Source organism: Neomonachus schauinslandi, chromosome 2 (assembly GCF_002201575.2).
Source record: "Neomonachus schauinslandi chromosome 2, ASM220157v2, whole genome shotgun sequence".
In the NCBI taxonomy this organism is placed as follows: Eukaryota; Metazoa; Chordata; class Mammalia; order Carnivora; family Phocidae; genus Neomonachus; species Neomonachus schauinslandi.
This window is the reverse complement of record NC_058404.1, coordinates 144,428,824-144,493,326: the sequence shown is the minus strand read 5'-3', so window position 1 is coordinate 144,493,326 and position 64,503 is coordinate 144,428,824. Positions and strand designations below refer to the sequence as shown.

General features: G+C 39.2%; 1 protein-coding gene across 1 annotated transcript; it reads left to right on the top strand.

The window, feature by feature from the left end:
- The first annotated feature begins 17,077 nt into the window (after positions 1 to 17,077).
- AREG (amphiregulin) lies at positions 17,078 to 27,187 on the top strand. The gene is made up of 6 exons (XM_021702424.1): positions 17,078 to 17,335; positions 18,361 to 18,609; positions 21,099 to 21,300; positions 21,978 to 22,133; positions 24,855 to 24,966; positions 27,093 to 27,187. The coding sequence occupies exons 1-5, from the start codon at positions 17,275 to 17,277 to the stop codon at positions 24,946 to 24,948; spliced, it is 762 nt and encodes a 253-aa protein (XP_021558099.1). The 5' UTR covers positions 17,078 to 17,274; the 3' UTR covers positions 24,949 to 24,966; positions 27,093 to 27,187.
- Positions 27,188 to 64,503: the final 37,316 nt, after the last annotated feature.

The window sequence follows — 64,503 nt, the reverse complement described above, 5'->3', positions numbered from 1 at the left end:
TCTATCTATCTATCTATCTATCTATCTATCTATCTATCTATCTATCTCTCATTTCCTCCATGTATATCTTGCACCAAAATATCTGGCTCAACATAGATCTAGATTTTGTGTTTTTTCTCTCACCACAAATATCGCTCTCCCTTCATACAACTTCTGGCCTCCAATTTGCTTTTTATGGTCTTGTTGAACAACCTTTAACAGTGACATTTTTTTGCTGTCTTTGTAACTATTTGTAGGAAATACTCGTATCTTTGAATAAGGTCAGGGAGAAGTTGGGATATGGAAGTGGAAAGGGTAAGATAGGAGGAGAAGAGAAGATGCTGAAGCTCAGTTCTAAATGAAAAACTTTGGAAAGACGTACAGTAACCTCACCACTACTTATAACTTAGCCCTCAATCAGGAGGACTATTACTTAAATGGGGCAGGGACATCTAGCGTAACTGTGGCCATTTTAGCGTGGGATCTAAGCTTAAGATCCCACTGTAACTGGCCAGCACTTTGCTCGCACAGTCACTCTCCATAACCCCCATCCCTGTGCCACATACTAGAACCAGTTGTGTTTGTAGTGAGGTGGGGAGGATTTTCTGTCCTTGGCCACCCTTGGGTGGTTTAACATCAAGCCATGTTTGGGGCTGGTTCTTCTCTGACTAGTGCCTCCTCTAGCTTTCCCTGATTATGGTAACTATGTACTCAAATGTTCCAGCAGTTAAACCTTTATCTGGTTCATTCTCCTGAGACCCTGATTTGTGTCCTTCTTTCATATCCATCTGGAGTCTTTCTTTGCACTCCTGACCCCAGTTTGATGAGTTTTGATGCGGACAACAGATCCATGTAACCACCACCCAAAACCAGATGTGAAATGTTTTTATCACCCTAGAAAGTTCCTTAGTCCCCTTTCCAATCAATTCATCCCTTCCCCTGCTCCTAGAGCATCTACTTTCTGAATTATGACACTATAGATTAATTTTGCTTGTTCTTGAACCTCACATAATTTAAACCTTATAGTATTTAAACTTTTGTGTCTGGCTGCTTTCACGTGAAATGCTTTTGAGGTTCAGCCATGATATTGTATGTATCCTTCCACCATACAAATACACCACAGATTGTTTATCTTTTCTTCTGTTGATGGACGTTAGTCTGTTTCCAGTGTAGGACAATCACAAAGATGGCTGTAACAGTCAGTAAATACAGAGCAGTGGAATTGCTGGGGCATAAGTTACATGCGTGTTTGCCTTTATTAGAAAGTGCCCAACTATTCTCCGTGGTAGCTGCACCATTTTACAACCTGCCCCCACAGCAATATAGGAGAGATCTAGTTGGTCTACATCATTGCCAACACATTGTGTTGTCAGTGTTTTCAATTTTAGCCATTCTCATGAGCATGAAATGGTATCTCATTGTGGTTTGTGGTTTTAATTTTCATTTCTTTGACAACTAATGGTATTGAGTACCTTTTCATTCATGTATTCCTCATTCATATATTCTTTGTGCAATGCCTTTTCAATAGTCATTATTTTGTTTAGTTGCTCATTTTTGTATTGCTGGTTTGATTGAAATTTTTTGTGTATTCTAGATACAAATTCTTTGTCAGATATATGTATCATAAATATATGTATATATATATTTTTTAAAGATTTTATTTATTTATTTGACAGAGAGAGACACAGCGAGAGAGGGAACATAAGCAGGGGGAGTGGGAGAGGGAGAAGCAGGCTTCCCGCGGAGCAGGGAGCCCGATGCGGGGCTCGATCCCAGGACCCTGGGACTATGACCTGAGCTGAAAGCAGACGCTTAATGACTGAGCCACCCAGGTGCCCCTATCATAAATATATTTTTCTAGTCTTTGGCTTATCCATTTTCTTAGTGGTGACTTTTGAGACTTAGAAATTTTGAACAGGTCTAAAGCATTATTTTTTTTTCTTTTATGATTTAGTGTTTTTGTGTTCTATCCAAAAAATCTTTACCTATGCCAAGGTCTTAAAGATATTTTCACATGTTTTCTTTTAGAACAGCACGATCTAAATAGAACTTTCTTGGATGATTGAACTTTCTGCCATAGCTGCCCTATTCAATACAGTAGTCTCTAGGCATATCTAGCTCATAAGCACTTTAAATGTGCCTAGATGGTTACCAGGGGAAAGGGAAGTGAGAGGATGGGCAAAATGGGTGAAGGGGAGTGGGAGATCCAGGCTTCCAGTTATGGAATGAATAAGTCATGGGAATAAGATACGGCATAGGAAATATAGTCAATGGGATTGTAATAGCATTGTATGGGGATGGATGGTAGCTACACTTGTGGTGAACACAGGCATAACATGCAGACTTGTCAAATCACTATGTTGTAACCTGAAATTAATGAACATTTTGTGTCAACTCTGCTTCAGTTAAAAAAAAAGAGAGAGAGAGGGACAAAAAAATTGCCTAGTATGATTGAGGAACTGATTTTTGGATTTTTTAAAAATTTAAATAGACATATATTAGTGACTACTAAATAGAGCAATTCAAAAAGTTTTCAGGTTCTGCATTTTATATTTAGATCTAGAATGAATCTAGACTTAATCTTCATGTGTGAAGTAAGAAAGAATCCTAGTTCATTTTTATTTCCATATGGATATCTAGTTATTACAGCAAGACTTGTCAAAAAGACTTTTCTTGCCCCCTTGGATTGATTTGGCACCTTGGTGGAAAAATCAATTGACTGTATAAGTGTGGATAAAAAAAATTCCTAATAATCTGTATAAATATTTTTTTTAGCACTGTTATGCTCTAGGCAGTGTTCTAAGCCCTAGGAAAACAAGGAGTCCTTTATTAAGTATCAATCAAGATGCTATTACCCCATTCTCATTAAGATCTCAGTGCAATCAGGAATGACAGTCATAGGAATCTGCAATATGGTGGTACATGGTAGGTGAAATACAGGGGGCTTGAGATACATGTGGAAGGTTCATGCAACCTGGATTTGGGGGGCAAAGTCATGGGAGGTTACCTTAGAGGAATTAGTGTCTAATTGAAGGCTGAAAAAAATGTATCATCAAATAAGAAAATATATATTAGGTAAAAGAAGAAGAAGAAAGCATCTAAGAAAAAAAGTAATGTTTGAGTGCTTACAAGTAGTCTTTGCTTTATTTTAGTTAACTTTCACGATAATCTATTGAGGAACACTAACACCACCATTCTGGAGACAAGTAAATTGAGGCAGTCAAAGATTAAATAACTTACCAAGTTATATATGTAGTAAGTAAAAATACCAAGATTCTAAAACAGACTGCTACCCAGAAGCCAGACTCTTAAACTGTACTCAATAATGCTCATATTATTTGATACTTATTCTTTTATTCTGTATTATTTTATTTTATTTTTTAAAACCATGCTGTTTATTAGAGCTCCAGACCTTATTCATCTTATTTTTTTTAAAGATTTTATTTATTTATTTGACAGAGAGAGAGAGGGAACACAAGCAGGGGGAGTGGGAGAGGGAGAAGCAGGCTTCCCGCGGAGCATGGAGCCCGATGCAGGGCTTGATCCCAGGACCCTGGGACCATGACCTGAGCCAAAGGCAGACGCTTAACGACTGAGCCACCCAGGCGCCCCCGTTATTCATCTTATAACTGAAAGCTTGTATCCTTTGACCTACATCTCCCCATTTCCCCCATTCCCCCCACCCTTTAGCAACTACTCTATTTCTGTTCTACTCTACTCTATTTCTGAGTTCAGCTTTTTTAGATTCTGCAAATAAATGAAATCATACAGCATTTGTCTTTTTCTGTCTGACTTATTCTACTTAGCATAATGCACCTCAAGGTCCATCCACGTTGTCATTTGCAAAATAGGATTTTTTTCCATTGCATGTATTTATAATATATATATATGCGTGTGGGTATATATCTATATATAGATAGATATATACACACTGATATACATTACATACTTTCTTTATCCATTTATCTATCAGTGGACCCTTGGGTTGTTTCCATGTCTTGGCTTATGTGCTGTACTAAATTTTTGGCAGTGGAGATACCTCTTCAAAATAGTGATTTCATTTCTTTTGGATATGTATCTAAGAGTGGGATTGTTGGATCATATGGTAGCTCTATTTTTAGTTTTTTGGGAAACCCCCATACTCTTTTCCATAGTGGCTGCACCAACTTACACTCCCACCAATGGCGCACAAGGGATCCCTTTTCTCCACATCCTTGCCAACACCTGCTACCTGTTGTGTGTTTGCTAATTATCATTCTAATAGGTATGAAATGATATCCCATTGAGGTTTTGATTTGCATTTCCCTGATGATTAGTAATATTCTATATTATTTAAATAAATATATATATTAAAGAAGAATAAGGAATATAAGCCTCCCCCCTTTTATTTTAAGTAGGCTCCATGCCCAGCATGGAACCCAGTGTGGGGCTTGACCTCATCACCCTGAGATCAAGACCTGAGCTGAAATCAAGAGTTGGATGCTTAACCAACTGAGCTACCCAGGCACCCTGGAGCAGAAGCCCTTCTAATTGTTAGATCCTTCCATCAAGAATCAAGACACCTTTTTTTTTCTTGACTAAAAATTATCTCCGTCAACACTTTAGCCAAAAGCTCAAGCTTCCTCTCTAATAATATTAAAGAATTTTAAGTTAGAAAGTTCTACAGAGGTCAGACAATTCTGTGTCCACTGAAGATTGATCAAATCTTTTAACCTGAGTTAAGTAAGTATCATACCTGCAGTCTGAATTTGGTCTTTTCTCATTCTTCTCATTCACACTTTGATATTGTGATAAAAGTTCTGGTTTTAAAGAGTCTGATGCTCCATCCCAAAGCCATATTCCAGGCTACTGTAGGGAAGAGAAACCAGTTCACAGAGTACATAATGAGTCCCTGAGTTATCAAGAGCTGGTTGTAATAACCTAAGAATAGCATGTAACTCACTTCCAAGTCGTTGGTGTTAGCTCTATAGTGCTGACAACAGGGAAGGTAAACAGTCAACACAGGGCTGTGACTCAGACAGAATACACGGTATGTTTATAGAAAGCCAAGTCTAGCTCTTTCTTTGTATCCCACATAGTTCCTCCTTATGCTGAGCTCCTTTTGAAGTCAATTAAAGCTCTGTGATAGAAATGCATTAAGAAACATGTAGAAGAAAACAATGAATGTGACAGTAAGTGGTTTAAACAACAATCATTTGGGGATAAAATCATTATGTCTAATTAGGAATCTATCTCAAATAATTTACTGACATCATGCAGGTGACAATTAGACTAAAGCTAGAGAATGGATGCCCAGGTGTTCTTTCTTTTTTACCAAGTTCTTTATATAATTACATATATGTTATAAATGTGCTTTTGTTTGATATTTATAATAAATTTTGAAATAACATGGAAATATTTGATAATAAAAATGGAAAAATGTATCACATCACAGTTCCCATTTAAAGATACATGGATACATTTTAATTCTGTCCTTTTGCATTTCATTGTCTGCATTATTCAGCTTTCTTGTCTATTGCCCTAAAATATCACTTAAAATTAATTACAGCTGGCAAACAAATTTACTTACACTTGAAAATGTGAACAATTTGTATGATAATAGAATGTTGATCTTTTATTTGATTTAAAAACAAAATCTAAAATTCATAACCATATGCCATATGAAAAAATCCTAAAAGCTTTCACAGAGATAAATGAAAGGCAGTTAGAAGAATCATCCTGATGAGGCTGGACTTTTCAGCAGCAACACTGAGCGTTAGAAGGCAATGAGGCAGTGACTATAATGTTCTGAGTAGAATAATTTGAACCCAGCCTTTGATACGCAGCCAACTATCAACCATATGTAAAAGAAAATACATTTTAAGGTGTATGAGAACCCAGACAACTAACAGCTCACACACCCTATGTCAAAAAAGTTTATTTGAGGAGATACTCCAGGACAGGAAAAAAAAAAAAAGTGAAAGAACATGAAAGGGAATGACAGGTGGCGCAAGAGAGGAGTGGCTGGGAAGACGACCCACAAAGGCTGGAAGGAAATTCAACTGAAGGACACTTTGAGATAGACTGAAGGACAGAGATGCCTGGAAGATTCTTCTTTGAGCAGCAGAATTTAAATGACCTCTTTCTCCACAGATGCAATATATGGCTTGAGTCTATAAAGCTGCGAATGCTACGTATGAACTGTCAATTTTTAAATCATCTGTATAAAAAGCAAAGTGATGTTAACTATCGTAATGGAACAAGATGTTGGAGTTACAAAATGGAGTAAGATGAATGTAATAAAATAACCATTGGAAAGAAACTAGGAAGTGAAAAGTAAAGAAGTGAAAAGAGTAAAGTGAACTTATTCCTAAGTTTTGTTTTGAGGGAGTCAATATTTTCTATGTGAAGGCAATACATCCAAAGCAGCGTTTTCAGTATTTTGTCTAAAGTCATAAGGCAAGTGAATGAGAAAAATACAATTATAACTCGCCAAAGTTTGGGGACCAAGTGAAACTGAGAGGCAGTGTTAATTATATTTCTCCTCCTTCTCTGGTAAAACCAAGCAATGTGTAAAACAGATTAAGTCGAGAATAGAATTACCACAAAGCGATAATAACTGTCAGAAGAACCGAAAGCAAATGGACACCAGGGATTGCATCTGAGAAATGGGACAGTGCGGAGTGGTAGGGGAGGCTGAAGGCCCTTCCAAATTATTTTGTGCACACTTTTACTCTTGATTGATTTAACCGTGTCTAATGATTACTTTGAAATTTTAAGGATGAAATGAATAATACAACTTGTTTAAAACTCTGTGGTTTAGTCTGTAAATTTTACTCATTGACATTCCAAAAAAGAATTTAAGGAGACTCAGTTCCCTGAGTTTGGGGTTTTATATTTATTAAAAGTTTTTTTCTTTCATCAGCAAAGCATTGAATTTGTTTTGCTTTGGACATCTCGAGTATATGAGATGTCAAAGGGGAAACATCCTTAAAACAAATACCTGGTTATTATAAGGTGGCTATAAGGTGCCATGTTCCTGATTTAGGGGCTGTCAGAGAATGACCCCCTCATTGCCCTCCCCCACCGCCGGCACTCCTGCGTGGAGCAGAAGGAAGACCAACGCTGGATGATGCATGCCTAAGCCTTCCCATGCAGGATATGCCAACATTCCTCATTATTCTGGACCATTCCCAGTATTATTCTCTACTAACATTTGCCCTTTTCATGTTGAAATCCTGAAGAACGTTCTCTTCAGCTCACACTGTAAAAGTCATTCTTGGATTCCTTCTACAAAACTTTTCTGAATAATGTTAGAGGCTTCCAAGTGCAGGTTCGGAATCCCTGAGCCATGTGTCATTTGCAAAAGTACACAGACTGAGAACACTTAAACGCATGAAGGGTGCTACATATGTGAAGGTCTGCGGAATGACTCATGTGTATAACACTGCCACACAGCCACAGTTCTGGGGAGGGAACAGCCTTTCTCAAAACAGGAGGGAACAAAGCAGGATGTCATCAAGGATCCCATGCAGAGGTGCGCCACCGGATGCCTGGGCTTCGGTTTCCCGTCTGTTTCCGTGGCTCCTAACAAAGAAAAGAGGAAACAGAAGAAGAGTATTTGTTGCTCTAAGAATGAGCCATCATGTGTGTCTGAAGAGTTAGATCTCTTTCATCCTAACTCTAAGACTGCTGACAGTGGCCCAGTCAGCTCATAGGCAGGGCGCTGTCAACAGCTAGTCCCCAGCTCCTGATTAGATGCAGGCCTTTGCAAATGCTGTTCGCCTTGCCCGGAACACGACAATTCTCCTCACCCCACTCCCACAATAAACTTATACACACCATCACCTACTTGTCATCCCACCAGTCTGACCCATCCATCCCAGGTGTCATTTCCCCCAGGAAGGCTTGCTGGATCTCCCAAGTCTGTGCTACCTACGTTCCCACACGATGTCGATCTCAGGGTATCATGTCACTTCCTTAGTCATTTCCTCAGGCCACCTATCACAGGGCATTGTCATTATCTGCTTCTCATCTGTATCTGTTTTGGTACTCTGAGCTGTTTAAAGGACTGTCTTGTTCATTTTTGGATCCCTAGAGCTTATCACAGTGTCTGGGATATAGTAGGTAACATATAACAATATGTAATACGTAGTAACACTTAACAGGTGATAGAAGTGCAATGGGTGAATGAAGAACCTGTAGGCTCAGGACACCATCGTGGACATTCTTGAAGGACGAACTTGACTTTCAGAGGTGTTCTGACCAAACTTGCCCAGTGAGGTGGAAATCCAGATGTCAGTTTAGTAATTTACAGTAAGAATGATGGTTGTCGAGGTGCCTGGTTGCAGGAATTTCTTCAGCCTGCAGTGACTTTGGACAACTAGGAAGGGTGACAACTTCTAATCAGGAAGTTGCAAGAGCATTAAGGTGAGATGAGATGAGTGAGATGGATAGATCTATTTTTTCACTAATGAGGTGCCAGCAACCAGAATAAAAGAGATGGACTCCTTGAGCCCAAGAAGATCTTTTCCGGGAATGTGTTTGGATGGACAAAGCCAACTTTAACCTTCTTAGATCTCACTTCGGATCGGCACATTTGTCCTTTAATTTTATGAAAACAGTCGATGTCTTGTAGGTCTATGAGCCATTTTGATCTTTTAGACTTATTTCACATATATCTCTGTTCTCTTCACATCACATATCTGCTCTATTAGTTATTATAAACTCAGAGGTCGATTTATTTCTAGGTTCTTTTACATTATGGTATCATCAGCATTTGAGTTTATCAAGGAATCAGTTTCCATTTTAAAAATGTTTGATAAGCACCTACGGTACGCCTAATGCTGTGCTAGCCATTACATGTAATAGGGATTAAATGCATGGGCTTTGGGTCAAAGTGACATAGGTTTGGATCCCACCTCTAGGAAATAAACATGTGACCTTGAGCAAGTTATTTGAACCCTCGATTTCCTCATCTGTTACATGGGGATGGTAACACTTATTTAAAGGATTTTATGAAGGTCAAATGAGGTGACTCTCAATAAATGTTAACTAAATTATATGATAATGTTTACAATTTAAAAGTACTCATTTCTGTCAGAGGTCCCTCTTACTGTAAAGGAAAGGGAAACCCAAATTAAAAGTTTCAGAATTAGTAATCAATTATGAGGTTTTTTTTTTTTAAGTGTAGAAAACATTTAATGGATTTCTGTTCTTATCTCAGGTACTGTATACAATAATATATAATATTATTTACAGAAAACATCCAACATATATAAAGTTATGCTAGGAATTAAGGGTGATGAACAGCTGAAGAGAATACATCCCTTCTCCTATTCTTGCAAATTATCCATGTTGGATATAGTTAATTCTCATTCTAGGTAGATTTTCAAGTATCTGTTTCACTTAATTCGGTAATCATATTAAATTAATCACTACACAGTTTTCTTATGTGAAAAAAATCATTTAAAAATGATACAAGTTCATTCAAAATGTTACTTTGGCAACTGTGAAATAAAGATAGTAACTTGATGTTCTTGACTTGTTTACTAAGCACTTTCATTTGTTCCTTTAACTAACACTGATTGAGCTCTTAACCTGCTTCAAGCAGAGTTCTAGCTGAGAAAGAGAAAAGCAGCCCCTGACATCCAGAAGCTGGTCTAGGACTATCACCTTGGCCTTGATGTTCTCCTGTTGAACATAAACAATTTCACAGAACAACATCAGACAAGGCCACTCGGTGGTCATGACGGATTATGGTAAAAGCAAGACCAGTCCATAATTATGTCTGAGCACAGACAAAACACAAACATTGTCCAAGCCACAACAGTGACCAAATCTCTTGACTAGTATGGGTGACTGCTGATTCTCTAATAATTATAGCTTTAGCCACTCTACTTCTATAAGAGATCGATTAAGATACCCAATGGTAAAATTATGCCCATGTCTCATGGTATCCAATCCAGAGCAAAATATCGTTCCTTCAACCCTCCCCCAAATTACCTAATACAAGCTCAAATTCTGTATGTCCTTTCTCACACTTAATCCACAATATCTCTTCCTGAGAAACCCACAGTTCCCCAGGGTGTACATTCTTCCTCACTGCGACTTGTCCAGCTGTGGTCCTGGTGGTCTTTGGCTGGAGGGCATTGACATAAAAGGGACTATCATAACAAGTACAAAGGAGTTGAATGATTAACGGATCATTTAGTATTGTGCCCAGCTGCATATATCAGAAAACCTTAAACAATAGCCTGCTTAAAAAAGACAAGGTTTCTCTCTATATAAAAGAACTTTGCAGGTAAAGAATATAGGGTGATGTCAGGGATTTGGACTCTTTCTGTCTTTCTCTTCCGCCATTCTAGCACATGCCTTCCAGATTCAGGGGTGGTTCATGGTCCATTATGACTGCTGGAGATGCAGCTAAGTGTCCATAGTCCAGGCCACTGGAAAGGAGTAAAGGGAGAGGGATGATGGGAGTGTCTTCTACCTTCATCAGCTCCCTTCAAGAAGCCTTCCAAGAAAGCCTACACATCACTTCTGCTTACAACTCACCAGACCTCACCGGTAGAACTGTCACATGGCCAGCATTATCTTCAAGGAAACCTAGGAAATTCTATGTTTAGCTGGGCTCATTGTCAGTCTGAATACTACTACCAGGGTTCTACTAAGGGAAAATGATGAGAATGAATGTTAAGTAGAGTTTATGATGAAATTATTGATGTAGTAATTTGGATTGAAAAAATAGCTCTCTCTTTTACTTTGGTGTCAATTGGGTTAGTTTATGGTGAAAAAGAAATTTCACTTACAAGCCATGTATTTACAGCAGAAATGGCCCGGTTCTGGAGGAAATTATGGTATGACGACATTACACGGCAGGAAATTATCAGACAGCTAATAAAGGAAAAGAAAAGAAAAGTGAGGTAAGGATCATTCTACATAGATTTTAGATATTTAAAAACAAGAAACGCTCAGGGGGCCTGGGTGGAACAGTTGTTTAAGCACCCAGTTCTTGGTTTCAGCTTAGGTCATGATCTCAGGGTTGTGAGATTGAGCCCCATGTCAGAGTCTGCTTGAGATTCTCTCTCCCTCTGCCCCTCCCACTCATGCTCTCCCTCTCTCTTTCTAAAATAAATAAATAAATCATTAAAAAAAAAACAACAAATGCTCTAGAAATGTCATATTCTTGGAATCAGCAGTGTAAGCTATTTGAAACAAGGCCTTAAAATAACAGAGCTCACTCTTGTTGCCTCATCATTCCAAAATTTTTGAATTCTTACAGACTTATCTGCCACAGTAAGCAGAGGTTCTCAAGTTATGAAATCAGTATTTCAATAAATATCAAATTAAATCAAATAAATATAAAAAATCAATTAAATATAAATATATTTATAAATAAATATAAATCTCTGTCCACAAATATGCACTGGAAAATTTTTCATTGCAATGCCTCGTACTTTCCTCATTGGTCTCAATATGAACAACAACAATAATAACCCATAACGTATTTTGAATAATCATGAAAGGTCAGATACTGTTCCAAGTATTTTACATGCATCATTTAAACCTCACAAGAACTCTATGATTTAGTTACTGTTACTATCATCATCTCTATTTTTAGAGATGAGAAACTAGAGCCATAAAGTATTTAATTTATCCTAGTTGGTAAGGGGAAGAGCTGTATTAAAATCCAGTAGTCTCAACCTCACATGCTAAGGCCTTAACCACCTCACTCTATCTTCTCCCCCTGTGGGGCAAAGGACAGCACAGACTTGGGTACAATTTACCAGGGTACAAAAGGTGGGGGGGGGGCTGGGAAGCACAGAGCCAAGTGATCATTTTCTTTCAAAAGTGACATCCTTCCTGGAAAAACTGATGTAATTGATTATAGAAATCATGTGAAGTCAATTTTCCTAGGAAATCATCTTGCCTAGATTGGGGTTTTTAACTTAAAAAAAATAGAAGAAATACCCAATCTTTGTACATATATTAGGACTCCAGGTAAGCAATTATTTCTTCAACCAAAGATAAACATTGTTAACACTTTTCATATATTCTCAGAATGTTTCTATGCACATATATCTGCATATACACATTCATATATAATATGTACATAAATATTTATAAATACATTATTAAGAGTTTCACACTGTACATACTGTTTTGTTAATGTTTTACCTAACAGTTACCATACGTTTTAAATGTTAATAATATATGTTTATAAAATTTTCCTTTCTTTTCTTGTTTTACTCTTAAAAATAATGGAGTCTTTAAAAATGTAGACTTGCTCTTATATGGTTCTCTTTCCTCCTGTGCACGCGTGCTTCTGTGTGTGTGTTACACTTCAAAAATCTATGAATGCGGAAATAAAGTTAGACTTTCAGGTTTTTCACAGGAAAATGCCATTGAAAGTAAGCATTTTGTGCAGATTGAAATACTGTTGTAAGGAAAATAAAAATGAAGCATATTTCGTAAATCAGGATAAGCATATCCTCAAATGTCCAAATTGGGCAAACGTATAAACACAAGAATTTGTAAAAATTCTTATATCCTTCACTTTGTGATGGTTAAAATAACTTTAAAAGTACAAGCTGCATGGCTTTTCCCAAAGACATAATTTTAGGCAAAATATGTCTTCAAAGTTTTTATTTTTTTCTATTTCAATACATGTAAGAATCTTACTAAACACCATTTTTGAGATAGGGACATTTGACCAAATTTATATTTCTTTAAAAATTTTTTCTATGATAGCTCTCCCTCACCATTACGTCAGGATTAGCTCAGGCCAGTTATACTGTCGAAAAGCCAAGTATTTCTGTAGACTCACACAAGGTCATGCTTGGGAATCCCGAAATCACCTAGCAATTTGATATTAAAAGTATGTTGTTGGAATGTCTCAAGATAACATCTTGAGAAGTGACCAAAATTAATGATTTTTGGAATTCCTATGGAAGGAAACAAAGCTAGGAGTGAAATTACATCTGCATATGGCAAAATCATTTGGGGGTACATAAATACAGGTTTAAGACAAAAATACTGATTTCAAGGTCCTGGCTGGCTCAGTCAGAGGGCAGTCTTGATCTCGAGGTTGTGAGTTCGAGCCCCACGTGGGGTAGAGAGATTACTTAAATAAATAAAACTAAAATCTATCTAGCTATATCTATAGATAGAGATAGAGATAGAGATTCCAGGAAGAATACTGAGGGACACACTTCATGTTTATAAAATTTATAACTGTATTTTGAATTTACCTTTTTCTATGAGTTCTACATGTGTCTGTTCTTTTTCATATGAACGTACAATTTTTTGTTTTTTAATTCTGGCCACGTAATTTCAGCACACACATGCAAAGAGCTCTGGGAAGCATGGCTTCCAAAGGCCAGTTTCTCTGTGGCTTAACCTATCCTTACTTAGGACAGGCTGTACAGGGGTGGTTTATTCAACTAATTAGTAATTTCTTCACCTATGAAATTTTAAAATGGCTATTCTCATTGAACTTGAAACAAAAGCTTGTTGTGTTCATGGGAAAATAGAGCAAAATCTATATATAGCCCAGCTTTGCTAAAAATATAGGAACATTTAAAAAAACTATTTAAATTCATAACAAGAATACATCAACTATGGATCATTGATAATAGGATCATGTAATTCTTAGAGGTATGCATATGCTGTCAATTTTTAAGTAACAATAGGGCAATTAGGAACATTCAGCAGCTATGAAAAAGTGGTCTTCATACAATATTGAATGTACAATAACTGGAGTGATAAATTATAAAATAAAATACAAGAAAATTAAAAAAAAGAAATGCACTAAAGATTAAGCATATACAAAATGTTTTTGGAAATAACTAAAAAGGTCAAGGATATAATTATTTAATGACTGTAACTGGTAGTCCGTAAAAATCTTTCATAGTACTCTGACTACTTCAACCATCTGACTTCAATTTATTAATTTCTAAAATAATAAAGTGCCAAATATTAATCTGAAATCCTAAATTCATAAAGAATTAATAGAATACTAAAATTTGACATGCTTCTTAATTCAGTGTATGATGGTGGCAGACATCCTGTTTTCTGATCTTACTACATTCAGACTGAAGGTAGTGAGATTCTACAAATAATTTGGTATAGATATGATTCCATTTATGTGACAGATTGGTTTCTGAAAATGATACGCAAAGTGGATTTTTTCTTTTTCACATGTTCAGATGTGTTTTTATTACACTAGTTTGATATTTAAAGGAATTGTATTTGAATCAGTTTGTAACATGAGTTCCTCAGAGATAAATGTCTTCATTACACTTACTCATATGCTTCCTGTTGAAATTCATTTCTCCATCTTTCATATTTTCAGCAAAATTTCCATATACATGAACATGCAGTCCCACCAGTTTACAACCTTTCTAAATGTACCTTGGCTTTTTTCACTTATGTATCCCCTAGTGGAGTAGTTCTTTTTTTTTTTTTTTTTTAAGATTTTATTTATTTATTTGAGAGAAGGAGGGAATGAGAGAGAGCATGGCGGGGGAGGGGCAGAGGGAGAGGGAGAAGCGGGCTTCCCCCTGAGGGGCTCCATCCCAGGACTCTGAGATCAAGACCTGAGCGGAAGGCAGATGCTTAACTGACTGAGCATTAAAATGACCATGATGTAATACTTACTGAGACCTGGCCCTCTCTGTAAAAACTCAAAATCAATTATACAAACAAAAACATAATTATTCTTTGGTTCTATAGCACACCTTTTAGCAGAGTCAAAGTGAGTTTGTTTCCACTCTACATATAAAATATTATCAGGATCCAGATACGAGGCTTCAAAGTGAGTGCCTAGCTAGGAGCATTTGCCCACAGGGCTGCCCTTAACCTATTAGTAGGTGTGGGAACCACCAATTTTTCAAGATAGAGAATAGCTTCTCTATTTGAATTTCTTGAAACTGTTCTTCCTTGTCTCAGCTTAGCATACAGAATGCAAAAGTATCCTACATGACATGGAATTGGTGTCCTTCTCGTGCATATATTCCAGAATGCTGTGAGTCATCAAGGGGTGCTGCATTGTGATGTAATTATGATGACGCCCCATGGTACCCTATGATGAACCATAAAATGTTCAAAATGGTCAGTGTTAATGTGAAGGAGGTATAAAGTTCATGGGCTTGAAAATATTGAAGGAGATTATTTCACTTGCTCTGTGAGTAGCTCCGTTTATGAGTCACTTGGTTCTTCGATGTGATTAATGCAATGTAACTATCATAATGCCAAAGTTAATAATACAAGTTACCATTTATTGAGCACTTCATGTACACTAGGTTTTGTGTTACTTGTTCATGTATCTTATTTCATTTGATCTGCTTAACAGCAGGTAGGTATCTAATTCTATTTTCAGATGAGGAACCTGAGTCTTTCAAATATTAAGTGATTGTGTGGTGGAATTTGTATATGAAAACCCAACTGGTTTGAATTGAAAGCTCATACTATAATGCTATGTTACATCCCACACCAACATAAATCGTCACCCTCTCCATTTCCAATTGGAAAAAGACTAAGCCATTTCTGGTGTCAAGAGCTCACTTTCACTTCACACAAAGTGACCCATTTCTGATGACAGATGTGCATGACTTACCTTCATCTCAATGAAGAGGAAAGAATAAGGGAAAGGGAAGGATCAGTCATCATTTATTTTCTCTCTTTACTGCCCCCACCCCTGCATAAAAAATAAAACAAGTGGATCACACAAATATACTCTTGACAAACGTTGAATAGGAGAGAAGGCATGAGGAGTGACTGTTTATTTCATCCTACTAAATGTATGGTATTATTTAGCCTACTCACCTCCATGCTTTTCAACTCATTAAAAAGTAAGTAGTTTTTAAAAAGTTGCCCAGAATTAGGATAGATGCACTGTGATCCACATTCCTAAAAAGGCTGTTTTACTGGAAGAATCCAGGAAGAGAGATATATCTTCAGGACAAGGAACCAGTTACAGAAAGAGAACAATGCTTTTTTTCTCTTCAAGTCAAGAAAAATCCAGTTCTGGAGTTGTGTCTACATCAAAGTGAGTCGAATTGAGCAGCTCCCTCCCTCTTCATTTTATCTTCTTTGTCTGGATGAATTGCTCTACCAGATTCTAACTGGGCCCTCAAAGCTAGCCATTTTATCTTAGGATTTGAGTTGCACAGGGTTGGGCAACACCTTCATTTAAATGTCAAAACTGCCCAGTAGAGGTTATTCCTTAGGATCAAGTATTGTTCTACCCAGAAGCTCTCTTTTCAGAGATCAGGTTAGGCTAAATTCCTTTATCAGAATGGAGAGAGGTTTTAGAGTCAGATGAACTTGAATTTAAATCCATCTGGCTTCTGCCATGACCAGCTGTGTCAAGTCCTCCTTGTAATATAGGGGAAATGATACTTAACCAGCAAGGTTACTGAGTGAGATGGTGCAGGTATTATTTTTGTGTATAGTTTAGCAACAATACATGGTCAGTAAATCCGAATTTTGATGAGGACGCTGGAACACAAATAAATGGGAGGGGAGGTGCTTTGAAATTCTGGCCACTTTCCAGGAGTGGGTAGAAAAGCCCTCTTGGTTGAGATAAGGCCCCATCATAAATAAAGCAGTTCCTCATTAGGAGGCGCTCTCTCTTGTCATTTAACGAACTTCATTATCCTTGTTAAAGACGTCGGGCTCTCATTCATTGTTAAGTCACTCTTGGTCTTAAAGTACTTTTTACATCTTAATATGGAAGTTTTCTAATTAACCCCTGTAACTGGTAGTATTCGGATCAACCAGAGTATATACGGAGGTTTTTCAGATGGTTCGAAAAAGTGGGACTTTTGACTGTCAGGTACTAGCTCTCGAACTGTACTCCCACTTTCGAATACGGAGCGGGTGTGTTTTCAGCTTGCAGCTAGGGTTTAATTCCCATTCCCTCCCAGTGGCTCTCCACGCTCCGGGGAGGTGGGGCGCCTGCCATCCGCGTGTGGTTTTGGGGTAGTAACCTCTCCCCGGGCGGCCGCCCGCCTCCACCCACAGCGGCGACCGTGACGTCACGGGCATTGCCTGGGTCCCCGCCCGGCCTATAAAGCGGCAGGTGCGCGCCGCGCCTCCGGAATGTTCGCACACCTTGGGCCTGCGCGCGAGTCGGAACGGAGAGATCCCGAGGCGAGCTCTAGGCGCTCCCCCAGCGCCCGAGCCCGGCCGGGCAGCGAGCACTGCCGCGCACTGCCCCTTGTCCCCTCTCTCCTCCATCACCTCCTTTTCCAGCTGCAACTCCCGGTCGAGTTGCCGCAGAGACCGCGACGCCGCCGCGCCCAGGGACCAATGAGAGCCCCGCTGCTGCCGCCGGCGCCCGTGGTGCTGTCGCTCCTGCTCCTCGGCTCAGGTGAGGACATCCCGGACCTGAGCCGCCTGCCGGCGCTTCTCCCGCGCGGGGCAGAGGCCTTCCCGAAGGAGACGTCCACGTAGCTCCCTCCCTAAGCTTACTACCGGGGAGGAGGAGAAAAGCGGGCAGGTGTCTCTGACGTTCCAGGCCAGGAGGAGGGTGCCGGAGATCTCCGAACTTTTACTCTAGTCCAGCTGCAGGAGACCTCAGAGATCCTGGGATCCAAATCCTTCCTTTTACAGATAAAGAAACCGAGTCCAGGGAGGTGAAGGGACTTCCGCAGATCTTGGGGCAGTTAAGCCCTGGACCCAGAGCGCTGCCTCTTGCCTAAATTCTCCGTCTCCTCTGTCTAGTGATTTTATCTTGACCTTCCTAGAGGGCCTCACAGCGTTCCAGCGAGAAGCGAAGGCACCACCCTGATGCTGTTTTAGCGAGACCTACAAGATAAAGCAGGGGCGTGAAACTTTAGGCCCCAAATCTCACCCGGTCCCCGGTTTTGTCCCTATGTAGGAACAAGGATAATGAAATAGTGACCATAGAGTCATTATTATTGAATATCATTTATATTGTTTTACATTCATACATGTAATCTTTTTCAAAATGTGAACACGTGTTAAGAAAGTCTGGTATTTATATCCAGGGCCTGTCCCTCCAAATGGGACATTCTAGCAAACACAAATGCCTCTGGTATGTGAAGTGATGGGAATATACAGACAATATAAATTACCTGTTAAGTAATTAGATTAACGTGCCGATCTGGCAGTGTTATTTGATGTGAAAAAGAGTGTAGACCATCTGTGGAAAAGAAAACCTGGATGAAAGAAGCTCTGTAAATTGGAACTGCTGAGTTTGCTTGTTGGCAAAATGTGAAGATGCTTTCATAAGTGACTCAATCCCAAACAATAGCACATGTGCAATAACTGCTTTGATATCAGAAGATAAACATTTCTCCTGAACACAGCTGACTGGTGAGAAAGGCACTCTGCTTTACCTTTTCTTTTCTTCCGGTGTTCTTTCTCCCACAGCCCATTATGCTGCTGGATTGGATGTCAACGACACCTACTCTGGGAAAGGGGAATCATTTTCTGGGGACCATGGCGCTGATGGATTGGAGGTTACCCCAAAAAGTGGGATGTCCTCAGGAAGTGAGATTTCCCCCGTGAGTGAAATGCCTTCTAGTAGGGAACTGTCCTCGGGGATCGACTCTGACTATGCAGAAGAGTATGATAACGAACCACAAATATCTGGCTATATCGTAGATGATTCAGTCCGAGGTGAGTGGAGAAGGCAAAAACATAACCTGTAAGATGTGTGTTTGCATGAGCAAAGCCATTCCCTGGATCTTGGAGTGGTTTTCTTGTGTGTCTGTCTGTTGCATACCCCATGGGTATTTTACGGATGTGATAACTGAAGTGCAAGGTCGTTTTGCCCCAGGTTCCACAGCCAGCAAGCAGTTGAGCCAGCATAAGAACTGCAGTGTTTGATTCCACATCCTATGCTCTTTCCCACAGGACCACATGACCACCTTGCTGAGAGACAGGCGTAGACATCAGCCAGTCCTCAGCTCTTGTATCCATTCCCCACCACCATTCTTCCCCAAATACCTGCATTTTAATACAAATAAGGGAACAGAAAGTAATGCGAAGGGAGCAGTTGGACTTTAGCCTTTAAGTACCAGGTGTTGAGAAACTGGTGATTCTAAAACAACAACAACGACAGCAGCAGCAGCAACAATAATAATACAACCTTCTGGAAATATTAAAAAAGGACAAATATGCATGGATTTCAAATAGCTAAAATCCCATGACTTAACCCCCAATCCCATGTGTTAGTTAAATAATAGTGACCCATAGTTTTGTTCTCTCTTGCTGTTATCTGATCCTTAAAAAAAAAAAAAAAAAAAAAAGCTTAAATTTGTTTAAAATGAGGAGTACCAAAGTAAGAGGTAAGTATTGTTCATTACCCTCATATTACTTTGGAGTTTCAGGGCAGATGAGGTCATCAGTAAATCTGCTCTAAATATCCTAGGAACATTCACTGTGGAGGCAGGACTTAATGCCCCTTCTCTCCTGACCTTAGTTTTCCTGACTCCTCTCCCTCTGTCTGGCTCACAGACCTGGTGAAGGGACAGCAGGTGATACCACAGGGACAGTGACTGGGTTAAACGGCAGGTGGGAAAAGCTTCAGGGAGCCCTCCGCTTTACTCCTTGCTTAGTAACTTGTGCTTTTATGTAAGGTGGGGAAGAGGTCCATTTATACTTCTTATTTTTGGAGAGGAGATTAGAAACTGCTCTTTCAAAAAGGTTTCAAGTTGTTAACATTTCAAAAGGCCAAATAAGTTGTTAGCAGTGAAACTGACTAGTGAAAGTTGTGAAATAGTGAAAGTTGAACTCCTTGGAAAGGCTGTGGCGCCCACAGGGTCTGTGTGTTGCAGCGCTTCAGCATGGTGACGATTTGTCTCTGTCTACAATTTGTAATAGATCTGATAATGTGCAGTAATATTCATTTAAAATGTTTCTATTAGAGGACTCATTCTAACTTGTGGTACTTATTTATCATCAAAGTTTCAATATAAAAATTGTATAACTGGTTAAACATTGCTCCTACTTTGACTATTATTAATGTTATAATAACCTGCTAAAATACTCATAATATATATTTGTTGCTTCCTTAATCACAGGGTTCTATCTTTGATACCCTTCCCTGTGTTTCTAATGTTTTCTATTTAATGGACCATTATGGGCGACCATTATGACTAATGGTATTATGACATTATGGTATTTTCCTCTTTGCACTGGGCTCTGTTTGCTAAATACTTGCTTAGAGAAGCCTGCTCAGGTATTAGTATAACAAAATGCACAGCTCCAACATGAAAACTCCTTCCTTTATTTAGCATGTGGGCATACTATACCCTGCATAGCTATAACACTGAACCAACGTTTCTGTAGCTCTAGAGTTAGGATGAGTGAGTCTCTGAAGCATCAAGTACAAATATTTCTGGATTCCTATTTTTCAAACAGATTGACCACAGAAATGAGCCCCATGGAATTAATTATAACCCATTGTCATCTGGGAGTTGGAGAAAATTGATTAATTCTAATGTGTAATTCTCAGTTTTTTCCCACTCTCAAGTAATACACAGTAATGCCCAATTATGGTACTGAGCACAAGACCGAGATGAGTAAATAAAATCAACAAATATACTAAAGTCCCAGTTTAATCAGTAGCATTGATTTATCCAAGAGAAAACATAGGATAGCGGGGGAATGACAGGCTTTGGCACCCCAGCACTGTCATTTTCTAGCCGCGTGTCCTTGGACATGTTACTTGTCTTCATTCAACTCCGGTGTCATCCTCCATATCAGCTGGATCACAAAACATTCAACTGTGACCTGGGTTTAATCAAATTAATGCTCATTACCAAGAATTTGGCATGAATAAGAAATTCAAGAAATATGTAAGATATTTCATGGATTTTTTTAGACAAGTAAATACTATTATCAATAATAATAATACTGGTATAATTAAACTCAAAATAGGTTTCTAAGCTAATAAAATAACAAGGAGGCTCGGATGGTTAAGTGCCACACCATGCAGATATTCTCTTTAACCAATTATTACATGTGAATTGTGTTAAATAATGAGAAAAATATGGTCATTGTCCCCATGAGCTCTCACTGCTAGGACTTCTTTCTCTCATGTCTCCAAAATGATATTCAAGATGAAGAGAGACTATTGTCAATAAATCTTATTTTTTTTTTAGTTGAACAGGTAGTTAAACCCATGAAAAACAGAACAGAAAGTGAAAAGACTTCAGATAAGCCCAAAAGAAAGAAAAAAGGAGGCAAAAGTGGAAAAAATAGAAGAAACAGAAAGAAGAAAAATCCATGTGATGCGGAATTCCAAAATTTCTGTATTCATGGAGAATGCAAATATATAGAGCACCTGGAAGCCGTAACATGCAAGTAAGTTTTCCTAAATTATATAGAAATCTGTATTTAAAACACCATGTCTGAAACTCCTAGATGCAGAAAGCCATTTATTCTTCCCATGTATAAACCAAGGGTTTATAACCTTTTTCTTAAAGGACCAGCTGGAAAATAATTTAGGCTTCTTTGGTCAAGATTATGTATGTACTTACAGAACCAATTAAAATGTAACCATTTAAAAATGTAAAAACCATCCTTGGCTTGCACACTGCAAAAAACCTAGCAAATGCCTAGAATTGACCCAGGGTCTATAGTTTGCTGACCCTTGGTATAAATAAAAAGGACCTAAAGGTACTCTACACATAATCCTCCATCCCCCCACAAGCCACTAGCACATTAAATGATAGTGGAATGTATTAGCTGCATAACAAGTCACTGAACTCATCAGTTGGTCATGAAAAGGAGCACAAAGAATGAAAAGGTGTGTCTTCTTGGAATATCACACCCAAACTTATCTCAACTTGTTCTTATACTAATAGATCTTCGGCTTGAATGCATCCTGTCTCATGATTTTGAAATATAAATAGATGGCATGATTTTTCTTTTCTTTTTTTGAGTGTTACAATGAAATGCCTATTGATGACCTGGAAAGTAAACCTAAAATATATGGGTTTCAGTTATTATTATAATTTTTGAATGTGGGTTGTTTACAGGTGTCATCAGGATTACTTTGGTGAACGGTGTGGGGAAAAGTCCATGAAGACTCACAGTGTGGTTGACAGTGATTTATCGAAAATCGCTTTAGCCGCAATCGCTGCCTTCGTGTCTGCAGTGAGCTTCACGGCGATTGCTGTTGTTATTACGATCCAGTGAGTATGGCGTAACTTCCACTTTCCGACTACACTAATGCCAGGTTGATTTGTTTTTTCAGTATTTCCATCCCAATGTCCTATATCATCTTTTAGATAAATTAATCTGTCAGTGGCACGTGACCTTTGGTTATATCTTTACACTTCATTGACAAAGATCACAGAATTTGGTCAAAACTTATATTACTTTGGCCACCATCGAAATTTAATATGTAAGGCCGTTTTTCAAACACCCTAGACGTTTTTTGAACTTAAAAATCGATGGTTTTGTTTCATGTCATATTTCCACTCACGGCTATCCGCAAATCCCAGAGTGTTGGTATAGACTCTGAATATCTTTAAGCGTGAGGAGGCCTCCCAGAAGCTAATTAAGGCCTGGTTCATAGTAGGTTGTCAGAGACTCTGCTTTGGCACTAAAAAACATCACAAAGAGCTTCAAACCAGGAGCCAAGAAAAGATCTATCCTCTGCTTCTAGTAAAATGCAAAATTCTAAGTTAGATGTCATAGCACGGTACTGATTTACATAGAGCTTATGCCTATTTTGTAATTGTCAAAGGTAATATGGGAACTCAGTTACTTAAAAAAAAAAATTTTCCTCCATATGGCATGGCGTAGGAAGCAGGGACAATTCTATTACTGTTCTGCTCCTGCAATATCTGCCCTGTGTTCACAATAACAGATCACCACACTTCACTTCATGACCAATGAATGTTAGAAGTAGACTGTTCCTGGTAGTAGGCACTGGTGAGTATGTCAAAATGGCATTGTCTGTCAAATAGAAGTCAGTGAATTAAGGAAGTTGGGGGAGGGTGTGAATGGCTCTGTAATGACTCATGTGCTACTAGAGCTTGGGAAAAGCAATAGACTCATTATTCTAATTTTAGGTCTTGGTAAATTACTTTAACAACTGGATTGTGTGCATGATCTACCACTCCTGCCATTCAGGAAACAAGGGGTTATCTTCTGCCATTGTTTACTATTATCTTAAATGCAGATCAGATAATGATAAAAAGACATTAAAAAAAAACTGTTTTATGATGCACATAGAGTTTGATGCATGGTTTAAATTTGTTTTGCACACCCTGGAAATTATGTTGATCTGTTAATACCTCAAGCCAGATATGCAAATATATTTAGGAAAAATACCCTCAGACAAATCATGATTGCTCGACATAGAAGGATAGAAGGAAAAAAATAGCCAGTTAAGGAAGATTTTTTTTTTTTTTTTTTTTTTTAAAGATTTTATTTATTTATTTGCGAGAGAGAACGAGAGACAGAGAGCACGAGAGGGAGGAGGGTCAGAGGGAGAAGCAGACCCCCCGCGGAGCAGGGAGCCCGATGCGGGACTCGATCCCGGGACTCCAGGATCATGACCTGAGCCGAAGGCAGTCGCTTAACCGACTGAGCCACCCAGGCGCCCAAGGAAGATGTTTTGAAATAATTATTCAAACTTGGGATCATTCAGGGTGAAATATTTAATAATGCTTCAGAAAAGCGTGGAAAAACTTTTTGTCATGTTGGCACTCTTAAAACTAAGCAGTGACTTTTCTCCTTTTCTACCATATTCCTGTGTTTGACACATAGAGCAAACAGTAGCCTAAGCCACATTTTGCTGTTTTTTCATAACTGAATTTTTTTCCCCAAACATCATGACAAAGTTCTTATGATTTTAGGAGTAATGTTTGGTAGATGGATTAAAGACCTGTTAAAAATAGAATTTCTTGTATAACACGAAGACATCTTTAAATGACGGAGTTTTACTAGAAAGTAACAATGAATAAAACTAAAAGAAAGTATTATTATATATAGAAATAAAGAAAACCCAACTTGTTTTGTAAGCTTGTGTGAAAAAATTCTGATCACTTAAATCAGTTGGTACAAGTGTAAAGTCCTTCTGTGGTAAAACTATACCATCTTCTTCCTCCAACTGTACGTGGCGCCTGTGCTAAGTGTTGAGGAAAAAAAGAAAGAATGAGGTCTTGCCATTTGCAACAGCATGAATGGACCTAGAGGGTATCATGCTACGGGAAATTAGTCAGACAAAGAAAGACATATACCGTATGGTTTCACTTACATGTGGAATCTGAAAAACAAAACAAATGAATAAACAAACAAACAAAAAGCAGAAAAAGACCCATAAATACACAGAACAAAATGATGGTTGTCAGAGGGGAGGGGGTAGGAGGATGGGCAAAATGGGGGAAGGGGAGTGGGAGATACCGGCTTCCAGTTATGGAATGAATAAATCATGGGATTAAAAAGCACAGCGTAGGGACTGTAGTAATGGTATTGTAATAACGTTGTACGGTGACAGATGGTAGCTACACTTGTGGTGAGCAGAGCATAATGTATAGACTTACGGAATCACTATATTATACACCTGAAACTAATGTAACATTGTGTGTCAACTAAAAAAAACAAAAACAAAAAAACCCCACACATATGAATGTGTTCCATGCCTCTGAAAGTTTGTGTCTCAAGGGGTGTCTATTTAAATCTCAGTACTCTGGGAATATGTTTATACAAAGTCACCATGAACATCCCCTTAAAAAGAATGGTGGTAATATTTTATAGCTGGGTTTAAGTTTTGGCTTGGTATAGAGTACAGTGTAATGGCCTATAAGGTCTCACAAAAAGGAATTCATGAAACTCATGAAAACCCCAATCAATATAGAGATGAATAGAACTTTGATGACCATAGAATATCTTGTTGTCTGAAGGCTTCGAAAACGATACTTCAGGGAATATGAAGGAGAAGCTGAAGAACGAAAGAAACTTCGACAAGAAAATGGAAATGCACATGCCATAGCGTAACTGAAGATAATATTACAGGTTTGAGTTTTTTTTTTAAAGGATTTTATTTGTTTATTTCAGAGAGAGAGAGAGCACAAGCAGGGGGAGGGGCAGAGGGAGAGGGAGAAGCAGACTCCCAGCTGAGCAGGGAGCCTGATGTGGTGCTCCATCCCAGGACCCTGGGACCATGACCGGAGCCGAAGGCAGATGCTTAACAGACTAAGCCACCCAGGCGTCCCATACAGGTTTGAGTTTTAAAAGATAACTGTAGATGATATCTTATAATTTTGAAAAATATAGCATCTGTTATCTCAAGTGAAGAAAGTAAGTGTTCTCAATTATGGATACACTATGAACATTGGCTACACTGAAGTCTTATTCTTTGAGCATGAGATGGAGTTCAATAGTGAGAAAGGACTATTATAAGGGATGTAAAGATGAGGCGGACACAGCTCCTCTTCTCAAATAAGTTAGCATTTAGTAGATAGAAAATAGTATAAGGAACCAGAATGCTAGGGCAAGTAAAATGTGTGTCATATGAAAGGAATATGAGGCATTCCAGTGAAGGAGAGGAAGTCCTGTGGATCATGTGTAGGGAGCAGGAAAGGATGTCATATATAGGGTGGCATTGGAAGTGAGCCTCCAAGGACTGATGAGATTGGGACAAGCAATTAATCTTGGGACAAGTATTAATCTTCCTTTTCATACTGTAAGATGGACTGGGTCACTTTAGAAACTTGTGACAAATGGCCTAGTTCAAGTGGGCGTTGAGGAGAGAAGGTTGGAATGAAGGTTGAGCTCACGTGGTGGAGAGCCAGGTTAGGGTGCCTGACTATAAATGTGAGGAAGTGGAGATAGCAGGTCGAACATTCTTTTAAAGAAAGGAAGTAGTGGGGTACCTGGATGACTCAGTCAGTTAAGCGTCTGACTGTTGATTTCCACTCAGGTCATGATCTCAGGGTTGTGAGATCGAGCCCTGCGCTGGGCTCCACACTGGGTGTGGATCCTGCTTAAGATTCTCTCTTTGCCCCTCCCCCACCTCTTAAAAAAAAAAAAGGAAGTAGGAAGGGAGAAGGGGGTACAAATTTGAGAGATAGTTTGGCTAAGGGATATATTGTAGTTCTTATTTTAAATTTTTTTTTTTTTTTTGTAAAGAAGCAGAGCTGAGCATATTGTAGGGAAAGGTAAGGAGCTATGGAGAGGAATATTTTATTAATAACTAAAGTGGACAACTAATGAAGCAAACTTCCAGAGGAAAAGTAGACAAGGAGATCAAGGACACATTTAAAGTTGGTCAGAAGAAGGAACTCCATTTCCTTAGACACTCAGAAAAGATGTCCCATCCTTAAGTCATTGGTTCTCTACCTTCACTGGGTTTAAGAATTACTTGAGATGCTGGTTAAATATGCACATTCCTAGGCCAAACCCTAAATCTACTAAATCCAGTATTTCCCTTTTTATAGGACACCACAGATGCTTGGAGAAACACTCCATTTAGCATTGGTTAAGTCCAAGTATTACATTCTGAGCCTATTACAGAATTAGCTCAATAACTCCTGAAATGGATAATTATTGATGCAATGCTGTGTTCAGTACTTATTGCATCAACATTTATTATAGTATTGGCTTAATGTGCTGAAGCTAAGACCACCAACATGAAGAAAGATAGATTTTTGGTTATTTAGTGCAACTGAGATTTCTCAAAGTAGATCTGAGATGATTTTTGGAAAAAGAATATGCTGCGTTGGCACACTGTGGCTGCCATTAGCTGGTAGCTACTATTATTATGCCCTTGGTACTAATTATCCTAAATTAACTGTATATCACGAATACACTGAGCCATTTAATCTTTCTTTTTAATTATGTCCACTGCATAGATTTGGTTAGGAAAACTACCTCCCATGAGTGTTGTTGTTTCTTATTAAGTGGAATTGGACCAAACAGATTTCAGCATAGGCAGTCCTCCACCTAAGTAAAACCAAAGAAGGTGTGAAAGAGAGACTCAGGTCGAAGTGGTAGTTTGTCTCTGAAAAGCTTTTAGCATTTTTCAGAAGACATTCTAAATTGACAGAAATTCTGATTCCTGATTTTTTTTTTTAATGTTTTCTTAAAGCTATATTGAAACTGAGCTTCATCTCTAATATTTTTATTTTCCTTTTGACCAGGGTATCAGATTGGAGTCACTGCCAGGTCAGAACCATGAGTGATGAGTTGGTTCCTCTTTTCGGTGGATCATAAGAAAACAGAACCTTTTTGTTCTGATGGCTTTAAAAGTTCAATTGTTGCTTTTTATGCTAAGTCTTATTTCTGTACATAAAGATGCATGGAGATAAAAAGTATTTTTTCAGGTTGTAAATAATTTATTTAATATTTAATGGAAGTGTATTTATTTTACAGCTTATTAAACTTTTTTAAGCAAAGAGATTGAGAGTTTGAATATTAGTTTTGAGATTGCAAGACTCTAGGGTATTTTTCTCCTAAAGCTTAGATGATCATTTTGAAAGAAGTTCCTTCCCCTTTTTTCCTGTTTTTGTGTTGATCTTCAAAACTTATTTCTTTTCCTAGAAAGCACTCTTAATGGAAAAGTACAAACTAGTAGTTTAGTGCTCCCACAGATACTAATGTCCTAAACCGGCCTTTCTTATTCCATGTAGAACTTATTCCAAGTCCTGATAATTTGAAAACTTCTAAAATCAACATGTGGCACAGCCTCTCTTTCACAGTAGACACAGATATTATAAAAGAAAGAAAATCCACTGCCAAGCATCAACATCACCACAAACAAGAAAAAGACAAGAACAAGTTGGAAGATTATAGATCTGGCATTTCAAAAGAACCAGGAAGTGTTTAGAAACTTCTTTCTCTAATATCATTACGTGAATGCACAAAGCATCTAAAACCCACTCCTCCTCTTCCTCCCTTTGCTATTTTTTTTTTTACATTATTTTAAACAAATACATGGGCATTTGTGGTGAGTGCTCTTTCAAGAACATTAATTCCCTGGAATGACTCACCGTTTGGTGCCTAGCTGGCCAACTAAGTTACCTGCATACAAAGTGAAACAAGCCAACCTGTATAATGTATGGGGGATATTTTTGAGGAAATTAGCCAATATTAAGCATAATTCCAGCAATCATCTCACAGAATTTCATAAATGAAAAGTGCCTTAAGCATCAAGAGTTCCATTCTCCAAATCCTTGTCCAGTGATCATCTAACCAACTGGTTGCCAGCCTCACCTGCACGTTATCATACGAGTTTTGATGTCTAAATGCCGGGGCCTCCCTCCCAGAGCTTCCAATTTAAATAAACTGGTGTGGGTCATTGGTATGCGGATTTTTAAAAGGTCTCTAGATGTTTCCTACATGCAGCCAGTGTTGAGAACCTCTGCTCCATCTCTGCTTGAACATCTTCAGCACACATTTTCCACAACCTCATTCACTAAATAGTTACTGTGGATGATTTGAGTCTAGTGCTAGGCATACAAGACAGAAAAGCCCTAACTTTGAGACATTTGCCACCCAGTTGGTGGGAGGGAGTATGTCTTCTTGTCAGTGCAGTGCAAGAAATAACCGGGTGAGGTGTGTACCAGGGACCCATGGGAGCCCAGGGAGCTGTCACCTAGCCTGGGCTCAATGAGTCAGGGAGGGCTTTCTAGGGAGATGCTAGCTGAGATTATCCTTGAAGGATGAGTGGGAATTATGTGGAGATCACTACGGGCACAAGCAAAATTACCAAGTCATCAAACAGTATGACCTGAAAGGGAAAATACATAAAATAGTTCAGTATTACTGAAACAAAGTGTGAAGTCAACAGAGGCTGTAAAGGCAGCTGGAATGATGAGGACAAGGTCACATAGGGCCTTTAACGTATACTGCAGGCCATGAGGAATCATTCAAGCCCGTTGGTCAAGGGTAGAAACTTGATCAGATTTGCATTCCAATTAAGTTATAAGCCAACCATGTGGGGGAGGGACTTGAGCCAAAGCCAAAGGTCAAAAGATTGGCTTGGAAGCATTTGAATGAACACCTGAAGCTGAGAAGGTAAAGGAGGGAAAGAGAAACTCAACATGTATTTGAAGGTTTGTAATAGATTAAAAATATGAAAGCAAAGTTAATTATTATTAAACAAGACTGTGGGTAATGAGATAGCAAGGGAACTGGAGAAATCTAAGATGACCCTCAAGTTCCTGGCTTTGGAGGCTAGGTGGACTAATTTTAATTCAATGCAATTTTAATTTAATGCAATTTTAAGTAGGTAATCTCTTGAAATTTACTGAATATTCCAGATAGGAAGCAAGGCTTTTTGTTTATCCTTGACTGAAAAATGGCTCTTCTCTATTTTGTAAAGACCTCCTTTCTAATTTATAATGGATTTTTGGGAAAATAAGGACCAGCCCAGCCAATGAGTCAACTGAATCAAACCTAGGCCTCACTTCATATCTGAGATTGAGTTTATGAGTGGAAAAAGTCTGCCTGCATGATAATGAGTTCAGCTTTGGATCTGTTGAGTTGGAGATGCCAGGAGATAACTACCAAGCAGTTAGAAACACAAATCTGAAGTTCAGTGAGTGAAAGAATTATATATTGGGAGTAGTCAAAATATATATGGTAACTGAAGCCACAGAAGTGGCCAAGATTACCAAAGGAGGTGATAATGAGTCCAAAGAGAATATATTTGTATTGACAAATCTCCCCAGTTGTCACTACACACTACACTATATAGAAAAGCCAGACAACTATAGACACCATGAAGTTTCTAGGCACTTGCTTGCCATCCCCTGTACTTTTCTAGCTCTTAAAACAAAAAGTTTATTGGGCACCTGTGTGGCTCAGTCATTAAGCATCTGCCTTCGGCTCAGGTCATGATCCCAGGGCCCTGGGATCGAGCCCCACATCAGGCTCCTTGCTCAGCAGGGAGCCTGCTTCTCCCTCTGTTGCTCCCCCTGTTTGTGTTCTCTCTCTCTGTCCAAAAAAAAAAAAAAAAATTATTAAACCATTACAGTGGAGTAGAAAGAAAGAAAAAAAAACACACCTTACTCTTTCATATAAAAATAATCTTAAATTTATTGAGACCACAGATACCCCACGGATTATTCTAAGTGCTTTATACTTCGTCACTCATCTAGTCCTCATAATCTCCTTAAAAAGTAAATACATTTTATAGATAAGTAAAGTAAGGCTCAGGGCACCTGGCTGGCTCCATTGATGGAGCATGCAACTCTTGATCTTGGGGTTGTGAGTTTGAGCCCCACATTGGGTGTAGACATTACTTAAAATCTTTGAAAAATAAATAACTAAATAAATAATAAAGGCTCAGGGAGATTAAGTAACTTGTCTATGGCAAAACAGCTAGTAAATGATAGCTGGCTCAAAAGCCAGCCCATTTAAACTACTTTCTCTACTACTCCTATAGTCAGGTGTTTATTTTAGAGTTAAAGAATGCTATCTGCATACCAATTTAGCATGGCTTAAAACTCCCACTCATAAAAAATCTGGTATATTTCTTCAAGACTCAGATGACACTTTTATCTACCTCTGCTGCCTTCACAAATCTTCCCAGTCTATACCCTACCTCTCTACCCTATACAGTACATAGAATACACACCTTAGAATTAGCCCAACAGAGGGATAAGAAAGCTGGGCTATTTATTCATAAATTTTATCCATAAATTTAAAAATTGGTTCAGAGCTGCTTCTGGGGTAAGGAAGGTTAATTCCCCGGAACTTCAGGCCAGCTTCATGTGTAGGCAAAATGAACTCCAGTGGTCGGAGGAAGTCCTCAGGCAATGAGATACAGGTGGGCGGTAGTTGGGGATGATATGCTTAGAAACAGAAATGACTTGGGGTTTTAGGTGGGGCACAATGAGCATCTGTTAAAGTGCCTGGTTTATTGATGAACAATTTAACTATTATTTCTTGGCTATGTTGTCATTCATTCAATAAACAATTGTAAATAATTATTAAACTCAGCTATGTGCCAGGCAAGCATAGATTACTAAAAAGCAACATCTCATAAGTCCTAAGAAAAGTATTTGCAAAGTTAACAACAGAAGGGAAATGGCAAAGTAAAAGATTTAGATAGTGCCAAGCTATATAATAATCCTATCAATAATTAATAATTCACTTGTTAGACAGAGCTGACCTTTATGAGGTATGAGTAAAGTAATGATACTGGTTTTCTTCCATTGCTTTGAAATCCATATTACTCAGTAATACCTCATGCAAATATACTCACATTAATTTCCAATCCTTCAAATCACACATATATACTATGTTTGTTTAATCATTAATAAGTATTTATTGAACATCTACTGTAAGCATGAAGATGCTTTAGACAATGCAACCCAAACTTCTTTCAGATCTCTCTGGGTACACCGATTATGTCATCAACTTCTCTGGGTCCATATGTGTGTGCATGCTGATGATGAGGTCACTGGCCGCATGGGTCATAAAGTCATAATGCAATGCAATTATAAAACTTGAAAAGGACAGCAAAAAACTACTGTATGTCCAGACTCTAACATAATATAAAATCTCTTGAGTTAAAAATCATCTTAAGAAAAGTTACAAAATACTCAGAACTGAATAAAAATGTTTTCTCAAAATTTGTGTGGCACAGCTAAAATAGTACTTACACAATTTGTAGATTTAAAGATACTTGTCAGAAAGCAAGAAGAACTTAAAAGGAAAACTTAAGCTAAACATTTAACTCAAAATTTAGAAAAAGGCCAAGGGAGATAAGAAGGAAATATATAAAATAAGGGCAGGGATAAATGACAAAGATAATTGGAAAACAAAGCCAAAATGTTATTCTTTGGAAATACTAGTAAGATAGGCCTCTGTTGGGGTGCCTGGGTGGCTCAGATGGTTGAGCGTCTGCCTTCAGCTCAGGTCATGATCCCAGGGTCCTGGGATCGAGCCCCACATCGGGCTCCTGGCTCAGCAGGGAGTCTGCTTCTCCCTCTCCCTCTGCCTCCCCCCCTGCTCATGCTCTCTCTCTCTCTCTCTCTCTGTATCTGTGTCTCCAATGAATAAATAAAAAAATCTTTAAAAAAAAAAAAGATAGGCCTCTGTTAACATTGATCAAAATAAAAAGATACATAAAAAAACATATTTATATATATAAATATATATGTATATGTAACATATAAAAATAAGCATAGATATAAAAATTCAAAAGCATATTTAAAAAATTACATCATAGGGGCACCTGTATGGCTCAGTCAGTTAAGCATCTGACTCTTGGCTTTGGCTCAGGTCATGATCTCAGGGTTGTGAGATAGAGCCCAGTGTGGAACCTGCTTTAAGATTCTCTCTCTCCCTCTCCCTCTACCCCTCCTCCCCACTCATGTGTGCTCTCTAAAAACAAACAAACAAATAAATAAATAAATATAAATACCCATAAAAAGTTACATCATGAACATAGAGTTTTTGTCAGGAATGCAAGGTTGGTCCAACACCAGAAAGTCTATCTTTGTCATATTAAAAAAAAGAGTAAAAAAAAAAAAAAATAGAAATTTTCTGTTACACAAAGTGCATTTAAAAAATTTTTATTTTATTTTAATTCCAGTATGGTTAAAACATTTTTTTTTAATTAAAGGCAGAGAAAGCTTTTAAATGCAAAGTTGATTTATATTTTAAAATAACTTTAGAACTAGGAATAGGATTCTTCCTGAGCTTGATAAAAGCTATATACTAGAAACAATAACAGAATTTATACTTAGTAACAGATCTATAGATTCTTTCCTTTTAAGATTAGGAACAAGACAAGGATGCCCTTCATCACTACCACTAACCACTGTTTAACATAGTATAAAAATTCTGACTAAAGTTGTAAGAAAAGGAACAGAAGAAGTATAAGAATTTGTAAAAGAGAAATAAATCTTTTCTTGTTCACAAATAATATGATAGTCTACCTAGAATAACCACAAGAGTTAATATGCTAATTATTAGAATTTATAAGATAATTTCATGAGATTGCCAGGTATAATATAAATTTCCAAAATTAATAGTATTTTTCTTCAATGACAAATTAGCTCAATCTTAAAATAAAACATAAAATAGCACTCACAATTGCTAGCAAACTATATGTGTATATATACATTTGTGTGTGTATTAATAAGCAAATGGGTTTTTAAAATTAGGTATCTGTTAAAAGAAAACAAAAAAAATATGTCATGGAGAGAGTCTCTTAGACTTTAGAATGTAGAGAGGTTAATTTTCTTCCCAAATATCTTTAAATTCAACAAAATGCTAATCAAAATTCCAGCTGGGTATTTTGAGGAACTTCATACATCATATTCTAAAATTTGCATGGGAAAATAATAGTTCATGAAAATCTGCCATTTTGAGCAAATAAAACAAAAAAGAAGCCTTGTATATAAAGACATATATACAATGTAAAGTAGTAAGACAGTGTGGTTCCTGACTGAGTATGGACATGAGTATGAACAAATAGATGAGCTAAACAACACAGAGAGCTCAGAGACAACTAATTTTGTTATAAAAATAGCACTATAAATTAATAAGGAAAATACTGACTACTTAGCAAATGTTGTAGGGAAAAAAGGGTCTTCAAATGTGGAGAAAAATAAAATCAGATGATTACCTTATATCATAGCCAAAGGTGGATCCCACAAAGATGAAATACCTAAATGTGAAATGCAACCCTATCAAGTGAATAAAAAATAATGCAGGAAAATATACTTGTGAATTAATGTTTGGAAGGATTTAAGCAAAAATCCCAGAATTAAAAGACATGAAGAGGAAAACTGTTTTTTTGAGTATGTCAAAATTAGGAAGTTCTGTTAAAAGAAGAATACCGTGGACAAATTTGACAGAATTGTAGAAGAAATGGGCAATTTCTGAAACCAAAAAGGGATTATAATATGCAAGAAATGACTAAAAATTAACAAGAAATTACAAGACCTTCAACTGAAGGGGGGGGGGGAAGGATATGAGCAAGATATTCCCAGAATTTGAAACCTAAGTGACTAATAAGTATGTGATCTGGACTAGGGCTAGCCCATATGTTGCCTTGGTGCAAATCAGCAAAAGTCAGCCCTTTCTGCAGATAGGTCATAGTCATGCCAGGGCATGCAGAGCATGGCTTGGATCTTAGGTCCCACTCACATTCTTGACTGGGTACACTTCTGTAACTATAAGTGCACATTCAAACATCGTGGTGCTGACTAGAAAGAGATGCTCGAACTTACTGGAAATGGCAGAAAAACAAATCAAAACAATGTGATATCACTTGGTACCTATCAGATTTGCAAAAAGAGAAAGATCATGTTGGCAGAAGCTTGCAGATGTAGAGACCCTTAAACATTACTGACTGGAGGTTGGCCTGGAACTGTCATGATGGCGGTACTTAATCAAATTAAAGGTAAATATACCCCATTATCCAGGGCGAACATATCCCTGGGACAGGTAGGCCCACAAAGGGACTTGCATGAGGATGTTCATTGTGGTGTTACTTACAATAGTGGAGAATTAGAAGCAGTCTAGGTGTCTATTACTGATACCACAAAAGTCAAACGTGCTGAGTACAAACTGGAAAACAGTATTCAGCCATCAGAAACAGAGGAGGTGTACTCATAGCAATATGAATAGATTTTTTTTAAAGGTTAAAATTTTAAAAAGTGGTGCTAAAGCAAGTAAGAAATAAAGAGATCCGTGGGGAAGATGCCACTTTCAGGGGGATGGGGCAGGAGATAAAGGGAGCTTGAACAAGGGTGGTGGCAGTGACAGTGGAAAGAAATAAGACACTGCTGGGAGATCACGAAAGATGGCCTGCGGGACGGAGAATTGGGGGAAAGTAGTCACTCTAGTTACGTGTCTAAACCTTCCCCAAAAAAAAAAAAAAAAAAAAAAGGAATTACAAGTTTCTCCTGCTCTCCAAAAATAGAGATGAAAACTTTCATAACCCCAAGTGGCATACACCAAAGAAGCAAGTACCATTAATTTATATGGAAAAAAATTTTTTTAACTAAAACAGTTGACAATTTTGTTTTCATATTTCACAATGCGAATGAAAATTGCTTTTTTTTTTTTTTTTTTTGGTCCCACTCTTCCCCTGCCAAAACTATTCTTTCTTTGATAGGAAGGGGGAGCAAGTCTTCCCTGTCTTGCTGTGAGAAAACACCCAGAGTCACGGCACCATGATCTCCTGGTGAAGAACAAGTAATATAAAATGGGTATAAAGAGGTTCCTGTCCCTTCTTACATGTCTGGTCGAGTCCTGGACGACTGGGCACCCTCATGGGACAGGTAGGTGGTCTCATCACGGGGGGTGCAGGCATCATTGGCATGTGGCCTCCCATAGGTGGCTTCTTTCCAGGAGCAGGTCCCATTGGCATCATCCCGGGAATAGGAGGGCCCATCACTGGCATCATAGGAGGGCCCCCCATATTGGGTGCTGGGATCATACCAGGGCAACCGGGAGGTGGTGGGATCATTGCCCCGCAGGAGGAGGAGCAGACAATGGAGTAAGAGGTATCTTTTCTTGTTGAAATGCAGCCATTGTTTTGTCCATCAGCCTCTGAGCCTGCTCTTGCATCCATTTCTGATAGTAGTCTTTCACCTTCTTTGTGTTTCTTACCACTGCCGTGTGCCTTTCTCACAGAGGCGGAGTCATGGGTGAGGCACGGGTCACAGCAGTCACAATAAAGCTCAGACACGTTGCTCTGCAGGCCGTTGGCCACTCTGGTCCCCGCCACCAGGAAATGATGCACCTATATGTTTGTGTTTTTCCCAGACCCCCAAAATAACCTATCTTAAGCTTCTCTGATACCTTAAGACACATTTTACTAACGGGTACACAAAATAAATCCAAATAAGCCCAGATGCTCACAGACACAGTTCAAAGCTATGGCGGCTGGATGCTGAGATGCTGAGTATCAATGAGGGGAAGGAGCTTGGTGGGGCTGCTCAGGGTCGCGCTGCCTCTATAATGGCTCAGTACAAAATAAATGCTGAATGCTACTTTCCCTTTTTCCCTTTTTCCTTAATGGGGAAAATCCCTTTCCTATTTCTCTTAGTTAATGCAAACTGGTACTAAAGTAGTTCTTTCTAAATAGCAAAGTGGTATAACTCAAACTTTGGAAAAACAGGGAATACCCATACTCGGTTACTCTAGAGAAAATGCAATATTTCTATTGTTCCAGTCTCCTAAGGGTTGACTTGATTTAATACCAGTAAGAAATACCTGAAAACTAACAGTCCACATTGCTGCCCCTGAATTTCTGGATCTCAGTCTATGAAATCTTTTAAGCTGAAACTATATCTGAATCCATGGCGGTAGGGTAAAGAGGTAGCAGTAGTGAAATCTGCGACGTGTGCAGAGGTTGGACTGTAACCATTCGTGTCTCTTCCAATGTTAAGTGGCATTCATTCTATGAGAAAAGCAGAAATCTATTTAACCAATTAAAATGTGAGGAAATATTGCTAAGGCAGCACAGTGAAAACATTAATATTACCATTAATAGAGTCGGAATGAGAATAGGGTCTCAAATACTTTCTTGAAGGCACTGAACTTGAATTATTTTCTTAAAAATAACTTCAGAGAAGTGTGTAATTATTGTGAAATTAAAGGAGGAAAAAATAAATATCACCCCAAATTTCACCAATTGGAAATAACACTTCTAATACTCTGGTGTAAACTCTTCCAAACATTTTATCAACATGTATCTGTTATCTAAGAAAAATTTTTATCATACTTTTCATACTGTTTTGAAAATTCTATTTCATTGAACAATGTATTATAAATTATCTCTCCTATATCATTAAATAGTGTTCAATAATGTAACTCTTAATGCTGGAGAGTATCTCATCCTTTAGCCAATCCCTAAACACTTTGTAGATAATTTTGAAAGTGGGATGAGGAGGACACAGTATGGGTAAGGCTTTATATAAAAATCTTTATGGCATATGCTGTAAAATTGTATGGATAGGAGGAAAAGTTTCGAAGGATATTTTTTACTGGGCAAAATCCAAAGCCTTAGCAAGTAACAAGTAACTTTAATTGTTGCCTTGTACCAAAGAAGGTTTAAGCACTTTACAGGTACAAATTCACTTATTCCTTATAGCAACCCTCTTAAGTATTAACTGCTCATGTCATACATAAAGGCACGAAGTTTTAGTCACTTGCTCAAGGCCACACAAGTGACGGATCTAGGAATGGAATGCAGGGGTCAGGCTCCAGGCCTGCCCTCTTAGCTACTGTGCTTAGGCATGGTATCGGAAGGGGTAAAGGCCAAACGTTAGCAGCCTCACTTGCGGTTAGACCAAAGGTTACACTGACTGAACTTACTGATTTTACTTCTGTAGGGCTCAGTGGAGAGTGGATTGGGAATGATGTATATCCCATCACATTCCAGGAACTCATATTCCCATACCACATTTGCACAGAGGTGAACAGACCCCCCCACTTAGTATTGGATTATTTCTGCTTTTTCTTCCCCCCCTTTTACTTGATTCTCCCTAAAATAAGATGGATGACTTTACTTGGTGAATTAGTAATCGGTAACAATCCAGTGGGCCATGGCCAGCAGAAAGTGGGGTCACTGCCTTGCAGAGACAAGGTGCCAGGACCTGCCCTGCCCCTACTCTCTTCCTTCTTCTTGGATAACTGTGAGCAAACAAGCTAAACCACCATTGTTCAGTCCATTCTCCACCATTCTTTACCATGAATTCTTTGGGCCCAGCTTAGCTACATTTACCTATTCTCAGTAGGTTAGGGCCTGAAGACAGGAGGAGAGAGTCATTGAAACCCCAAACCTCCAGCCATTCTATTTGGCGGATTTTTGTTGTTGTTGTTGTGGGTCTAATTAGGGGATCCTTTGGGATCACAAAATCCTTTGAAAATAAATGAAAGCTTTCTCCACTCATTTACACTTATTTTGTTGTTTCCAATTACAGGAGGCCCACAGAGTCCCTGAAGCCCATTCACTAACCACCAAAGAGTCCATGGGCCAGGATTAAGAAACCCTGGATTAAAAATGCCTTAATAGGTCCTTTATGCCTTGATCTTTTTTTTTTAACCCTCCAATGCACTCAAAACTTGTTTAGTATTCTCAAAGACTCAACTCCAGTTCTAGGGGTTTGTAAGCAAATAACAACTCCCTTAATCCTAGCCCTAACCCTCCTGCTGAACACAGGAACGCTTGGTGGGACACAAGAGGCACAGGTTTTTCCATTCACAGGAAGGTGGTCGGAGGAAATTTCTACGACTAGGGATGGCCATTGGAAAAATAAATGAGTTCAGCAGTTTTGAGTACCAAGAAAGTCATGAAGAGGAGAAGGAAATTAAGGGCAGAAAGATTGGCAGGATAAGAATGGCACTGGCTTCTGGGCCATGAAGAAGCCTTTCCTTGTAGTGTTGAAAATGTGCAAAGCACCTTGTTGTGAAAAATACCAGGGATGGACAAACAACCCAAAGATCAGGACGGCCGACTGGAATCCCTGCTCAGGCCTAAACAAAGGCCTTTTGAGGTTCTCTGAAGATCAGTGAGTTCTTTCTATATCCTTGCTTCTCCTTCCCAATTCATTTGATGTCTATTCTTTCCAGGTAAGGAGAATTCCCAAACTCTTTTTTTTTCTTTTTTTTCTTGAGGGATTCTCATTTTGTAGGCTGAATATTGGGTGGAAATCATGTTTCACTCTCAAGAAAATCACTGGAAATATGCCCAGGATGAACTTAAGAATAATCATGTTGCATATACAAATACGATATTTCTTGAAAAGCATTTTATATTACATGAGTTTAGTGTTCACATACATATGAATGTAGCATGTACATTTATATACATCCCGATTAGTGGTAATATATACTTATTTCGTTGTAGACATATTAACAAGTGTGTTATAGAATAAAGCACTCTGTGATATTTAAGGTACCTCTGTGATCCTTACCCATGAAGGAGGAGGAAGCATGAGCACGGGCCTCATCCCAGGACACTGGTTCCTAATCTTTCTACCGTTACCATCTAGGTAAACATAGATCCCTTAATCTAGAGATCCCCAGTGCTTGCTTATTAAATATTTAATTAATTGATTGATTCTAGGATTCCATGAATGACCTGAAATTGGTGGCCCACTAAGTTTCAGGCACTTTTCTTAGCCAAAGGTCAGCTGCATCTGACTTGGCAGCTTGCCCATTGGGTTTCCCCCAAAGATTATTTCAAGCACATGACTCATTCCATGGATGCTTTTAGAGCCAATAACCTCAGTACTAAGGACAAGGACTAGAGATGTGGCTCACCTAAGTTGCCTTCAACTAAAAGCGAGCAGGGAGAATCTTAATTGGCCAAGGTCTGATTGGAGACAAATTATAGACAAGGGAAACAAAATACCTCAATCTCAATCAACTTCAGTCTGTGTCACTCAAGTCCCCAGAGGAATTCACAGCGACCAAGTAGCTGACTGAGCTGGACCACCACAGGCCCAGCACTCAGGTACTGGATCGGCACTCTGTCCTGTCATGTGCACTCACTGTAAGGGCCAGTGTGGTGAGAAGGGGCTTAAGGAACTTGTGTCTATTCCTAATTAGGCCTGGACTTGCTATATGATTTTGTATTTCTCCCTTCTGCATGTCCTTTTCCCTGATTTATAAAGGCTCAGGCCCCTCCACTGAGAGAAGATAATGCTTGTATGGTATGCACTGGAATAGCTAGTTTGTACAAGCTTACCCTGGATGCCCTTGTTAATCACTATCTTGGGAATGTAGAGATCCCATTCACCCTCTATATTCCTATCAAGCAGATAGTGCAGAAGAACGTGTGGTTCAATGTTCAAGGTCAGGGGCTCTAGGAGTGGCCAATCCAGAGCGTTTCCTCCATTTATTCTTTACTCATATATTAAAAATAAAATGCATTGGTTGTGTACCATAAGTTCTTAGACACCCTTCTAAATGCTGTAGGGAAGAGTCACAGTCCCAACTCAGCTAAAATACAGAATTCTTGGGGCACCTGGGTATCTCAGTCGGTTAAGTGTCTGACTCTTTTTTTTTTTTTAAAGATTTTATTTATTTATTTGACAGAGAGAGACACACAGCAAGAGGGGGAACACAAGCAGGGGGAGTGGGAGAGGGAGAAGAAGGCTTCCTGCTGAGCAGGGAGCCCAATGTGGGGCTTGATCCCAGGATGCTGGGATCATGACCTAAGCCAAAGGCAGATGCTTAACGACTGAGCCACCCAGGCACCCCAAGTGTCTACTCTTGATTGCAGCTCAGGTCATGATCTTAGGGTTGTGAGATCAAGCTCCACATCAGGCTCTGCACTGAGCACAGAGTCTGCTTGAGATTCTCTCCTTCTTTCCCTGCTCCTTCCCCTCCTCTCTCTCTCTCCCATATAAATAAAATCTTAAAAAAAAAAAAAAGAGGGATGCCTGGGTGGCTCAGTCAGCTAAGCATCTGCCTTCAGTTCAGGTCATGATCCCAGAGTCCTGGGATAGAGCCCTGGGTTGGGCTCCCTGCTCAGCCAGGAGTCTGCTTGTCCCTCTTCCTCTGCCCTGCTCGTGCTCTCTCTCTCTCTCAGTCTCTCTCTCAAATAAATAAATAAAATCTTTTTTAAAAATCTTAAAAGAAAAAGAACTCTTACCTAAGTAGCTTTCAAAAATTGCCTTTTGGAAGAATATAGCGAAACTCAGATCTCCATATATTATTTTTAATATATGAGTAAATGAATAAATGAGGGCTTTTTAACCCATGCAGAGGGAATGAATGACTTCTTGACAATGTAGAATATGCTACAATAAGGTGAAATATATTATGATGAAAGCTTGGATTCAAAGGGAAATACAATGAAATGAGCACTTGATTTGCCATCAGATACCCTAAGTGTGAGGCCTGAATGGTCTTTGACAAGGCATGTGGATTTTCTAAGCCTCAGTTTTTTCATTTGCAAGTGGAGACAAATAATAATATCCATCTTATTTGCCCCACAGGATTCTGGTAAGAATCAAATACTATCTGAAAATGCTTTGTAAACAATCATGTTATAAAAACACTTGATGTCGTAATACCTGAACAGTATGATTACAGTTAATCATTACTATTAATTATTCGTGATAATGAGTTAATTACCTTTGTATTTCCTTCAATATTAGCTATTGTTTCATTAGTAAGCTTTAACTTTAACTCATTAATTAGGAGAAAAAGTTTCCCACAGAAATTTATCTATTGTTTTCAATATAAATGGTCACTTTCTCTGACATACAATTTAATCTATTGAATAATGTGTATGTGCATATTATGATGACATCAATATCTGAGCATATTGCATTTCCTAAAGGCTCCTTAGGGGCCTTCAAAATACATATCCTTAGTTCCTTATCTGTGACTGCCAAATCTTCAAATCTCCAAAACTTTTTTGTTTTTATTTATTTATCCCAGTTAGTGAGACTATTCATTTCATTGCAGATATATCAGAGTGTGATTTCTCCTGTTGTCCAGTTCAGCTGGAGATATTATGAAATATATGGACTATGTAAGGTATTACCTTTCTAAAACCAGAAAAACTAAATTTCAGAGCACATTTAGTGTCAAAGATTTGTGATAAAAGATTTTGAGCCTATGCTTTCAGAAGAAGTGAATGAAAACATAGCGACAATAGCAGCTCAGGCACATTGGAGATGAGTTTTCTCCTTGGAAATATATCAGAACTTAATCACTACTGTCTGTGTTGGCCTGGCCTGCTGGGAAGTGCTATTCTTGTCCTGATGGTACTTGATCTTCCCACTGAAATTATCCCTTATAGACAGCATCACATTCCTTTGAAAATCCTCAATGATGGCAAGTCTTCCTGCTCTTTTATGGATTACATTCTTGAATCCAACCCGAATCATCAAAAAGCAAATCTGGGGGAAATGGTGGGCATTCAATATGGGCAATATGTAGTCATTTTTGTTGTTATTGTTATAAAAAATAAATCTGGATATAGGAATATTGACAAGATGAGAAATCAATAAAATGGGCTGTAATTAAGTCTTTCCACAACTCACAGGATCTCTCAGATGGTTTATAATTGCTATTTTATAGAACTAAGTGACTATTAGATCTTCTCGATAAATTCTGCATGAGCAATAGGATCATGGAAAAACAAACATAAAACATTATTACCTGGATATGGTAACTTTTGTATTCTAGAATAGCAGAATCTACATAGAAGAATTTATTGTTTTTTTCTGAAAATTTGCTTCCAGACATGATTTAGTAACTAGTACTAAACTCACTTTCTTGGTGTTAACAACTAGAAAACTAGGTGGGGGTGGGGGGGAATGCAACAACTCTTTCCAGACTATGGACAACAGATAGTGCAAAACTATGATCCTTGAAGAAAGGAAAACAAATGAGGTGGGCCTTAACTATCATTCTGAATTTCTGCCAGAAAGTACCTGTATCCCAGCACAGAGTGGGAAAACCTAAGCAGAGCATGGAGTTCTCCCTAAATTGAGGAGTCAGGTTTGAGTACAGGTTGGCTGGGACAGCTTGTTTATTGGTTAGAGTACCATATGCAGAGAAAGAAGTCTAGAAATCTGCATGGGGTCTCCCTAAGCCTTTGATTGACTATTAATCTATGCATAATTATGAGGAAATTCCACCAGACCAGGTAAAGAACAACTTCTGGATCAGAACTGGCCTCTAAGAAGGTCCTCATTGAATAAACTCTTCTACAATTTAAAAATAATAAAAATCACTAATACCATTTTACATTTTTATTATTATCTCATGAAATGAACGGAAAATAGATCAAAGCCAATAACTTATGTAGGTCAAAGATATATACATTATTAGACTGCCAAAGTGACAAGTTTTTAATGTTGGTCAGACAATTATAATTATTTTACTTTTATTCATTTTTTAGTAATCTCTACAGCCAACATGGGGCATGAACCCACTACTCCAAGATCAAGAGTTGCAAGCCCTTCCAACTGAACCAGCCAGGCTCCCCCGGTCAGATAATTATTATGATTGACCAGTATATTGCCTTTATTTGGGAAGAGAAAAAACAAAATTAACAAGTACCATCAAAACTATATGATTTCATTCATATGTAGAATTTAAGAAACAAAACAAATAAAGGGAAAAAGAGAGAAAGAGAGAGAGAAACTAAGAAACAGACTCTGAACTCTAGGGAACAAAATGATGGTCACCAGAGGGGAGGGGGTGGGGGGATGGATGAAACAGCTGATGGGGGTTAAGAAATCCACTTGCTGCGATGAGCACTGGGTATTATATGGAAGCGTTGAATCATTATACTGTACAACGGAAACCAATACTGCACTGCATGTTAACTAACTGGAATTTAAACAAAAACTTTAAAAGAAACTGTTTAAAAGAAGAGGCATAATTATGGATTTTGAGATATGTTTTTATTTTCTGGGAATAAACTTCATATAGCATAGAAGTCCCTGTTGGATTTGGTAGCTTCAAACTCATTATATGTCTTCCTAAAGTAAAAGCAGGAAATACTTCAACCAGGTAATGAATAAATGAATCAAAACCGTATTTATCGGAAGTCTGTCTTCTAAGTTGGAAACAATAAATTGTCTTTTCTTAGGAATGATGTCCCAGTAGAACTCCTTTTGGAACGTAATGCAACTGAGCTTTCTGGAAATCACCGAAGACAATCAACACACCTCCACTGGGAGGAATAGCTATGGGTGGGGGGTGGGGGGGAAAGCCTGGAGACCTAGGGAGACATTTCAGGGAAAGGCACTGTTTGAACTTGTTCTGGGAGGGCCCAGCTGATCAGTTAGATTACCTTTTCCAAACACAACAAAAGCTCTTCAGGGTAGAACTGCAGTCCCTGGGTAAAGCTTCCTATTTAAAAGCAGAGATTGCCTGTGGCATTGGGGCACACCCAAGTCCTCTGACAACTGGTTTCAAGGCTTGGGGAGGTAACAAAAAAATGGGACTGAGGCAATGGGGTTTCATCAAAACTGTAGAACTAGCAGCTAGCACAGAGGTAGAAGGAGTCGTAGAGAAGAAGGTGGGGGTGGAAGAGGGAAAGGGGAGGAAAGGGATCAATTAGGAAGGAGGGATGGGTTAAGAAAAAAAACATGGCCAACTTGAACCAAAGTCGTCCAAAGAAACCACTTCAGTTCCAATCCCTTTTGTAGGTTCATTGATCTCCCAGGCTTCTATTTTCTCCAGTTTTTCTCACTATTTTCCTTTGAATAGCAATGGAAGAGTATGCATGAGCTTTTTACAGGGATGATTTTCCCCAAAATAATAGTTTTATTGTCAGCCAAATCTAAGTTATAATCTCACAGCTGACCGTTTTTCAGCTAAATGACCTAGCTTAGCTCAGTAGAGTTGCTCACTTGAAAACTGGAAAAATGATGGGTACCACCCGGGCTGGTTTTGATTAAATTCCATGCACATGGCAGACACTCAATAAATATTAGTGAACTCACTGAAACCCTAAGCCAATGGACTGGCCGAACAGGTTTGAATTGTTATTACTAGCTATGCGACTGTGGACAAGATAGACCACTTGGTTAAACCTCAGTTTCCACAGCTAGAAAATGGGAAAGTTATAAGATGGTAATTTGCCTACTTTGTGTGGTTGGCTGGGGGGGTTAAATGGAAAGGAAAAAATATATAAAATATTATATTCCTGGATCCGTTACGATGAGAGTACATTAAATGTTGGCACTTATTAGCACTTTTTCTCTATAAATGGCTGCTGCTGAACTATTCTTACTAGGGACTCAGTGCCTACCCTTTGAACAGTGTAATAAATAGGGTCACCCAAGTAGCACATTGCCTCACTGTATGACATCAAATGACATGTAAACGGTGATAACGAACTGAGGACAGAAGGTGAGTCAGAAATGCTCAAGTTTCATTGTACTTACTGCCTGAAAGCAGACGAAACCGAAAATGAGAATGAACCCGCACTTCATCTGTCTGTTCCAGCATCAAGACAAGTGGCTTTCGTTTTAAACAGTCCCCAAGTCCCTCATTTATTTAGAAATCAAAAACAAATGATAAAATTACTTCTTTATGAAGTACCTGAGGGGTTGTGAAAGCAGAATTTCTTGAGATACGGAAACTCAAAGAGACGATAGCAGCAATGTTAGCAAAACTGAAACCATTTTTCATCACTTTCTGATTAAAAATGATAATAATTCAAAATATGTACAAAAGAGATCTTTCTGAATATTACTGATGCAGAATGGGAGATGGAGGTAGGATGGGATTTTTGTACGGAAAGAATACAGCCGGGAGCTTCATCTTTCACTAAAGAACTCCTGAGCCCTAGTTGTGGTGGGAGGTGCTAGAGAGACAGATAGAAATGAGATACTGCCCAGAAGTCCTTCCCTTTCAGAATACTCAGAATATAATAACATATAATGGAGATAACTGATTTTAAACTTTAGGAGGAAAAGTGCTACATACATACCAAGTATTAACAGGCTGCATACATTTTTCTACTAGGACTTAATTTTATTAACCTAGTGATGACTAACTATCAGTAATAAAATGGAGGCTGGGTGGCTCAGTCGGTTAAGCATCTGCCTCCAACTCAGGTCATGATCCCGGGGTCCTGGGATCAAGTCCTGCATTGGGTTCCCTGCTCAGCAGGGACCCTGCTTCTCCCCCTGCTTGTGCTCTCTCTCTCTCTGACAAATAAATAAATAAAATCTTTAAAAAAAATTTAAGAAGTACAGAATTGACAGGTATATTAACTAGTACAATACCACATATTTGGTGAAAAAAATGACAATTAGACATATTTTTGAACTCATATATGCATGTACTTATTGGCACAGGCTTGTGTATCACGGTCTTTAATAACATCTTCGTTGCTCATTTTTGTTCAGTGAAATGATTACTGGTGACCATTTGCATAATTTAGTCTTTCACAGAAAAACTTTGCCAACTGTCTCTTCTTGATGTCCAGGCTTACTTAGCTCTCCGTTGACCTGATACTCAGAGAGAGCAAGTGATTTAAATGGTGATATGCATTGAGGAAGATTAGGGAACAGAGTTTTCTTCTGTTTGGAGGAATTGGCCAGTTACATGATTTAACATAATCAGGCCTCCGAAGACACATGGATCATGCCGCAGGCCAGACAAAGACCCGGCTGTGACTTGTAAAATAGCCCACTGGTGTTGAGTCCAGCCCCACTCACCCTCAACTTGAGCCCATTTCTGTGTAATCTGTAATGAGAGAGACGCATACCTTCAAGTGGTATATTCTAGCAGATAGCAGTGCTCACCTAGTGACAACAATTCTTCCCTTTCTTTATGCAGAAGACAAAAAATGGCTTCCCACACTTCGTGTACAATGCAGAATGTTCTAAGGATGGGAGGAGGGAAGCTGTCAGCAGAGACGACAGAGATCCTTCTTTCGGCAGCTGCACTTAAGCTGCAGGCTAGAGCTCTCAAAGCCCAACTTAATAGAATGATAATAATGAATAGGTTTCCACTCCTTCTAGAAGTCAGGCCAGGTTCTAAGTTTTACATGAGCTAGCTTATTTAATCCTTACATTGCATCTCTGAAATAAATACTATTATTGTAGTTAGCTGAGGCAAATGAGATCCAACAAGGCTTAGAAATTTCACCAAGATGACTCAGAACTGAAATTTGAATTTACATTCCAAGTTTAATTGAACAGAGTATCAAGTAAAAAGAAAAAAAATGTTGTTTGAAAACATTCAACTGAGAGCATGATCTTACACAACACATACACTCTACTACTATATCTTGCCCTGTTAGATCAGGCATAGCAACACAGTGATTGAAACTTGTTGAAAATATTGGGCAATGGCTTTAAACACATCACAGTATGAAATGGTCTTGAGTGTATCTTTAGTGCATGGATGCAAATAAGCAATAATCTATAGGTAATTACATAACTGGACTGAGTTGAATCATAACGAAGCCAGTTGATGTCAGATATGACAGCTTTCTTCTTTGTCCATGGCTTAGAATAATAAAAACAGCTACATTGGTGGTGAATAAACTATGTTCCAGGCACTTTTCAAGTGTTTGAGATGTATTATCTTATTTAGTTACCAACACAATCCTATGAGTAGGTATTATTCCCCTTCTACAGACCAGAAAGATCTAGCGGTAGAGAGCTTAAGTAATTTAAGTAGGATGCCATGGCCAATAGTAAGTGGCAAAGTTAGATATTGAACCTGACAGCCTAATTCCAGAACATGTATCTTTAGCAACTACATGCTGCCACATCTGAGAAATGAATCAAAGTGCCAAGTATGGGTACCATGGTGGAGCGGAGTCTGGTTCACAAGGATATTCTCAAAGACTACAGAGTGCTAAACAGAAAATGTGCCTTCTTAGAAAATAAACTTCTCACTGATGACTGAGTTGAGACAGAACTGCCTCTGTGACCATGTTCTAGGTAGTTTTCTTCGAAGTGTGGCCCTTGAACTATCCAATTGTATTGGAACTTTGGATCCATGTGTTGATATGGCCATCCTTGGCTCCCCTCCCCCACCAAGTTCTCATCACTGCTTGCCCTTGCTAATATTGGATTGGCAGCCTCTGAGCAGTTAATGGGTGGGCTGTGGCATTTCTCCTTAAAGGGCCTTTCTCCTGGGAAGGTTCAGTGGCCTTTCCCCCCCTTCCTGTTGCTCAGCATATCCCTGCCCTAAGGTACACCACTGTGCAAATTACCATCATTGATGGAATCCCAGGGCACATGAGAAACCAGTCAAATGCAACATAATGCCATGACACACAATTAATTTAAGGAATTGAAGGAATTAAAACAGTCTTTTCTAGACACTGCTTTTGACTCCCTTTCTAGCAAGGCACCCCCTCCCCTGTATCACCAATATTTCAACCTTCATCTTTTCTTCTTTAGTGCACTCCCCTAGCTAGATAGACTCAGCTCGAGTTCTTCCTTTCAGGTTCCCTAGGTCATTTACGAAGTGGGGAGAACTTCCTCTCTGAGCCGCAGATACATTCCTTTGCTCTATAGACCAAGCTGTTCTGCTCAGAGATCTGTCAGATCTTTCATGACCAGAGCCACACTGACGGAGGCATGCTGTCATTCAGACAGGAGAAGGGAATCGGCCGAAACTCAGTTGCCCCGAGGGGACTGGACAAGGTAAATATTGACTCTGTAGGAAGTAGGTTCTAGGGAAGCTCACCATCTAGCTTCGGGTCTGGTTTCACTATCCTGTGCATGGATCGGTTGGAAGAAGATGCGCCGGTTGGAGCACCTTTGAGACATTTTATTGTTCTCAGCCCTAGATGAGATTTTGGCCAATGGTTCAGGGAGGTGTCAGTTTGAGATGACAATGGGAACTGGAGAAATAGAGAATCAGGTTTCGGGGGCGGGGAGGGGGCGGGAAGGCAGCTTCCCACAGGGCATCAGAGAAGCAGATAACGGGACAAAAGAAAAGCCACATAATAATACGGTTACAGAGAAAGGCTACTTCCTGGTCAGGCCTGGATTAATCCTCAAGCTTAATGAAGGACAGAAGAAACAAATCCATCCCCCACGTTTGGAGAATAAGAGCAAGCTGTCTTTGACCCAAAGCCTAAGTGGGGCTGAGCCCACACCCAGAGCAAAACGGGAAGGAAGCCAGGACTGCACCATCCCCCCATTCACACTGCCACTCTAAAGAAAGCCTCTGAGCAGCTGGCCTTCTCTTCTATATACACAACCTCAGGGTCACACAGTCTCACTGTGAAACCAAGCCAGGGATTTCTGAGTCCAGCTTCATAAATCTTCCAGCACTCTCTTCTCATTTCCTTGTCCTTGGTTCAAAGCTTTCCAGGGGACCTTATTGCCTGCACTCCAGATTTGGGTCTATTTATTTTATTTTATCATCATTATTTTTTTTTTTCAGAACATATACCATCTCTGAAATGCTTGAGCTTCTTCTCCAGGACCTCTCTGTTTCTTCAGAGTTGGCTTTTTCTCCCCAAGCTGCCCCACTTACATCAGACTTGCCCTGCTGTCTCTTCGGCCAGGGGGGTTGTGTCAGCACATCACTCTAACTCTCTTTTGTGACAATTCTTCCTTACACCTGCTGAGATGGCACTGAAACCAGTATTTCCCAAACAGGACTCACCTTTATTCCTAACACTACTGTGTTCCCTATTTCTGTTCATCACTTACTCCATCTACATTTCTTTTCTCCTTTCTGTATTGAATATCAAATCAAAATCATATTAAATGGATCCAAATAAAACTTCCTCGATTGGTCCCCTATTTTTCATCTTGCCTGCTTTTGTGTAGCACCAATTATCTCTTGCTTAAATAGTCACAAAGCCATCCAATGAATGTCTTGCATCTTCACCATTTACTACTCTTCCCCACAATGAATCTTTCATAGAACTGCCTGGTTAATATTACTGGAACAAATCACTGTTCATATCATTTCCTGCTTGGATATCCAATGCCATTATTCGCCGATGTTTCTTAATACTCATGATCTGCCTAGCAACCTACAGTGGAAACAGATGTCATCCTGGGAATATACACTAGTATTGTTTTGGGGACTCATGCTCTCATTTTCTTATAGATAGATCTGACATCGATACTCCCTATCACCACTACATAGCATAGCAACCTCGGCATGGCAGAGAGAATACTAAATTTTTAAGTTGAGGCCAACATTCTCATCCTCAGCTACATTTGTGTGGTCTGGATAATCTGGCCCCTGGAATCAAAACACTGCTCCTTACCCAGTGCTCAAGCATGCTCAGAAGTCCTTTTTAGGTGATGGTTTTCCAAGACACGTGTGGGCTGGAACAGTTACACCAGATCAGTGTGAGAAATAAGCCTTAGATTGTCTATGCTGCAACTTTGCAAGCTGTTTTACCAAGATGGCAATTTTAATGATAGATCCAGAATACTCTGGGCACCCTCCTGCCTCCCTACCCCTCCAGGAAGTGCTGCCATCGTGGGTGTTTACGAGCCCTGATGGACTGTTCCCACATCATCAGGCAATCAATCATGAAAAGGAACCAAAGAATTTTTTCTCTAGCCTACTAATACCTTTTTAACCCTTAATCATATCAATGATATGGAAATTGATAAGCTGCAGGAAATGCATTCGCAAAGCCAGAAGGGATGGGGGGAGATGCGGAGAGAAGAGATCCTATGATCTGAACAATTTTATATAGGTAGTTAAGACACCCTTAAATCTGGGCAACTTGACAGCTTAGGTTGATCTCTTTACCTTGCCAACTCAAATGTTCTGCAATTCTTCTTAAGTTGTTGACAGGTTGTTAAAGCAGGGCAACGTGCCCTCATCTAACCTGCCTCGGCGTGAGTCTTTGCTCATGGCCCTGGATCCCTGACTTTGCTAGGGGAAGGCGTGGCTTTGGGAGAGTGTACCAAGTTCATAGTCTTGAAGTCATAGTATAAAAGACATCAAAGGGGTTGTGCTCCTATGCACGGGCACAATAAGCAGGGCCTGGCACTGGTAGGTAGGAGTAATGCCCAGGCTGCAAAAGAAAGATCTGAGAGAGAGAGAGAGGCAGGTCAGAGGCTATCTTTGGGCACATTTACTTACGTTTGTACAGTGAAGGCCAACTCCCGCAGGCTTTGCTGTGGTCCAGTCATCATTTAATTTGAGGACGTCGTGTAGTTTTGGCTTGATGAGCTTTGTTGATGAAATGGTATTGGGTTTGCTGCAATAAGGTTGGAATTGATGTAATAACCTTTTGAACATAAACACGATAGCAAGGAAGAGAAAAAAAACAAGATCATTTCATTTCACTCAACAAAACAAAATAAGAACCACATTTCAAATCCCTTTTCTGTTGGAACCAAAAACATGTAGATAAAAGCCTGTTCTAAATCTTTACCCTTCATAAAGGGTAAAGTCACAGAAGTCAATTTCATAAGAGTCAGAGCACAAAAGGCATTTATAATCCAAATATTCTCCAGCCCCAAATGAAGTTGCATTAATATCAGTACTCATCGGTAGTAGCTACATAATTTGCAGAGCCTGGTGCAAGTGAAAATGAGGGGCTGCTTATTCAAAAATTAGGAAAAAATTGGCATTAAAGGAACCTAAATAGAAAGCTTTTTCATTTTTTCTGCAGTCTTTTTTTTTTTTTAACCTATAATGGTTTAAATGCCCCTAAGTAAAGAAAACTTAAAACTTGCTTGAATTTTACCACTCATTTCTACATTGTACAATGTGATTTTTTAAAAGCAAATATAGTACTTCACTTGTTTGTAAAATCAGTAACATTACACAATTCTTCCTTTCCAGACTGCACACGCATATGAATTCTTCCTTTCCAGAGTAGTGGAAACACTGGACAAAACTCAACTGTTTTTATTTCACTTCTTGATACACACACATTGTGCCAACACTCTACCTTTGGCTTACTGATGGGTAAGGAGGGACCAAAAGACAACAAACTGTGGGTGGCCTTATTTTTCCTTTTCCTTCCATTTCATTATTTTCAGTGTAAGGGGTTGGCTAATACAAGGAACTAAGGCAAGAAAAAATAAGGAAGTTGTACATTGTGCTGGGTTCTCGGGGACTCAAAGTTTTCCCACTTATTAGCACTCTAGTTACAATTATTAAAAAAAAATTAAAGACAAGAGTTACAGTTAAAGAAATATGGTGATGGGACAGGTATCACCAGTCAGGATGATATGTTAAGAAAGTAGTAGGGAGAACTGAAGAATTTCAGAGGAGAGAGAAAACAAGAGAGTGGGAAAGGTCAACCTCATCAGTCACATCATCCTCATCAAATTTTAAATAAAAAGAAGTAAGAGTCTCTTACATGGGAGAATTTGAATCATGGTTGGCATTTGGAGAAGTAAAAATGGAAAGAAAACACAAGACTAGGGCCAATGTCATAAAAAATTAGGGCAGAAAGATAGTCCTGGATCAGAGTGTGAGACCCTAGCTAAAGCATTTCAATTATTGTTATAGCCATTGTTATTATTAATAAGAAAATAATAAGAGCTACCATTTGGTAATTCCCTACTCCATGCTAGGAACTGTGAATTAATCACAGTTATGAATTAATTAACTCCTTTCATCTTCATGACAAGACACGAGTTAGGTACTATTAATCAGATTCATTTTTACAGAAGAAGAAATTATGTTAAATAACTTGCCCATGACCTCACAGCTGGCAAATGGAAATGCCAGAGTGTTTAAGGGTAAATAATTGGAGCATCTGGAGCAGGGGCATGACAGAATGAGAGATAGCTGAATCTGCCAATGATGAGCAGGACCTGTGGATGGGGCTGTCTGGTGGCGGTTGTTAAATCAAAGGCAATATAGAAATATATACACATGAGGGGCACCTGGGTGGCTCAGTTGGTTAAGCATCTGACTCTTGATTTTGGCTCAGGTCACAATCTCAGGGTCCTGGGATTGAGCCCAGCACCGGGCTTCATGCTAGGTGTGGAGTCTGCTTAAGATACTCTCTCTCCCTCCCTCCCCACTTGTGTGCCTGTTCACACACAGGCTCCCTCTCACTCTCCCTCTCAAAAAAAAAAAAAAAAAGAAATATATACATGTGAAATTTTAAAAGCATGGACTAGGGAGCAATGGAAGTGGAAAAAGAAAAGAAAGACATAAGAAACAATGCAGTAGAAAAAGCAACAGGTTTCCGGGCTGGGTATGTCATTGGCTAAAAGACAGCTAAGAATCAAAGGTGGTCAGTTTATACCAGCGATATGTTAATCCAACCCTGTCACACTTTGTGCGGATCAACCAATGATTTAGTGAGGTAAGGGATTTATCTTGAAGCATCAGCATTTCCTGTTTATCTTATATTTGTTCACGTATTCATGAGTATTAAGTGCTACACAAGATGCTGAAACAGCCAACATTTCAATGAACAGTATTTTATTGACCACTTAAACCCTTCTAGGTACCAGGTTATAGAGGTGAATAAGGTAGATAAAGTCCCTACTCTCAAAAAGCCTGCAGACTATTGTAGAAGAAATAAAATAGACATAAATAGGAAAGAAAAAAAAAAAAGAACATAGCCACCATTCCCCCAAAATGATAATATCAAAATGTCAAAGAATAAATAAGTAATATGAAATAAAAATTAAGATAATGTCAGAAAATGCAGGTGTTATGAAGCAAGGCCAGTTATAAAGCAGAGTGATGAGTTTGAGAGTGACTCGGGAGTAGCACATTTAGATAAGAACGGTCAGGGTCAGGGCACCTGGGTGGCTCAGTCCGTAAAGCCTCTGACTCTTGGTTTCAGCTCAGGTCCTGGTCTCAGGGTCGTGAGATCGATCTCTCGCTCTCTCAAACAAAAAATCTTAGAAAAAAAAAAAAAAAAAAGAATGGTCAGGGTCGTCGGAGGACCTCGGCTGAGCTGCAATTTGAATGAAGTAAAGGCAGCCATGTGGTGAATAACTTTGGTGCCAAAGGACCCCAAATGAAATGAGCGTGGTATGTGGGAGAAATAGCAAGACCAGTCTGGCTGGAGGGTGGTGAGGGAGCGGGAAAGCTGGAGGTGCTATCTTGGAGGCCTGGATAATGGCCAGGTCATGTAAAGCTAAAAGACCCAGTTTCTCTGCCCAAGCAACTCCCAGTCAAGTGCAGGAGACCGACTCATAAACAGATGTTAACTCTGCGCTACAACGTGCTAAGTGCTGACAGCAAGCAGCCTGCACAGGTGATAAGCGAGTACAGAAGATTAGCTACACCTCCTGGAACTTGATGGGCTCTGTGATGTTTCCCCCACCCAGACCACCACCACCCCCGCGACCTGCACAATGCCCTCCTGCAACGTGGTTCCAAGGTCACCAGCCCCCCCAACCCCCCTTAATCTGAGTGTCCCTCTGAACTGGCAAGCAAAGAATTGGGCTTGCTGCCTATAAATCGCTTTGAGCCCTTGGGAAGAGAGGCACTCAGTAAACAAGGCCTGGGATTATCTCATTGATTCATGAGATCAAAGCACTTTACAAACATTAACTAATTGAGCATATCATCTTCCAGAATGTCAGTGTTGTGATGAGTCTCTGTTGAAGCTCTGTATTCTTCCTAAAATGCCTAACTACTCTTGGAAGGTATGACTTTCACACTGATTTCAATGGGCAGAAAGCCTTTATTTGTCCCTCCTTCTCTACTCCTAAAAAAATGATCTCAGCTCCAGGAGTGGGGGAGTTTGGTGAGGATGGCACTTGACAGAAGCCTTGGGTTCCTTACCTCACAGCCAATCTGAGAACTTTGTTTGTTAATGAAACTAAGACTCTAGTGTCCAACCCTGTGTGGTCCCATCCCCTTGGCATGCTCTGTGAACTCAGTGACCCCTGTCATCCTGGCCAACTGTCTCACAAATAGATTTTGTCACAAAAGAGGCTGGGCAAGAAAGCACAGATCCATCCATGCTTCAGAATCGTTGGTTGGTTTGTTGAAAATGCAGGTTCCTAGAATTCTCTCAAGAGCTCTTGACTCAGAATTTCAGGAATCTACATTTTAATAAGCTTTGTAGCTGCTTCTTCTGCACGTGCAATTGAGAACTATCTCAGAAAAATCAACCCAAATCTCAGGTCAGTTAGGTCCCATTCAGTACATATTTATTAAGCACCAAGGGCACTAAGCCAGAGGCTGCTGAGGAGACAGAAAAGGAAGACCCACTTCCAGCTCAGGAAATACACATTCCAGAAGGAAGAAAAAAAGAGACTAAGAAGGCAGGTGATTTAAATACAATACAGAGCATTGATAACGATATGCAGAATATAATGGTGAGTCAGAGTAGGCAGAGATGGTACCCATTTGGGGTCCAAGGAATGAAGGGTGCAGCCCTTCCAGTTGGACTTTGCGGGATGACAAAGATTTCAACTGATCACATCCTACTGGTCAGGAGCACAGACTTTGAAATGAAACGTTTCTAGATCCTGGTCATGGCTCTGCTAGCTCACCGTGTGATCTTGGGCGAGTCACCTAACATTTCTGTGTTAGTTTATTCACCTGCAAAATGCGGTGGCTGGCAAGATGACTTGAGGTTCTTTCTACTCAAAAACTTTGCTTCCCTGGGCTAGGGGATCTAGGTGTAGGCGTTATGGCTTCTCAGACCAACTGGGTAAAGCCCGAGAGGTGTGGAACGGTGTTGGCAGTGAGAGCCGGGTGCCAGGTGGAGAGGTGTGTTGAGGCCAGCACCCCCTCCGCTGGGCTCCCAGACAGGTTTGGTGAGAAGGAGAAGGCTGCTTGTGTAGTAGCTGTCACTGCAGGTTCAAAGTGCTTTACTTCTTATTACATACTCACAGTAAGGACAGACTACAGACTCCTGTTGCTGTTGCTGCCTCGTGATCTGTTCTAAAAAAAACAGACCTTCTCACAAGAAAGGCCCCTTAAGCCTCCATAACTAATGTGAAATGAAGAGGAAAACAAAGCTTGGGAGGAAATACCCTGAGTGGGACCTTTGTCCTGGGAATACAGGGATCTCAAGGGGGACAGGGCTCAGGTATTCAGAGACAGGTTTGCTGGGGATTCGCCCTGGCAGTTCCTTTCCCCCAAGTCCATTTACTCCCCAGATCACGGTGATAAATATTTTTCTTCCTGCTTTCATTTTTAGGGACAGAGTCTTTGCAGGGCACGGTGGGGGAATTTGTCGAGTAAGAATCAGGCTGATGGATTCTTCTGTTGCTACTTGCGAGCCTTCTGGAGAATGACCGCTGCCTTCCTGGGTAAGCAGTATCTAAAGTGTTTCATCTATTCCCATGTGACTGCTCCTTTATAAGAGCAGAGAGTAGGAGTCAAGTCTTCTGGGCTTCTCAAGGTACAGAGTGTGATTCGAAAGACTTGGAACAACTTTCGAAGTTTCTGTGTTCATGATTTAAAATGCCTTGAGGCCAGTGGTGTGCAGGTAAAGGTTTAACTGTCTAAGGGAGCCTTGATTTGTAGCATTTGCTGATTTGTCTGGTGTAAATAGTCCCCATCACGGCCCATTTCAGTACCAGGAGGTCCCTGAACTCAGAGGCGGGGAGAGAGGCACACAACCAGCTCCAGCAAGCGAGTCCCACCCTGCTCTAGCACACCGCTGTTGGAAGATATTTCTACTGTCCTCCCCTGCACAAAACTGGGCTAGCCACTTAGCTGAAAGACTGAGTTTCTGAGAAAGAACAAACCCAAATTACTTCTAGGTACTCAGTGGCCTCTGACGTACTAGGACCGTACTTGCTGCTTCCAGTCATTCTGAATCAGGAGCTGCTTGGCTGAGGTCAAAGGTCACAACCTAGCCACCAGTCACATGAGCTCTTCCTCAGAAACTTCATCTCTACTTGGTTCTGGTCACTGCTATCATGAGTAATCACTGTTCTTATGCCACTCTAAAATGATTCAGAGGAACTGAGTTGGGTCATAAGGTTGGGGAGAAGGGGAGCCAGCTGCATCTTTGTTTGGCATTGTGAGGTTGAGAGTCTTATGGAAGACTTTGAGCTACCATCCACACAGATGGAGGTTCTTCGGTGCCAACTCCAAAAGGGTTATGAGATATAGAAGTCTCACTCTGTACTTATTCAAATGTGGCATTAGGGATTTCAGTATTTGGACAATGTTATGTACTGGCTGTCTCTGGATATATTTTCTTCTTTTCTTTTTAAATTTCAAAGCAAAGTAATAAATGATCACAGACATAAAAATAAAATAATACAGATACCTATAGAGTAAAAGCGAATATTCTTTTCTTTCCCACCTCCAATTACACTCCTCAGAATTAACCATTACTAATAATTTGGCATGTTATCATTCCAGGTTAATTCCTATTCAGATTTAAACACAGATTTAGGGCTTTTGTTTCTGTTTTTAATGTGTTTGATAGCGTACAAATGAGAATGTAATATATACAGTTTAAAACTTGTTTTTTCAATTAACAAAACATGTAATGGGTGTCTTTTTGATTGGCTCATTCAGCTGTACATAGCTCATTTTAATGCTTAAAATTCCAAGAAATAGCTTGGAAGTGGTGCTATTTAGATTGCTTCATTATTCCCCCTGTTACAAACATGCTGAAGTAGGCTACTTGGTCAGGTGGAGGTAACTGGTTACATTTGGTGGTTCCTTGGGAGACAGATTGCTTGAGTTCAAATCCTGGCCTGCTACCTGTTATCTGTGTGATGTTAAGCAAGGTATTTATTCTCCAAATTTCATAATCTGAAAATTGAGGTTGATAATAATAGCATCTAATGTTGTCATAAAGATTAAGCAGATTAAAATGCATGCTGAAAACAATACCCAGCACACAAAAAACACTCACTAAATGTTAGCTTCTATAATATGTATCTGTACACACTCACAGTAGCTTCTCAGTTTTCTAGATAACTAGGAGTCAGTCAAAATGCAAACATGGAAAGTTTCTAACTGGCTCCAGAACTCCCCTGCTTGTGGACATTCCTAGAGCCATACCTAAAGTCTTCATACTTTAGGGGCACCTGGGTGGCTCCTACTCTTGGTTTTTGCTCAGGTCATGATCTAATGAGTCGTGGGATGGAGCCCCAAGTCCTCGGGCTCTGTGCTCAGTGGGGAGTCTGCTTGAAGATTCTCCCCTTCTGCCCCTCCCCCTACCCCCACATGTGCATGTTTGCTTTCTCTCTCTCTAAAATAAATAAATACATCTTAAAAAAAATAAAGTGTTCACACTTTATATTTTGATAAACAATGTCAAATTATTCTGAACTGTCAAGGTTGTACCATTTTGAATTCTGATAACAATGTAAATTTGTGCCTCTTGTTAACACCAGAGATTATCAATCTTTTAAAATGTTACCAGTTTGTCAGGAACAAGACAGGAATGTCCACTCTCACCATTACTGTTTAATATAGTACTGGAAGTCTTAGCCTCAGCAATCAGACAACAAAAAGAAATAAAAAGCATCCAAATTGGCAAGGAAGAAGTCAAACTTTCACTATTTGCAGACGACATGATACTCTGTAGGAAACATGAAAGACTCCACAAAAAAATTGATAGAACTAATTCATGAATTCAGCAAAGTTGCAGGATATAAAATTAAATGTGCAGAAACCTGTTGCATTTCTATACACCAATAATGAAGCAGCAGAAAATCAAGGAATCAATACCATTTGTAATTGCACCAAAAACAATACAATACCTAGGAATAAACCTAATGAAAGTGGTAAAAGATCTGTACTCTGAAAACTATAGAACACTTATGAAAGAAATTGAAGAGGACACAAAGAAATGGAAAAGCATTCCATGCTCATGGATCGGAAGAACAAACATTGTTAAAATGTCTATACTACACAAAGCAATCTACACATTTAATGCAATCCCTATCAAAATACCACCAGCATTCTTCACAGAGCTAGAACAAAGAATCCTAAGATTTGTATGGAACCACAAAAGACCCCGAATAGCCAAAGGAATGTTGAAAAAGAAAAAGAAAACTGGAGGCATCACAACTCTGGATTTCAAGCTCCATTACAAAGCTGTAGTCATCAAGACAGTATGGTACTGGCATAAAAATAGACACACAGATCAGGGGAACAGAATAGAGAATCCAGAATTGGACCCTCAACTATATGGTCAGCTAATCTTCGACAAAGCAGGAAAGGATATCCAATGGAAAAAAGAGTCTCTTCAACAGTTGGTGCTGGGAAAACTGGACAGAAACTTACAAAAGAATGAAACTGGACCACTTTCTTACACCACACACAAAACTAAATTTGAAATGGATGAAAGACCTGAATGTGAGACAGGAAACCATCAAAATCCTAGAGAACACAGGTAGCAACCTCTTTGACCTTGCCGTAGCAAATTCTTACTAGACATGTTGCCAGAGGCAAGAGAAACAAAGGCAAAAATGAACTAGTGGGACTTCATCAAGATAAAAAGCATTGGGCGCCTGGGTGGCTCAGTTGGTTAAGCGACTGCCTTTGGCTCAGGTCATGATCCTGGAGTCCTGGGATCGAGTCCCGCATCGGGCTCCCTGCTCAGCGGGGAGTCTGCTTCTCCCTCTCCCACTCCCCATTTGTGTTCCCTCTCTCGCTGTGTCTTTCTCTGTCAAATAAATAAATAAAATTTAAAAAAAAAAAGATAAAAAGCATTTGCACAGTGAAGGAAATTATAAATTTCCTTCAATAAAACTAAAAGGCAGCCTATGGATTAGGAGAGGATATTTGCAAAAGATACATCAGCTAAAGGGTTAGTATTAGAATCTATAAAGAACTTATCAAACTCAACACCCAAAAAACAATATAATCCAGTTAAGAAATGGGCAGAAGACATGAATAGACATTTTTCCAAAGAAGACATCCAGATGGATAACAGACACATGAAAAAATGCTCCACATCACTCATCATCAGGGAAATACAAATGAAAACCACGATGAGATACCACCTCACACCTGTCAGAATGGCTAAAGTTAACAAGTCAGGAAACAACGGGAGAAAGGGGAGCCCTCTTGCACTGTTGGTGGCAATGCAAACTGGTGCAGCCACTCTGGAGAACAGAATAGTAGTTCTGAGGAAGTTAAAAGTTAAACATAGACCTACCCTACAACCCAGCAATTTCACTACTAGCTATTTACCCAAAGGATACAGATTCAAAGGGGTACATGTACTCCAGTGTTTATAACAGCATTAGCAACAATAGCCAAACTATGGAGAGAGCTCAAATGTCCATTTACCGATGAATGGATAAAGAAGATGTGGTGTATATATACAATGGAATATTACTCGGCCAACAAAAAGAATGACATCTTGCCATTTGCTAGAGTACATCATGCTAAGTGAAGTAAGTCAGTCAGAGAAAGACAAATACCATATGATCTCACTCATATGTGGAATTTAAGAAAGAAAACAGATGGGCATATGGGAAGGGGTGCAAAAAAGGGAGAGAGGGAAATAAACCATAAGAAACTCTTAATTCTAGAGAACAGACTGAGGGTTGATGGAGGGAGGTGGGGGGGTGGGCTAGATGAGTGATGGGTACTAAGGAGGGCACTTGTTGCGATGAGCACTTGGTGTTGTATGTAAGTAATGAATCACTGAATTCTACTCCAGAAACCACTATTGTACTGTATGTTAATTAAGTCAAATTTAAATAAAATAAATAAATGGTAATAATTGTAAAAAAAAATTTCTACCAGTTTGTCATAACATATATCATGAGGCTCGATTCATCCAAAGAAAAAATTCTTTAGGAACTGCAGGTCCTCAAAAGAATCGTGGAGAAAGGGCCAAGGGAAATGGAGATAAGAATCTCTTATGTCCTTTTTACTGGGGGCAGCAATCTTCAGTACTGAGAGGACATATTTCAGCTACTGCACATTTAGCTTTTCTCCAGTTGATGTTTTCAGGTGAGACACCTTTCCCCCCCATTCTTATCTAGAGTCCGTGTGCTCTGTCTAGGGGCACAGACAAGTCACAGGCGGTTTGGGATGATTTTGCGAGCACGTCTGTATCATGTATCTGCAGGTAGAGGCCATAACACTCAGAGCTGCCTCAGATAGAAGCAACGTGGCATCACCTCTCTCCCCAAAGAACAGAACATTCTCCCAGGCACTCTTTGCTAAGGCAGGTTGGCCAGGTTATAACTGTCACTCATTGTACCTCCCACATGCGTAACTTTCCACTTCTTTTTTTGTAAAGTGGCATTTGAAGAGTGGGGAGTAAAAAAAAAAAACGTATTTCCGAGCCTCAGCCTCAGCCAGTATAAACTATGTTCACGGACCTAATCCCATGAGGCAGTGCTGCATTCAAATGCTTTTGGAAGTCGGGCATCACCCAGGAAAGGAGACCGTGCTCTCCTGAGATCAAGGTATTATTTGCAAGGGTAATGTGATCCTTTGCCAAACAGTATAATCTCCTTTCTCATAGTAATGCGGCAATCTCATTCTGGATAACATACAGCCTTAATTAATAAATCAGAAATCACCAAACTGTGGTTCAGAACAACATACCTAGAAATCAGCTGTTGCAGAAGTCATAGAATAGAAAGGGAGAAGGTGAAACTTTTGGACATCCAGTCATATAAAGAGATGTGTTTTCCTGGATACATCACCTAATTACATATGCTGTGAGAGATTGGATTGGAGCTATCTGAGATGTGTACACAGGCAGATAAGCCGTAATCCCACCTGTGAAACGAGCATGTCCAACTGAAGTGGAGATCTTGTAATTATCCCAAATTAATGTAGACAATCCACAGGATATAGCAATAGACAAAAATAAATATATACTGTTTGTGGCTTAGATTATCTGTTAAATACTAGAAGAACTAGTTGGATAACAAATCGACACTTCTACAGCAATAGCATCTGTACGAAACTGGTGACATGAGAGCATGTAATCAAAATAACTCTCCATTTTACACCTTCCAGAACACAAAAAGGAGAACATTGTGCCTTTGGTTCCCACATCTTCCCCAGGTTAATAATAATCGGACTCAATGTCTATTAAAAGTCATTGACTGGTTCATAGGCATACAAGGATTATCCCTATTCTATTCTTTAACATGATTTGTTCAGTGGGAATCAAAAGTCAGAGAGAAGAGCAAATGAATCATTTAAAATAAAAGGAATGTTCTCACTGATTTGGAAAAATTTATGTCCTTGGAGATCACAGAAAAGTATATTTATTGATAGGATGGTTCAAAGTCAGATTTTATGTAAAAACACAGAGATTCCTAGTTTTAGGAACAGTTTGAGGAACTTCTTTTTACAGCACAAAGCATCCAATTATCCCGTCTGTTCTCATCAGGCTGTATCTGTTTTTCATCCAAAGTCCCCTTTGAAGTCAACTGTGGCTCAGCAGAAATAAAAGACAAAGTAGGGGGATAAGAATCTAGACTGAGATGAATAGCAGACTCTGCCCCAGCCTCAGGTGTCAGGCAACCAGAAAAAGCTAAAGATCTACCAAAACTCAACAACAAAAATGTAGGGAATGCCTGAAAAGAACCAGAGGCTGAGCAGGGATTTCCTCAATGGCATAAAGTGTCTTATGCTGATAAACACATCTCGTTGCTATTTAAAAATGTTATCTTTTTTCTGGAGTCACTAAGCATTTAGAGAATGGAGACTAGATTCCTTTCTAGCTTGTATGTGCAGGATTCTAAGTCAGCAACAACGGAATAAGCTTATATTTCTGCCAAGCACGTGGAAAGCTCCAACCTCTCATGTGTGGAATTACCTGGGCCTATGAACTCTCTGACTCTCTAAAAAGCAACTGAAAGAAACATTCAAATGAATCCAGCTAATTTCTTTATCTTGCGAGGGTATCTGAAAAGCAAATCAAAACAAAACATTCTCATTTCTCCGCCCATACCTGCCTGCAATTATAACCTGTTGTACCAGGAACTGCTCTGCTTATGTGTAACTCTATCTCACATGTGGACACTGAGCTTCTACTCCACGGAGAACTAAAGCTTGGAAAACGCAAATATATTCAGAGATTCAATTTCAGTGCTCTCCCAGGGGCTTCGAGCATAATGCTGAATGCTGGAGATGGAAAACTGCGTGAGATCCTCTCTTGTTATAAGTCTACTAGGCGAAACAGATTCAGATACTTTGCAGTAAGAAGAAGGCTAGTTAATACCAATGATTATGAGCTATGAAGTCAAAAATAATGATTGGTGTCCACTGGAAAAATGTTCCACCTTCCTTTTCTAAAGACAGAGCCCCCAGTTTTCATGGTTTTTGAATAGTTTTAAATGCTCCCTGCATTTGTGCAAGCTGATTAACCTTTGGGCCGATATGCTTACTCATTTGCAAATCAAATAATTTTAATAATAAACTCTGATTGTTAGAGATGCACACTATTTTAAGATTTAAGGACATAGGGTGGGGACATAGCAGCCTTCTCAGTGAAATCTTTGGTACAGCCCCCTCTGTTTGACGGAGTTTACCATGTGGGTTAGCCACACAAATACTGGAAACAGAAAGGTATTTCCAATGCAGGGCCCAAAGAACACTGCTCTACTCCTATGAGAAAGTTAGTTGTGGGTACTTACTTTCTCTTAGATGGCCTGCTTTCCATTTAACGCCCTGGGAAGTACAACAGCTGCTTCTCCTTGCCCCTCCAGGCCCATGGCTCTCCAGCGGCCGCGCGAGGGGGCGTGGCAAACAAGCCGGGGAGATAGGTCCCTGCAGTCGTCCGGTGATTCCCAACCCGGATAAGAGTTAAAGTACACGCACATCTCCCTTGGTACCTTTGGAAACAAAGAACTAACGCACGAAATAAAGACCCTTACGGTGTTTCCGCTTGAAGCAATAGACATATCTTTTATAAAACATTTTTTTTTTTTGCTATTAAAACCACAATATTACATTCTTGAATTTGTCTCACTTTGTCTCCTCATTTCAGTCTCTGTTGTAATGGAAAACGGTAGATGACACCCACAATTTGGCAAACACTCACTGAGGACCTACTATGTGCCAGGGATGTCTCAGCTATAGATGCCTTCTATAGTTAATTGGGAAAGGTCTTAAGAGGCTTGAGACTAAGGAGGACTCTGTCATCTAGTGTGGGATCAATAGTTTGGGGCTTGGGAAGGGGTAATGCCAATGTATTTGCTGAGATTGTTCTTTTGTTCGGGGAGGGTTTGTTTGTTTGCTTGCTTGTTTTGCACTCACTCATGGTGTAATTGGCAAAGTTGAGACAAGTTTCCTACCTTAAAGCAGTTTATAGTGAAGCAGTCTAAAAACATGTTTGTGCCCTTATTCATCTGTTCATTTATTTTTTCATCCACGGAAGATTTCATGTTTATCTATTATAAAAGAAATGAAATACAAACTATTAAAAGAAGGGAGAAGAAAATTCATTTTGCGCAAAAAAACAGAAGACATGCTGTTTTCCCAGGAAAAATATATAATCTAGTTGAACATTAACTAGACCATATATATATATATAAAATCTAGTTGATATATATATCAATATGATATATGTAACATACATATATATATGATATATATATGAAACAAGTGGAGAAAATATCCATGAGTTCTAAGAAATATTGAATGTAGGAGAAATTGATGTGGGGCAGATTGTATTTTTATTGTTTAATAGGAGTGTTATCTTGCCCACAAGAGATCCTTCAATGTTCATACTTCTCGTGTAGGACAGAAGTATCAAGGTGATGAACACTACACAATTATAGAGATAAAAGCCCACAGGTGTACTGATAAATTGTGTGTATTGTCATAAATATTTTGTGAAATCAGTTACTGATCATCTTTATTCTTCTTTTCCTTTGTGCTTTGTGAACACATTGTTCTTTACCTGCTTTCCTTGGTCTTTACATTTCTCCCTAATGTAAATAAAAAACACTCATTGTTAACATGCATGTTGATAAATGTCAACTATTGTGCCTAAACCACCGAAGGATTAGGTGAAGAGAGCCCCAAGCCAGCTGGTGTTCAGCATTATATGTGCAGCCAAGCTTCTCCATAGTTTATTCTTATTGTATTAAGTCTTCTTAAATGATTTTCCATGTCCTTCTTGACAAAAAGTGGAAAAATGCCGAGCTGTGAAAAGATAGCTCTTCGAAACCTTGGTCTGACTTTGTCCCCAGCCCTCTGCAGATGTAATAAACGAAATTTTGCCCTTACTGTCTAATTGCTAGATTCCTCAGTTTATATATTCTTAAAGGATCTTGAGTACACAGTGCTTTTTAAATAGAGGTC

Bases quoted from the DNA above. Each gene is read 5' to 3' on its own strand.
- AREG (XM_021702424.1), top strand. From the start codon at position 17,275: ATGAGAGCCCCGCTGCTGCCGCCGGCGCCCGTGGTGCTGTCGCTCCTG. The intron at 17,336-18,360 runs GTGAGGACATCC...TTTCTCCCACAG, and splicing joins GCTCCTGCTCCTCGGCTCAG to CCCATTATGCTGCTGGATTG. The intron at 18,610-21,098 runs GTGAGTGGAGAA...TTTTTTTTTTAG, and splicing joins CGTAGATGATTCAGTCCGAG to TTGAACAGGTAGTTAAACCC.